Source organism: Juglans regia, chromosome 4 (genome assembly GCF_001411555.2).
Source record: "Juglans regia cultivar Chandler chromosome 4, Walnut 2.0, whole genome shotgun sequence".
In the NCBI taxonomy this organism is placed as follows: domain Eukaryota; kingdom Viridiplantae; phylum Streptophyta; class Magnoliopsida; order Fagales; family Juglandaceae; genus Juglans; species Juglans regia.
This window is the reverse complement of record NC_049904.1, coordinates 13,142,935-13,215,023: the sequence shown is the minus strand read 5'-3', so window position 1 is coordinate 13,215,023 and position 72,089 is coordinate 13,142,935.

The following is a 72,089-nucleotide window of genomic DNA, read 5'->3' as shown; positions in this document are numbered from 1 at the left end:
TCAACCAAAAATATTATCATTTAGAATATTAAATAATATCAATAAAAATTTATTATTTAAATATTACATATCAAACAATGCTTCTTTATAAACTCATTCACATCTTGCGAGACTTATGCCATGAACTCGTAGCCAAAGGTGCATAAGTCTGTGTAAGAGCACTCACATGCGAAGCAAGCCAAGCTGCTTGTTGTCCCTCGCCTTCGGTATGTTCGTCATGAATATTAACTTTAATCTTACATATTTTACGATATTTCTCCAACGTCACGCCTCTAATAGTGCCTCGTCCGTGACGAGGTTGTACTGTTATCTCTATAAAATAATATTAGTTATTTACCTTGTATCAATTATCATATATCTTAATTAAAAAAATGAGTATTAGCTATTTACCTTATTCCGTAGAGTCAGTCTCTAATGGTGAGTCAGATGGAGAGCTAGAAACAGGTGGAGATGGGATGCAAACTTCCTTCCTCTTTGGTGGCATAATTGCGAGATACTGTATAATATGAACACAAATCAATCAATCATCTGTATCAGTTTCATCTATAGATTCTCTCTCATCATTTGTAGATACTTCAGATGAGTCAACACTTTGATCAAATGTCGTCTCAACTATTTCAGCCTCAATATCTTCCCTATGTAATGAGATCATCTCATACTGGGTCAAATCTACAAATAAGTTAAAGGCAGGTTGACTCTCTTGGTATGTTTCTTGAGTAGAGGGATCATCTTCTTCTTCATCTTCTCCCTCCGTCTCAGGGATAACGTCATAAATATTTTTAGGAGAAAACTTTTGTACTACTTGCCATTGATTTCCTAACTGAGAATCGCCTAAATAAAATACTTGAGATGCTTGGGAAGCCAAAATAAAAGGATAATCTTCATACCATTTTTTTGATGTATTAATACTTAGAAAATATTCATCCTTGCATTTTCCCCTTCGAGGATTGCTTAAATCCCACCAATCACACTTAAATATATAAACCACAAGCTCCCCCACATATCTCATTCCAATTATATCTATGATAACTCCATAGAAATCAACATTGTCTCCATCATGACTCCTTTCGACAAGGACATCACAATTTTGTGTTTTCCTATAAAGTTCTCGATCAATTGTGTGATATCTACTTCCTCGAGAAATATATGCAGAATATCGAACAGCGTGTCTCAAGGGGCCACACGCCAGTGCATATAGTTCGTCTGATATATTGTTCGGATTACTCGCATGCATTTGTATAACCTACATATTAAATAAAATATAAACATTCAACCGTTAACAATCCTCTCTATTTAAAATATCTTAGTGCAAAATTGCATCTGTATTAATGTCATTACTTGTTGTTCGAACCATTTCGGGAACTCCTGTTCGTGTCTCTGGTCTATATCATTTACTCCCAGTTCTTTTAGCACGTTAATATGATCACTAAAACTAAAAATTATCAACAATAAGTATATTCGTATAATTGTTTAATAAGTAAATTCAATGATTAATTAACAATTAATTTGAACTTTCTTCAAGTGGCTCTCTATCTCTGGTCAATTATTTAGCACGTACCATTGAACTTTCTCGAACTCCCTTTTACACAAATCATAACCACGCTAAGCACCAAGTGGACGTACTTGTTAAGAAAATACAGAAAATCCATTTTGTTGTCTTGCTTGGTCAACATCAAAGTTTCTTTCCTGCCGATCAAACCTTGTGTCAACACTGCGGAAGTATTTGGAACATAATGTATGTCACTCATCATTAATATATGTTTATGCAATTGATCCTTCTGGACGGGCCTTATTACCCATTGTGCATTTCAACTTTCCAAGAAACTGTTCAATGGGATACATCCATCTATATTGGACTGGTCCTGCAAGTCGAGCCTCACGTGGCAAATGAACGGCTAAGTGAACCATGATGTCGAAGAATGACAATGGGTAAATACTTTCCAACTTACACAATATAACTGCAATTTTCCATTCCATACGTTCTAAAGTTTCTACATTCAACGTTCTAGCACATAAATTTTTAAAAAATGCACCCAACTCAATTAACACAACCCGCACATCTCTGGTCAAGAACCCACGGATACCAAGAGGCAAGATACGTTGTAAAAATACATGACAATCATGGCTTTTTAGTTCAGTAATTTTCTAATCATTTGTTCGCACACACCTTGTTAAATTCGATGCATACCCGTCCAGTAATTTAATCTTCTGCAACCACTCACAAAATGTAGCCCTTTCATTTCTTGACAATGTATACCACCCAATTGGCATGTAAACAGACGAACCACTTGTTGCAAGTACATTTCAGGTCTAATTCCCAACCGCTTTAGATCTTTCCGTGAGTTTATATTATCCTTCGTTTTACCTTCAATTGACATCAATGTTCTTAACATGGACTCGCATATATTTTTTTCAATATGCATAATATCGAGACTATGCCTCATTTTTAACATCGACCAGTAAGGGAGTTCAAAAAATATACTTTTTTTTGTCAAATGCAATTCATTCGCACTTCGTTTTCTCTTCCGTTGTTTTTTACCAAAATAATTACTTCCGACATTCACAAACTGTGCAATAACATATTCGCCAGACAATAATGGTGGAGGGTTCTCCCATTCAACAGTGCCATCAAACATCCTACCATTTCCACACTATCTATGGCCACTAGGCAAAAATCGATGATGACCAATGAAGCATAGTTTCCTCCTATACGTAAGCCATTCAGATTGGGTATGTTTGTTACAAGTCAGACATGCCAATTTCCCCTTAGTGCTCCAACTTGACAAGTTTCCATAAGTGGAAAAATCATTTATTGTCCATAACACCGTAACATGCATCTTGAACGATTTGCCTGTTGTTGAATCAAATGTTAAGACCTCATTCTCCCACAAATCTTTCAATTCTGCTATCAGTGGCTGCAAGTGTATGTCTATATCATTTCCTGGTGATCTCGAACCTGGAATGAATAAACTCATCATGAAACATGGATCTTTCATACACTTTCACGGTGGTAGATTGTACGGCATAAGTACAACTGGACAAGTACTATGACTAGTACTCATGTTCCCAAACGGATTAAATCTATCTGTTGCTAACCCAAGTCAAACATTACGAGGTTCTTCAACAAACTATGGATGTTCCAAGTCAAATTCCTTCCAAACTTGAGAGTCTGTAGGATGTGACAAAAAATATCATTCTTGACTCTAGATTATGAGTGTCATGTCATAGCCATAACTGTTGAACGTGACATAAATAACCGTTGTAATTTAGGTATCAATGGAAAGTGACGTACAACCTTTCGCGGCACATTCTGCTTCTCAGTTGTCCATCTTGATTCATGGCAAATGGGGCACTTGTTCAACTGCTTATTCTCTCGCCAAAATAACACACAATCATTCTTACATACATGTATTACATTGTAATCAAATCCGAGTCCTTTTTTCAACTGTTTTGCTTCGTAAAAGTTGCAGGGTAAAATATTCTCCGATGGAAGTGCCTCTTTAAATAGCTCGAGTAATATATTGAAAACCTTAATAGATATTCGGCACATGGATTTTATATGAAGCAGTCTAACTGTAAATGACAACTTACTGTGCCTTCTACACCCTGGATATAACTCACGTTGTGAATCATTCCACAACTGGGTAAAAGTGTCATGGCACGAATCATTTGAATTTGATGGATCTGTTCCACTTTCATCCATAAACATTCCTGCACCAACGTCTCCCAGCATTTGCTCCATATCCTCTTTGGGATCGTCACCAACAACCTCAGGATGTACATCTTCATTGATGTCTTTTTCTTCATCTCAAAATTCAAATGACGTTGGATACCGTTTTCCATGTAAGACCCAATCTATATAACCTTAGTCAATACCTTTGACAAACAGATGCTCTCTCACTAACTCTGTCTTATGAGATCGTAAATTCTTGCAAAGTTGGCATGGGCATCTAATACGACCGTCACTGCCAATTGTACAGGATGAGAACTCCAAAAATTTCTTAACTCCTTTAGCATATACATTGTAATCCTCACCCAACCGATCTCTAACTTGCATCCAACTCTTATCCATGTCTAATATCCTATTGCAAACACTCATGTGCATCAACAAACAATCAATTATCTAACATGTAGTGCAATTTCTTCATTTCACCGGGTAGTTGGTCCTATCCCATTCGAAAGTGTAAGATCATAATTGCCAACTTATCAACTATTATCTGTCATGCCCAACAAAATTTCGGCAGCATCTCCCCAAAGTTCTCTAAATATGCTCGTTTGGTTGTGTACACCAACGAGTAATACATTGTCAATGCACATTCACCGAAACTGCATATCCAAGATAACAATAAGGGATGACTCTACCAAAATCATAATTTCGGATGCAATAGATATAGTTTGATAGTTTGCGAGAATGATCTTACAATCCCAAACTGTCCACTCTGCACAATTCAAGAGTTATCAATCATAGTTTAACATGATTGATAACTCTCGAATGGGTCTAAGGTTTATTTCAATGCCAAGTAAAAGATATGATATCAAAAGTCAACAATAATAAAAAAATGTGAGAATACAAGATGATAACTCCATATATATCATGGGTATTTAATCTATCCTAAATATATCATGGGTATTACTTATTAGCTTAATTATACATTATACTTAATTTTAACTACTAATTAAAATTTAATTTTGTTATTTGTTAAGTTAGTCCTCATAGTTTAATTAATACTTAAATATTAATATGAATTTAAGTATTAATAATCCTTATGTTTTTATAATATAATTTTATCCCTTTTAAGTTTGTTGTAAGATAGTTTTTACAACTATTATCTTTTAAATATTAATATGAGTTTAACTATTAATAATTCTTATGTTTTTATAATATAATTTTAACACATATTAAGTAATTAGTTGTAAGATAGTTTTTACAACTATTATCTTTCAAATATTAATATGAGTTTAAGTATTATTAATTCTTACATATATATACTATATATAATCTACTATAATTTTACATATTTATATTACGGTTTAAGAAAGTTTTACAGCCGTTCGAACACGATTATATACCGTTCAAACATGTTTATTCGTTCGAACGGTATCAACCCAGATTCCAAACACCAGCTAGTTCAGACGAGAACTATCTCACAAAACATCATAAACTCATATTCAGAAAACACTACAAACATACAATATATATATTTCGAATAGCAACCCTCTAACAAACATACAACATATATACTTCGAAGAGCAACCCTCTAACAAATATACAACATATACACTTTGAATAGCAACCCTCTATTAAACATATTTTGTGTTTAATCTAACAAACACCTACACAATATATATATATATATATATAAACTACAAAATCAATAAAAAAAAATGATAGATTTAGAAGTAAAATGATAAAGAAAGTCATACATTTAAGCAAAATATACTAAGCAATCATCTTTGTAAGATGATAGAATGAAGGATTATGTAGACAAAATGTAAGATTTTGGAGAGAAAACGGAGAAGAGTGAAAGAGAGGAGAGAAAAATGAGGGACTGATGGCATGCGGGAAGATTATAAGTTATGACCATCCGTTCGAACGTAAATAAAGTGCGGTCGAACGCGAAAAATTTCAGCGCCCCAATTTTCCCGCCCCCACAAATTTTTGGATTACCGTTCGATCAGCCAAATAATCTGTTTGAATGATAATCCAGGAGTCTTTAATTGGCGGGATATTTTCCCACCACTGTAATAATCCATTCGAACTATAACAAACCATGTTTGAACGGTTATCCAGAGTCATTAATTGGCAGGATGTTTTCCCACCATTACAATAATCCGTTCAAATGTTTTTTTCATAAGTTCAAACGCAAATACTGTGTTCGAACGTTTTACGAGTACCGTTCGAACACATCACCTTAATGTTTAAATATATATTTTTTCATCATTAAATGAAAAGTACTATAAGATCATATGTATTAGTTATATATACTATCATATATATAGTAATATATACTATCATATATTTAGTAATCTATACTAAATATCATAAATATAGTATAGTATACTATAAAAATGTAAGATACAGATAGCTATTAGTAATATATACTATCATATATATTAATAATATATACTATATATCATATATATAGTATCATATATATTATACTATTCTAAATTAGTATAAAGGAAAATATACTAGTAATATATACTATATGATATATAGTAATCTATACTATATATCATATATATCGTATCATATATATTATTATATACTAAAGTATAGTAGAAAATATAAGATCATATGTATTAGTAATATATACTCACATATATATAGCCTCAAATATACTAAGATCACAGAGTAAAATATAGAGAAATTTATAAGATGATAGTATATCAGTAATCTATACTCTATATATATGTTGTATAGTATCATATATAACTTATATAGTAAAGTATAATAGAATATATAGTATAAACTCATATATATTAGTTAAGTATAAACTCATAGCATATAGTACCATATGCTATCATATGTATATATATATTACAACCTCATTTTTTTTTATAGAAGAGTCGCAAGCCACTTGTCCATTAGTGACCCCGTCCCAATTTTATTAATAACCCTCACTTACGGCGGAGGAAAACCGTGGTAACAAACTGACACTCGGGATTTACAAAAAACCATCCCATGTATCTAACTAACCAAAACCAAAACCAACCTTACAAAACCACCGAAAAACAGCAGACCCATACTAACAGTACCAAAACCGAGACACAAAAACCTGCCTATAAATGCAAAACGAGACACAAAATCGAACCACTCCTCCACGTAACAGGTACTTGCGCAAAAGAAAACCAGTAGAAGAAACTGGCAACACTTCCGCACCAATTAAACTCATCTAGCTCTTCCGCCTAATTGAAGGGAGACCCCATTTATCAAGTCTGATCAAACCCCGCAACAGAGGAGAGACGTCACTCATACTCTTCCATTCCACATCACCATCGCTTGCCCCCCTTCTAGCTAACCAATCCGCAACCGCATTTCCTTCCCTATGAATGTGCATAAACCTTATATCCATATTAATGAGCAGAAGTTGCAATTCCTCCCAAAAATCCTCCAAATACCAGCTGCTGCATCTTTTATTATCCAACCATGACAGAATCACTTTAGAATCCATTTCAATATCTACTGCACTGAAATTCATATTCTTACAATGTTTAACACCCTCCACTAGAGCTCGTAACTCTGCATAAGTACTGTTACCATACCCAAGATTCTTTGAAAATGCTAACAACAACACTCCATGCATGTCCCGAATCACACCTCCAGCCCCTGACACACCTGGATTCCCTAGACTACTTCCATCCGTGTTTAACTTCACATGGCCTTGTGCCGGCTTAGACCAGGCTATATAATTAATTTGTTTTTGCTTGATTGGGACTTGATGTATATTGAAACAATTAAGAATGTAAAAGTCAGTCTGAGTGAATTTCTTTGGCTTTGAAAACCCTTGACAGATAACACCTACCCACTGTTTGATAGATTGCCACACAACCTGACCAGATTTAAACTTCCCTTCCATCCGGGCCTTACATCTCCTAGTCCATAACCTCCAAGAAATAACAGTAGGTAATACACCCAAAATGACACCTGTTTGAGAGGCATATGAAGCTCTCCGAAACCAACTAAGACAGGTTTCATACCAGTTTCTTCCAATCGGTAGACCAAGCATAACTCCAGTTTTTTTCCAGACCTCAGCAGCCAATTCTCTATCAAATAAAACATGATTTAAGTCTTCATATTTTCCTTGAATACATCAATTGCATCTCGAGACTAAAGGGATGCCAATTCTCCGAATTTTATCATCCACTGCTAAAGCTCCATGCCATGCCTTCCACATGAGGACAGAAATTTTTTTTGGAAGTATGCTATTCCAAATCCATTTATGCCCCTCAAAATTTTGGCCTCTAACTCGAACACATTCCCAAGCTGATTTTGTTGAAAACTTACCACTTTCACTAGTAGTCCAGATTAACAAATCACTTCCTTCCTTACAATTGGCAATAACCTCTAGTACCCTCTCTGCATTCTCAGTCCCCACTAGCCTCTCTAACCGAACCATATCCCATCCTCTATCCAATCGACAATCTTTAATATTCAAAAGAGGTTGCTCACTTACCAAAAAATTATCAGCAAGAGGCCCCTGATCCAGCCATTTATCATACCAAAAAAATATATTTCCTTCTCGAATTTTCCATTTAGAATTACTCAAAACTGTAGGAATACTTCTAACAATCATTCGCCAAAAACTTGTACCCTTTTTAGCACATCAAAGGTTTATTCCCCACATATTTCTAACGAAAAAAATTTGTCCAAAGAGAATTTTCATGCATCAATTTCCAGGCAAGTTTTAAATGAAGAGCCTTTTGCATTTCATCAAACGATCTAATACCCAAACCTCCTTCTTCTATTGGCTTACAAATATTCCTCCAAGCAACCCATTTTTTCTTACCCTTTCCATCCCTTTCTCCCAAAACAAAAGAGCTCATTAACCGATTTAATGAAGAAATAATTAACTTTGGAACTTGTAAAACTGCCAATTGATGTATCGCCATACTAGCAAGAACATGCCTCAATAGAATCACTCTTCCCCCCGCCGATAGTAATTTCATTTTCCAACCACTAATTTTTCTTTTAACCTTATTCTCCAACTCTTCCAAATCACCAATTTTCATTCTTCCCGAAACAATAGGAACCCCCAAATATTAAATGGAAACTTGCCTTCCGAAAACCCCATCAATCTTTTGAGATTCCTTCTTCTAGCCATCGGAAGTTTTTTTGAGAAATACATAGCAGTTTTCTCTTTATTAATCGATTGACCAGACCACTTCTCATATGTATTCAAAATATTTAGAAGACACCGAATTGATCGACAACCACCATTAGTGAAAATGACCACATCATCCGCATACATTAGATGAGATACTAAAATCGTACCTCTAGGTTGAGAGAACTGTCCAAAACTTTTTTCTGCCACCTTTTCTTTTATTAGCCGAGAAAGGACCTCCTGTAAAATAATAAACAAATAAGGCGACAAAGGATCGCCTTGCCTCAATCCTCTACCACCTTTGAAAAAGCCTTTCGTCGTACTATTCATTAATATCGAGTACCAAGGTGTAGTAATACACTCCCTAATCAATCCACAAACTGCAGGAGAAAACCCAAAAGATTGGAGCACCTTCAAGAGGAACTCCCACTCAACACGATCATATGCCTTGGCCATGTCAAGTTTCAATACCACATTTCCCCCATGTATTTTTTTATTTATAGAATGGACCATTTCTAGAGTCAGACTAATGTTTTCAAATATACTTCTTCCAGGAATAAACGCACCTTGTTCAACGGAAATTATTTTTGGAAGCAGAGTTGCCAAACAGTTGACAATCACCTTTGAGCAAATTTTATAAAACACCGAACAAAGACTTATCGGTCTAAATTTATCAAACCCTGTTGGCGTGTCCATCTTTGGGATTAAGACCACATATGAAGACGTATAAAATCTCGACCATTTACCTCCTCTAAAAAATTCTTCCACTACTGCCATCATATCCATCTTAATAATTTCCCATACACTCTTAAAAAAACCCGATCCAAAACCATCTGGCCCCGACAAACTATTAGAAGGAATGGAATCCAAAGCATTTTTCACTTCATTAATCAAAGGAACTGCACCAATTGCCTCGTTTTCCTCCAATGATATAACGGACGATATAATATGAGATAAATCCGGCAAATTGTCCTGACCTTCTTTTTTTTTTAAATTAGAGAAATAATTTACTGCACTTAAATGGATCTCCTCAAGAGATCTCAAATAAGTTCCATCTTGAAGCCTCATTTCCATGACTCTTTTTTTCCTTTTATAAGATAAATACACCAACTACGTGATAGCCCTCTGTCCAATTTTGCCCAACTACATGATAGCCCTCTTTGGCCATTACACCAAGAAAACCTTCTTCCCGACGATTTCATGTCCATTAAACCACAATTTTCAATCCAACTATTAAAATCCTCCATTGCCATTCTCGGACGTGGTCTACCACCTCGATGTTCCAAATCTTTCCTTATAATATTAAAATCCCCTACAACAATACAAGGTTCATTTCCTAGTGTTTGACCATTAAGGGACTCCCACACTTCTCTCCTTTCGACGATATTACATTTGGCGTAAACAAAGTAGCAAATGACAGCAGTATCTCCAACACCAACACGAATTAAAATATATTGTTCTTTACAAAGAATCGGCTGAACTGAAATATCATCTTGCCAAAGCACCCAAATCTTACCAGCCTCCCCATCATTAGTAATAAACTTATCCATGTGTAGAAACCGTATGCATTCCTGCACCTTATCCGATGAAGCAAAAGGTTCCATTAAAGCAACAATTTTCGGTTTTAATTTCCTAACCAAAATTTTTAATCGACCTCTAGAAGTTCCAAACCCTCTAATATTCCATGATAAAATTGGACCAATCATATAGAAAATTTATTAGGCCGAGAACTCACCCGATTCGAACTCCTAACCTTTTGAAATATTTTCCTAGCTCCTTTTCGCTTAATATCAGCACCCTCATTGTCCGAAGCATAATCTTTTTGTTTAGAGAAATTTTCCACATTTAACTCCGTATCTGGTTCAGAGACAGTATCCTCCATACAATTATTCTTTTCAGGATTCTCCTATGGTATTATTTCCAGTTCCGAGTCTGAAACTATCTGCTCAACTCCCTTTTCAAAATTCAAATTACTCTCCAAATTTTCCTTGTTTACAAATTCAGCAAACCTCACTTCCGGCAACCCCTCCCCTTCCAAATTCACCATATCATTCATTTTCATTCCATCTATTTCTTCTTCTATCTCCTCTACATGATACTCCTTACCTGATAATACATTTTCTTCAATCAACCTAACATCCATTTCTTGTCCCTCCAAATTATCCAGAATCTCACCCTCCTTTTCACCCAGATCCTGTTGTTGATCCTTTGCACCACAATCCCTTTGTTGATCCTCAGACGAAACTAACTTTGCACTCGTATATCCTTGTTCCATTCCTACGTCCATCATCGTCAATCCCTTGCCTTTATCCAACTCAAAATTTGTTTCTGCTTGTTGCTCTGTTTTTTTTTCTTTAGTATCTTTTACATTCTTATGTATCCAAATCTTTTCTCCATCTATCCGATTATTCAATCTACATGTACGTGCGTTATGCCCTTGAACTTTACATTTGGAACAGAACGCTGGAAGCGTCTCATAAATAATTTCCTGCTTACGTCCCGACCCTAGCATCCCAATCCAAAAATAAGAAATCGGTTCTTTTGATGCATCCATCTGCAAGCATAAACGTGCTCCATCCGTGCAAGTTGCACATTTTGTTGGGTTATCTCTTCTAATGTATCGACCAATCGGAGCAGTGAAAATCTTTAGAAAAGATTCATGATAAAAATTTGGTGGAAGACCAGGCAGCACTATCCAAACTGGGACCAACGACGGTTCGTCATCTTCATTGAAATCTGGTTTCCAATGAAAAACTCGATTCTGAACCCCATTAACCTCACAAGTTTCACGAGAGATTGCTTTCAAGAAGTCTTGCTCATTTGTCATTCGGATGAAAACATTTCTTGGTCTCCGCATAGCTGTAACCATCGGCATGCAAGATAATCCCCAGCAGAGATGTATAATCGACCGAATCGCATCCAACGATGGTCTCTGTCTTAGGAACTTCAACACAATAGAGAAACGAAAGGGTTCTGCAGATTGAGCAATTTCCTCCTTAGTGAATTGAAAACATATTTCTCCATCCACGTACTTTGGCCCACGATGGGGCACAGATAATTCAGGAAGAGGTTGCCAAACCACAGAGACCAGTTCTACAAAAGAATGTCGACCTGCCTCGACATTCTTGGCCGCCATGGCCCCCTCCAGGAGGACCCGAGGCCAAACTCTCGTTCAACCTCTCAGATTCTTGGAGCTTTCTTGGCCCTTTCTTGGCACCACTTATTATAAGTATAAAATTTTGGTACTTATGATTACTAAGTTGTGAAATTTATGATTTAGAAAGTTAGATTATATTACAACCTCATATATAACACTTTGATAGTAAAGTATTATGATATATTATTATTATACTATAATAAAATACATATAAGTTATAATGTTTTCATTTAAAGTATTATACTATCATAATATATATTATAATATATTATAATATTACATATATATTACAATATATATAATCTACTATAATAGTATATATATTATACTAATTTATAGGATTATAAATATAGTATACATTTAATATAAATTTTTACAAAACTTAAAAAAAATACCTTTTGAATGGTAAAATATAACGTTCGAACGGTTATGCACATATAAGTTATCGCGGACAGAGATTTCTCTCACGCCGCCATCCCCACTGTATGAAAACGAGAGAAAACGTTTGAATGCCCATCAATCGCCGCTGTCTGCCGCCATAATCAGCACCTACGTCAAACACACTTCCTCCCAAGTGAAGGTATGCATTTTAAAAGTTATTTTACCGTTTATTTTATGATTTTATAGTTTTATTCATTCTTTTAGAAAAATTATGTTTTCTCATCAGTAGTCATCGTAGAACACCATAAATCTACTGTAAGATGTTTAGAAATGAAGAGTAGTATGTGTTTTGTCAAAGAAACCACGGAATTGATACATTTTTGGGTGTTTTCATGGCCGCTAAGTTGACTTAGCCATGGCCGAGCTCGATCTGGTTTTCGTTCAAATGCGTTCGAACGATATAACCCTTATGTTCGAACAGCTTTAAAACGTTCGAATGGTTTTTAGTGTCCGTTCGACCTTATATTCTATCGTTCAAACGCTTTATATTAAATTCGAACCGTTTACTTTGTATTAGCTTATTAAATTGTTTTCATTGTTTCATTGAATTGTTCAATCAATTAATTTATTAAAGTATATAATTTTGTAAATCTTTTCGTTGTAATTAGATTGTATCACTAATGTTGAATATATATTTTATCTTTAAAATTTCAGGTTCATAATAATGTCTTATAGGGGCCATAAACGTGGTAGATCAGGGGAACCTTCCATCCAAACAGTTCGAGAGCAGACTGTTTTACTTGAGCGACATGTAAGACTATCTGATTTTGTGGCTCTTATATGGGAGGGTCATTCCCTCCCATCAATATTCAATGATTATGGTTGGGCACCAATCTTAGATTAGCGAGAAGTAGGAATGAAGCTCATTTCCTACATTGAGATCGTTACTGAGTTCTATAAAGAGCTCGGTGGTGCCAGCCTAGACGATGGAGGGTCATACAGGATCTGTGTCCTAGGAGCTCCTATTATATTTTTAGCAGACGGACTCGCTACATATCTGGGTATTCCTAGGCTTCTTGATGCCTATCCGAACCTGCAGCCTAGAGAGTCTGATCCTTCAGGTGATGCAGAGATGTTTAAGGACGAGGGACCAGTTTACACAGATGAGATCGATAAACTTGCTGATCATGAAGTTAGAGACTTGATTGTTGGTCCAGATGCTCCAGTGTACGATGGGACGAAGAGTATTAGGCAGACAGATTTATCTTCTTTCTTCAAGATCATGAATTTGATCATCGCCAACAATATTGACCCTCGGCAGCATAAGACCGAGGTCGGCATAAATCAAGCGAGATTTATGATATGGGTCGCTCGTGGCATCCTGATCGACCTCGTGGGTTATATATTTGAGAGGATCCGATCAGAGGCACGGTTCATTACGACAGATATACTGCCGTTTGGGATCCTCATCACTTGATTTTTGCTACATGTTGGGGTCATGCCCGAACCTGTGGAGTGTTCCCGGGAGCCGATGGGACCGATCAATAGTACCACCCTGTCACGAAGCACGGGACACTCGAGATTTCATTTTCGTGGAGCTGTTCCTGACAAGGCTAAGATTTAGAGAGATGCACAATCGGGAGGTACTGGAGTATCGGCTGGTGAGACATCTGCACAGGCCGAGTGTAACACCCCCCTTCCCGTAGGATAGGTGTGTCACGTGTTTTTCATAAAATAAACCCTGGCAAGAGATCACATATTTAATAACTGAAAATATGATTTATTTTATAGAAAAACTGTCTAATAAAATATTTTCTAAAAACATTAAAGGAATGATCTGACTAAAATTTGTCATAAAAGTTGTTTTGTTCTAGAAAGTCTGAACTAAAAAAAATAAAATGCTCCTTCTACTCCTGGCCTGCCTGCTCGTAATCATCATCTTCACCTGGGTGGTTAAAAACATGAAAAATAAACTAAAATGAGTCGATGACTCAGTAAGAAATCTATCACAACGTAAACGTAATAAACATAAGATTTTCATAAGAACTTTTATACTGAGTTTAAAAATTCATGACTGTTCATGCTAATACTTATGCTATGTATGACTGATTTATCTGAACTAACTGACTGATTTATCTTACTTATCTGACTGGCCAACACACTTAACCCTATGTGCAAGGTTGTGCACCGGCCCCACATCTCGCTGCAGCAAGGGGAACCGCTGATAGTATTCTAGCATATTATGGTGGACCACGACTGAGTTCGTGGCTTGCACACCACCCTGAAACTGAATTGCATTGGTACCATGCATTTGAATGGTCATCTTATTAACTGATCTGATCTTATCTTGCACTTGAAATTAAGATGGTTTACGTGTCTTATAAACATGAGATGCATGGCATATTACATACATAATCATAATTTCTAAATCTGAACATGATGCGGAATGACATGATCGTATGCTATGTTGAATGACATGTTTGCATATGACATGAGATGTTCATAAATAATGGCTGTCAATGAACTGGCTTGGATAATACATATAAGCTAACTGTGATGATCCTAATTTATGATCAAATTACTTACCTCGCTACGTTTCTTCTTGAATCTCACTTCGTAACTTGACACCTATACACAATATTAACTATCACTAAATCTGTCTAGGAACAACATGTACTAATATCCCACTTAATCAAATTCACAATCTAAAAGATAGTCAAATAAATCTTTTGTTTAACACTAGAATCAATAAATCCTAGTATTTAAATTACTTAAAAATACTAATTTATAATTTTAGAAGAATACTTGGACTATTTTAAAATAATTCATAAAACTTAAATTCTTAACATAGTAATTTTATTGAAATCCTACTAAATTGACAGAGGAAATATTAACTAAAATATTAGGCTCAATAGTATACTTTAATATACTTCCTTATAAAATGAGCCTTTAACTAATATATTTATTTAATTAAAAACTAACCTTTAAAAATATTAAGTCCAATAAAAATTACTAAAACTGTTGCTGAAATAAAATATAAGAACAAACTCAATTTAAAATACCAGTTTATTAAAAGATCACTAGAATCTGTAAAAGTTACAACCTAGCCCAAAATACGTAAGTCCACTTGAATTAAGCCCAGCCCAAAAAATGGCCCGTTGTGAAACAGAGTTTCCTTAAAAACTAAAAAATTGAAACACACGGACAGAGCAACGAAACAAAAATCATGCGAGAGATACAGGGGCTCACCGAGAGAGGGTATGCGACGGAGATGGGCTGCGCGATGGTTCAGGCGACAAGCGGGGGTCACAGCGGCGCAACTAGCGACTACTCTGTGGTGGTGTGACACCGAGAGAGAGAGAGAGAGAGAGGGAGAGAGAGAGAGAGAGAGAGAGAGAGAGAGAGAGAGAGAGAGAGAGAGAGAGAGAGAGAGAGAGAGAGTGTGTGTGTGTGTGTGTTGGTGTTTTGTAAACCGAAAACTACTGAAACAACCGAAAGGAGAGGCTGGTGGCGGTCGTGGGCTGTCGGAAAAGGAGTAGGTGCCACGGGGGAGAGCTGGTCGGCGGTTTCTGTGGTGACTGGTCGGTGGTTCGACGTCCCTCGAGGTGGCTACGGTTGAAGCAAAAACAGAGGCTTCGGCCTTCACGTCCGTGGCTGTTGCGGCGTGTCTTCGCGGCTGGGGATGGTCCGGTGTCTTCTAAGGTGGCTGGTGGTGGCATCGGCGTGTTCTGAGCAGCATGGAGTCGCCGCGGAGGAACTTGGTTGATGGTGGTTCGCTGTACGACATATTGGGTGCTCTGTTTTGACGTGCATGGAAATGGGAAGGTGTGTTGTTTTTGTGTTATACTTAGTGCAGAGGCTTTGTGAGCTTTTATAGAGGAAAAACTATGGTAGGGTTTTCTCATACGAGTTCGTCTCCTAAAAGGATTCGAATTTATCAACTTAGGGATAAGGATGAGTCTGAGGTTGTTGCTTACGGGTTGGGATAGGAAGAAATGATATTTAAATTCAAACTAAAACTCTAGTAAAATCTAATAAAATAATAATAATAATAAAATATTTATAGTTATAAGAAAAATACCTAAAACTTATCTTATGGCCTAATCTTAGGATCGGGTTGTTACACCGAGGCATCACGCATATCTACTCGTGAGGAGATGGCCGATATATTACGTGTTGAGATCGGCATACACACATCAGCAGTGATTGATGCAGTGCATACTGCCATGTCTGAGTTGCATACAAAGATTATGGCTACTGTCTCTAGGTTACATACAGAGATTAATGAGTTACGTACAAAGATTAATGTCAATAATGCAACTCAGGTCACGCTCAATACTCGACTAGCACAGGTAGAGAGACAATTAGCTGCAGTCGAGGATGTGTGTAGAGACCTCGCATCACAGTAGTTTCTATTTTTTATTTATATTTTTTTTGTTATAGTTATAGACAATATATATGGTATTTTGATAATTTGCTTTATTTGTAAATTAAATATTTTGTCTTTTCTGGAGTAATTATTGATTTATATTATGTTGTGTATAGTTGTAACGACCCGATTCTATATTTTTTTAGGGATAAAATTTGAATAATTTTATTAAGGCTTTATTATTATTATTATTATTATTTTCCTCCAAGCACGTGTGTGTTAGAATCCACACATTATTTCTATTCTTATTTTCCTCTTCTTAGTCAAACTCCTTCTACCGGATTTTTTTTATTTTTTCTCTTCCTTGAATTTCAAACGCGTAATCTATCCACTCACCTCACATGCACATACTCATGCACGTCTCTTTTTTTTTTTTTCTAGGGTTTTCTTCTAGGTTCTGATATATATATTCATACGCATGGCAAGCCGCAAGTTCTCCACCGTAAATCCTCCTCTCACGCATCAAACGTACGCATGCACGGCTCCATTCTTTTCCTCCGCTTGCACGACACTGTATTTATTTATACACTCACGCACACAGAGCACCTTTCACAGACCTTCTCCCCACAGTTCTTCCACACACTGGCCAGTTGCACCCAAGACCTTCTCCGTGTCGATCACGGTAAACCATAGAAATAACCTCACTTGCCGAGTTGGTCTGTGTCGATTTCTTCACACACAGCAAACTCACGTTATCCTCGCGCACACCCAGACATTAAGCCCTCGTCGCTGCCCTCCACCATCGTCGCGCAGCCAAGCCTTCACTTGCGCCACTGCACACGCACGGCAACCACTTACGACGCCTCTGTTTTAGCCCTCAAAAACAGAGCACTGAACTCTCCGACCGTGAGCCACAGCCCAGCCACCCTCAAACCACAGAACACGCCGACGCCACCACTGACCACCATAGAATACTTCGGACCACCCTCAGCCGCCAAAGCACGCCGTAGCAGCCCCGGACGCACCACTGTTTTTGCACGTCCGAAACAGAGCATGCAGTCGCCTTCTCCACGGTAGCCACCTCTAGAGGCACCGAACCCCCTCTCCGACGGCACAGAAACCGCCGACCTGCAACCCAGTGGCACCCACTCCGTCCCGGTAAGCCACGACCGTCGTCGTTCACCTCTTTCTCTCGGTTGTTTTTCGGTTTGGCAGAACTCTTTTTCTCTCATCCCGTAAACTCTCTCTCACTTTTCGTCTCTCTCTCTCTCCCTCACAGCTTTGCCGCCTCACTCGCCACCCTCTCCTCAGCCTCCGCTTCGTCGCGTGTTTCCTCTCTTGGTAAGGATGTCGCACGGCTTAGTTTTCCCCTCAAGATACCTGTCTTCAAGTTGAATTCTTAAGTCTGTCGGTTTCAATTTCAGAAGGGTAGATTCGTGTTAATTACATTTTTGTCCCTTAGTTATACCTCAAACAGCATACGTATTGAACTAATAGTTTATATTGAGCTTTAATTTTAGTTTTACGTGGACTCTTATTTACGGGCCGGGTTTTAAATCTTTTGTTATAAAGATTATCAGTTTAGATTAATTAGGATTTTAGGTTTAGAAAATATAGGATATTTTTATAGTTTAGATTTCCAATAAAATCTCTTGTTTAATTAGAAATTTATGTAAATTACGTGTTTATTTTTATAGGCGACCGATTTCGTACCGAAAATAGTGGTTTAGCGTTGCAAGGTAAGTAGCATGATCATATCCTTACGCTTATGTACAGTGAGCTGTTTGTCTTTTTATAAAAGATATTATGCATGTATGCCCTTTATTAGAAGCCCCTTTTTACGTACCCAAAACATGATAAAATTATGAAAAAGTCATGATTATTTGTGGAAGATTATTCATGAAATTATTTATGAAATGCATGATTTTATGTGAAAGATTATTCATAAAATTATTTATAAAATGCATAATTTTAAGTGAAAGATTATTCATAAAATTATTTTAGGAAATGCATGATTTTAGGAGAGAGTTATTTCGTAAAATATTTATGAAAAATCATGATTTTATGCGATGAAACATGTATCACGACGTTTATGAAAGAATGCGATTTCGTTTGAAATCTATGATACGATATGACAAGTATGTATGTGATTTCTTTTGAAATCTATGAAATGACAAGTATGCAAGTATGATTTGATAAAATATGTAACGGCCTATGTTATGATATGAAAACGGTACCTATGTTATGGGCATATTGCATTGCCAGGTCGTGCATGCTGGTAGTGCACCCAGTATTGTCTTCCTTATGTATGGATTCCACAACCCGCGGCCACGGGCGGAATCGGAATCTTTTTAGATTCGCTAACCCTAACTCACGGGGGTCAACAGTGGGTAACGGCCTATGATAAGTGAAAGATAAGTTAATGTTCATGCTCATGTTATTTATGCATGTATTTTTGAATACGCACGTTTTCCAAGACACCTTATGTTTATTTATGTTTACTGTATGATGTGTTGCTTATTGAGTATTCGACTCATTTTAGTTTGCTTTTCATGTTTTTAAACCCCCCAGGTGATGACATTTATGAAGATGAGACTGCAGGACAGGACTTGACTCCGGGAGACAAGGCTGAGACCTAGACAGATTTTGCTATGATTATTTCTATGGTTTAAATAAATTATTTTGATAAGCACATAAGACTTCTGTATTTTTTTAATAAATGCTTCCGCAGACTTTATTTTAAATTTTCAGTATTTATTGAAGTTTGTTATTTTATGGAATTCTTTCGTATCTGGCGCGTTGTTAAAAAGGAAAAACTTTTTATATTTAAGTTTAGTAGTAGTACACTGGCTCCTCGAAAATTCTAAAATGTCTTTTCGGGAACGGGGTGTTACAATAGTTGATAATATTTATTTAACTAAAAATCTTATTTAACATAAAAGAAATCATTAAAATATTTTTAAATTAATTACATAAAATTAATTAATGAATTTGTATATATGATATATATTTTTTATATTTTGAGTTTCGTACTGAGATTAATATTATATCTTCGAATGTATAAATGTGGTTCTTGAATATGTTTTAACTAAATATATTCCATTCGTACGGTTTAGAAACATTCCCGCTATGTTTTGCCACTAAATATTTTCCGTTCAAACACACCAAATTATTGTTCGAACTGTTGTGAACTTTTCCTGCCATAATAAATTATTTCCCCGCCAAGATTTTACTGTTTGAACGTGTTTTTTCCAATTCGAACGGAAAAAACTTTTTGAGACAATTTAATTCGTCATAGAAAAAACTGTTCGAACGGTAATTTGACCATTCAAACGATTTTGTAAGGTCATACCTAGTGTTGCACTTTTGTTGAAGGAGACTTGAAAAAATACCTATGAAGTATAAGCTCTAAATCTATAGGCTCGGGGTTAAAAGCTCACAGTGCATCTTAACGTCATGCAATCAGTAATAGATGATGGGTTATGTTACTCATCATACCACACCACACACCATATATATATATATATATTAATTTTTTTTTCTGCTAATTAAACTATTTGAATTATTCTACTTATTATTTGTATACTACATACTTGTGATGGGAAAAGGAAAAATAAAAAGAGGTGTGGTGTGTGATGTGTGGAATGCTAAGTAGAATTATTGATAGAGTATATCTTACTCCCATCTCATCAAAAAATATAGTGTTATTAAAATTGCTTACACGAATGTTATTTTTAATTACATATAAGATCATGGAAGTATATAGTGTGTTAATACTCCGAATTAAACCTCCTTAAGAATTATTGTGTAAACTTGGAATGTATCTGATCTCTTTAGTCTTCTAATCATATTACAACAATATTGATATCTGTATATTTTTTGATTTTGTTTTCTTTCCGTCCATTCTTATTTTAAATAACCAACTCATGAAGTAGACAGCTCTCGTTTTATGAAAGTAATAATAATCTTTGTTTTAATCCAATATTGTAAATGGTAAATTAATATGAGTGACTTCAGCCAGAATCTTGCTAGAGATAGAACTAATGAATTGGAGGTTTCTTATTTTCTATTTACCAACATATATAATTGGTTTTTCTTTTCTCTTGGAATTGATTTTTGTTTTCAAATGACATGGCTACGCAGGGACGTATCCCTCCTCACTTTAGTGCATGCTCATGTGCTTCCTCAATTTCTAAAACTAAACTGTATGTCAATAAATGACACGTGGAGAAATAAATTTTTTGTAAATTTTTTATAAGTACAGTTAGCATTTTTCATTTTTAAATTTCGTATTGAGAGAGAACACTCATTAATCTCCTATAGCCTTTAGATATGATTTGAAATTATACCATAAACCGAACTATATAAATCGATCAATCTTTGCACATGAATAATACTCATGCTCATGTGCTCCCACCACATCACCTGTGGAGAAAGGCTATGGATTTCGTGGGAAATGAGCAATGAAATCGAAAGATTGGTGAGAAATGCAACATTTTCCCATGATCAAGCTTGGTGGAATTTTGTTTTTCCCACTAAAAAACTTGGTGGAAAAAACTTCTTCTGGCAAAAAAAAAAAAGGTATTTGCCGCGAACACATCTCGCGGCCAATGTTAAAAGAATTCAGAAAAAAAAAATTGAAAAAAAAAACTAAGACTGAGCCAAAAATAATTATAACAAATAGTATAATATAGGGTAAAATAAATATATCCAAACCTTGGTGATCCAAATTCACACTTATAATAATTAAAAAAAAAAACATGTAAAATTATGCTAACATTTACAAGAAAAACTTCTAATGAGAACCAAATTTATACACATATACCGCACAACCACAAAACTTTATAAGTTACAATTCATGGCTCCACAAAACCACAACCATACAATCCTTTCAAACTTTATAAGATCGACATACAATCCATTCAAAGCACTAATTTGTTTTTACAAGCGTCATCCATACCCAATACATTTAATATACACAAATTTGTCTATTAAACCAACATCATCATCATACTTTACAAACTCACTACAACTTGGTCTTCTTGTAAGCAACTTAAAGAGAAAGGAACCAAAACTGTAGTTTAATCAATCCACACTAAAGCTAGTGAAAGAAGGGGAATAACCCCACAAATAATAAACTCCAACTTTATGAACAAAAACCTAGTCAAGCTATAAACTCTTACAAGTGCATGTAGTAGATACATATTCATGGCTTCTACTATCCTTTCCTGCAACCAAATAAGAAGGCACCAAAATAAAACCACATCAGTCAACACTTAAAAAGAAAAAGTTCAAAAAACTTCAAGGCTAACCCAATTAAGATGGCACAAATAAATGCAATAGTAGTTAGTTACTTCAAAAACCTTTAACAGACCAACAAAGATTTAAGCATAACTCAAAAAATTGGTAATTTCTCACTAGTATAAATCAACTAAAAAGTAGTTATTTCCTCCAACATTGTGAAGCAACTGTTGTAGCCACCTCCTTGTGGTTGGATCTTCCTGGAAGCATATATAGATCATGAAATTAGGATCTTCCTGGAAGCATATATAGATCATCACAATTCATTAAGTAATGAGTAGTTTACCATGATCAATTACCTAAATCTTTCCTAGCTTGTTCTGTTTTCCCCTGTTCTTGCAATTTCATATATCGCTCATGAGGCTTCTATTTCTCTAACTACTCTCTGCAACATATATTGCTCATGAAGCTTCAAGTCTTCGGGTTCTTCTACTTCATGCTCAACTTCTTGTTGATACCAATAGGTATAAGGCAAGAGTTATGCATAAGAACAAGTAACTACTCTGAGAAAACAAAAGGGAGAACAAGTAACTACTCAGCCTCAAATGTAAAGAGTGTTAGCCTTAAACCACAATACAAATAAAGAGTGTTTTTATGAACAATTAATAGCAATGGCTATGGGTTTTTTCCAAGGTTGCAAAGGAGGACCATACGGGCATGATTTCAAGGTAAGTGGCACGATCATACTTTTACATGAGCTGTAATTATTTTGTTTTGCTTGGAAAGTGTTGTTTATTTACACAATCTACTGCCATCTTCATTGACCAGCCCCTTTTCATGAATCTTGGTTGTAACATTCAGCATCAATACACTAGAGATACACGTGCTAAAGCAAGACTATGTAAAAGCAGAATACGAACACTGACCTTTATCAAGAACCATAACCATGAAATTGAATCTAAACCATGAACAGAGAACTGATAGTAGTTTGGTGAAGAGCCTTCGAACTCTGATCTAGGCCATCGGATGCACCCTATCAAGCAAAATAAAACATTATCATTCAATGAGAATAAAGCAGCAAAAGGAAACTTGAACAAAATACAAACACTCTCTTTATGTTCAATACTACAGTCATTATAGAAATTGTTCATAAGCAACTTAACTTTTTGAGAAGATATATGATTTCCTAAAACTATACAACACAAATCAAAACAGAAAAAAGGAAGGAAAAAAAGAGGGAAAATATGTCGAACCACACTCAGCAACAAACTAGCACTTCAACTGTAACATATCTATCTTTCTAGCCTTTTCGTCATCATCTTAGGCCTCACTTGAGGAGCTGCCTCTGATCAGGGAACCAACACTACACCATAGCAACTATTTGTTGGGTCTTGAACAGATTTATGCATGTTATCAACAAATCAATCATGAATAGATTGAACCATTTTTAACGAAGAATATATTCAAATCAAGAATGTGAACATCATTATCAGAGCACAAGCCATCATTACAACAAAATCTAGCACAATAAGAACTGAAATAAGGAGTAAGCTAATCACATATTTAACTAAAATTACTTTTCAATTGATACATAACGACAGGTACATAACAATAAAATAGGGACAATACAACAATAGTCTACCTTAAGATGTCGTGTGGGTGGTCAAACCAAATCAGGGAGAGAGGGGGAGGCCTCAGGCTGGGCATGGAGGACCTAAGGGAGAGGAGGTGGTGGTCGTGGCGATGGCAACGTGGAGAAGCCGAGCGGAAATGAGGCTCGTTTCGGGGGAGGAGGAGAGGAAGAGAGAGAGGCATTGTGGGCAGGCTGGGTTTGACGATGGGTGGTCGCTAGTGAGGTGGTGGTAGCATGGCGCTGCAGTGGTGGCCGGCGGGTGGCTGTGGCCAAAGGAGAAGAGAGGGAAGAGGGGAGGGGTTCCATTGGCTGTAAGGGGGAGGGAGGGGAGAGAGAGGGGAAGAAAGGAAGAAGGGGGAATAGAATGGTTTTAAATTTATTACCTTTTGCGGCGGTTTATTATCGTCGTAAAAATCTAATAGCATAAAATATTTCAAGTAAGTTATTTGCAGCGATAAATAAAAAACTAATAACCTCGTCGCAAAACTAATAACACACGGAAGACACATATTTCAACTAAGATTATTTGCGGCAAAATAAAATCACCTTAAAAATATTGTTTCGCCGCAAAAACACTTTTTTCCACAAATCGTGTTCATGTCATCAGCTAAGTATTTGCCACGAATGTATATCATGGGAAAAATATTGGTGGGAAAAGACCATATTTGTTGTAGTGAGTTCCCACTAGGTAACATTTCTTCTATTATCTTTTTTGTTACCCGCATGGAAGATCATCTTTTGCACACTTAAAAACTTAAATCATTGATTTTTGGAAATAATCAACACATCAATTGGAGAAGAAATTTATGGCTCGTTTAGTGTTAGGTGTATAATGTGAATTGTAGCAAAGAGTGGAGGAAATCGTGATTAAGGAGGGAAGAAATAATAAGAGTTCAAAACGGTGCGTTGACTTTTAATAAATCGGGATGTTTAATGTAATTGATAGGCTAGGTTTTGGGAGTTAATGAAATGGAGAGTTTTTTTAATAAGTCATATGGTGCGTTTTGTTCCTTGTTTGTAATAAGTCATATAGTGCACTTTGTACTTTCCATTGTGTATAAATAGCCGGAAGGAAGGAATGAACTGTATTTGGAAGAACTTGCTTGTTGTAATTCTTGGAGGTGGGATTTTACCTCTAAATAAAATCCATTAGTGTGTTTCTTGATTCCATTATTCTTCTTTACTTCGTTCTAGATTTTCTTGCAACCCTGAAATCTCTTAACAGTTATAGGAAAGATCCTCTCATGGCGGAAGGTGTGATGTCCCCAGATTTTTGCTTGGGATTTGGTGGACTCTGAAGCATCGGCATATGCAATACAAGGTTACCTGCCCCGTTCATGTCAAATAAAGATGCAATGCACATAGCATGCATATAATAATATGCAATATTTGCAGTGAATAATTTTTTTTAGAAATGCTATATACTAGAAGTAACATATCCAAAAAACATAAGCATGCTTCATAAAATTCACATAACAGATGTTCAAAAATTTATAGTCTATGTCCAGAAATTTGTAACGATATGAGTACTAGAGATAATGCTCCTTAAATACATGTAGATGCTACTAAAAATATACTAGGCTAATCCTTCGAGTAGCTCATGCAACTCGGCTAAGGAAGTCATCATACTATTGATGAATTGGAGCATCGAGGCTATAAGCTCTGAGTCATGGCATTGACGCCTAGTCGACCTCCTCCAGTCGATCATCGGTCATGTCTTCCAATCGTGACATATGATCTACCATTCTGAGTGGAATGGTAGTTGGGACTACCAAATGAGATTTGATTACAAATCTCAGTAAGTTGACAAATAATTTACTAATAGTATAAAGATGCATGATTGAGAGTAAAAGACATGCTAAGGTGAACATGAATAGTGTGACATAAGTCAGCAAATAGGATGACAAGTACTGACATGACTTGAACTTACATGAACTTGTACTGACATGACGTGAACTTGGTCTGTACGTGAAATAACGTGACTTGACGTGAACTGAATCTAAACTGAACTTGAAATTGAACATGAACTTGGAATCTTGTTCCCATGTTAATTGATTGATTAAACATGAATTGTGGATGCTACACAGATCCCCTTGAGTCATGTGCCCTTGCCAATACCACATCATATCATTGGTATCCACACTAGTTGTGAGTACGTTAATATACACATCACACCACATGGTATCTGCACCCGCTTCAAGTACGTAATGTACGCATCCCGTGATAGGTGTCTGCATCTACACGAGTGCATATAACATTACCGTGAACTGTTGTTGGTACCATCAGCATTGGAGCCTAACTTCGCTCTGGCAACTAGTTACTTAGGCCCCATTCAAAGCCTGTTGATGATACTTTGTCAACTTAGGAAACTTCACACTAGTTTAGACACTCCAGTGGAAACAATAGAGTTCCACTAGGATAATAGCCCATCCTAGCACTTGAGTCGTGATAAACATAAAAGACTCAGCTGACTTGAAAATACTATTTTTCATGACAAACTCCAGTTTGTGACATGACGTAATGTGACGTGAAACAAAATGACAGATAACATAACATAGCATAACGTGACCGTGTGATGAATGACATGGTATAACATGAAATAAATATTTTGTGACATGGTGTATCGTGTAATAAATAAGCTTTTCATAATATAACATAATGTGTAACAGATAAATATTTTGTGATATAGCATAAAGCGTAACATATAAACATTTTGTGACATACCATAATGTATAACAGATAAACATTTCATGACGTAGCATAATGTGTAACAAATAAACATTTCATGATGTTGCATAATGTGTAACAAATAAATATTTCGCGACGTAGCATAATGTGACATGTACAAAAACATAAGAACATGAATAATTGTTCTCTTACCAACACACATATACAATATCCTGACAGTAAGTTAAAGGCTAACTTACCCATACATAAACATATATTTGAAATAAATTGTAGCACGGCATAATTATGACATTTATAATAAGTATAATAAACATGGATGTTGGTTTCTTATCATCATACATATAATAAGTATCCTGAACGTAAGCTAGAGGCTAACTTACTGTGAACGTAGCGTGATGAATTAAAAGAAACTGTAAGGTGATATTTCTAAACATTAAAAAAATCTCATTAACAAACTTAGAAACATAAAAATACTGACTTAAAGTAAAATTACCATTTTACCCCTACTTGTGGGAAAATGATCATTTTACCCCCTAACTTAAAGATCTCACATCCTAACTCCAAAACTCACTAAAATTTAAATTTCTCATATAAAATTTATCCTAAATCCAAATATTTAATGTGAAAATTTTAAAACACAATACAAGCATGTGAACCAAGCATGGGCCGAAACATGAAACATGCTAAACTCTTGACTTTTGTTGCAATTCTTTTAAACCCTATCTTTCATACTAAAACTGAAACATACAACATATAAATAATATCCTATGCTTTAATAACATGCTAGAACAAACACCAAAAACTTACATTAAAAAAAAACAACTTCCTTCATATCAAAACTTCAAGTATTTTGACCTCAAAGAACCACCCTTGATGTTCATGGTCTATCCCTTTTCAAACAATTCCAAGAACTCCAAAAGTTCATTAACATAATCTCAATATGTTCATAAGACATTTCTAATAGCAATCATGCTTTGAATAGTTAAACCAAAATCACAAAAATTTACAAAATCATACTCAACACAATAGGTATGCACCTATTCTCCAAAACCGAGTATTGTGTGATTTGATTTTTGATCAAATATTAGATCCGAAACTTCCATGAAGTAATCTCATATGTTTAATATTCAAGTCCTAAAATAAATCTAAGTATCAAACCTAAGATCACATGGCCAAAATTGTACAAAAACATTGATCCATCCGTGAGCCTCCATTACAAGACCTAACTGGACCTTTGCATTCATAAAAACTCATATCTTCATGATTAAAATCATAAATCTTCAAAAAAAATATTATAACACATATATCAAAGTCCTAAGAGTAACATATGTGAATATCAAAGTCGTTGGGGGCATGCTTTCATAACAAAAGATCTAAACTTTCCCAAAACAAAAACTGTTTTGATACTCTTAGTTTTCAACTTTTTGGATCTATGCAAAACTCTTATAAAAAACTCATAACATGCATCGAATCTTCATCCAAATTGTATATTAGAATTTTACTAAAAGCCATAAAGAGATCAGACCAAGATCTTGTCAAGAACATCGTAAAAAAAAAATAAAAAAAAATCATACATTGTCCAGTTTATCGTCCAGATTGACCTTTGCATGCTTAAACAAACTTTTCACCCAGTAAAGGTCTATGACAGAAACTAAACAAAAATAGGAACAGCTTATGTGAAGCTAGCATCATGAGAATCCACTTAAAAAAGTTTCAAAAATTTCAAGAAATATAGGCCATAAAAGCTATCCTAGAGTTCCTCAGGATTGCTCTCCAAGAAAGTGTTTCTAAAGTCACAAAAGATTACTGAAATGGCCATGGACAAGAGTAACACTACATGAGGGATTTATAGGAGATGTGGAAGTGACTTTTGGGTGATGTAGTGTCAGGAAAACCAAAAGCAAAACCAAGTGCCACACAGCCCATGGTTTTTTAGCCTGCTGCCATGTGAGAGGAAGGTAGTGATGTGACTCTTGACGTTCCCACCAGCCACTATTTGGGGCTAACTTGGGCAGTGAAAGGACACTAATGGTAGGGGAAAACTTCATCTACAAGCTTTGTCTTGGTGGTGTAATTTTGTGAGCCTTAATGAGCCTTAACCGAATGGGCCACATTTGGGGTTTCAATGGGGTTTGGGTTTCTAATGAGCCCAAATCTAATTTTTCTTGACCCAATTGAAATACTATGATATAAAAGAATGAATGAGGGTGTAATGACATGAATTTGAGCGGTTAATAGCATGTGAAAGTGGTTTAATTAAGTGATTAAACACTAAGCTACAACCAGCCAACACTTGGGGATTGAGGTAACCAATAGGAGTTTGGGACCCCATTTAGGGTTTCGGCTTCCACATGGCATTTGGGATTCCAACTGGATTCCAACTATATGGGGTTTCACTTCGGTTAAAACCCTATTTGGTTTGACACAAATTGGATAGTTGGATGGAATAGTGTTTGGCTTAGGTGGCATGATCACAAAACTTGATTTTCTTTCACACTTCTATCTCATAGTTCCTCTTGGTGCCAAGTGCCCTGTACTATTTACCAAGTGTGGCTGAGATCTTTCCAAGTATCCAAATAAAACTTCTCTAGACTGATTTGGACATTTCACACTGTGATTTGAAAACAGCTAGACTGCATGCCATATGACACTTACACATGAGTCACTATTCACTCCTAAAATGATGAAAATAACTTTACACCATAAAATCCTAAATAATCCAAAGAAACTAGGAGCGTACTTCATTTCATGAAATTCAAAGCCTAAGTGTCTCGAACAAATCAAAATGTGTTTTCAAATAGTTGTTCGGAAAACAAAAATTGTTTTAATGCGCCGTAAAATTCTAAATATTCATTTGAGACTAATGTCGTAGACCATTTCTCATTCTCACATTTCTAAGTACCACAAATAAATTAAATTGCATTTCTGACACCTAAGTGGGCCAGAAAATGACTATGTTGACATATTCAATTCTACGTGATTGCTCGATTCTTGAGACATTTTCAGGATTTTCACGATGATCCTAAAAACAAGAAAAATTCTTCCACTAAATTTCTGGCGGGCTATTACAGAAGGCACTTAGGCTACTAGATTGAAGGCATTGAAGGCACAACAAGAGAACAATTAGAGGCAACTGGAAGATTAGCAGCAGTCAATACATGTCATCACAAAAAGGTTAGACCAAATGACAGGCAATATTAGAACTTTGATTCAGAATAGTCTCATGATTTCACCTAGGGCTGATAGATTTCACCTAGGGGAGATATGCTAGAACCTAGAGTGAATGTTCAAGATGATAGAGGAATTTCACCCAGAGGTGTAAGATAGGATTTTTCCCATTTTGATGGGAGTAAGCCATCTAGTAGGATTTTCAAAGCGAACCCAATACCATCGAACTCCTCCTATCCAAAGGCTTTTGATAGCCTCTTACCATGTGAAAGGAGAAGAACTGATTTGGTATCAAGATGCAGCTGAGGGAGGCAGTCTATCAGTTGGGAATCATTTGGTCAAGCCTTACTAGATTTGGGCTAACAACATATGATGATTCCATGAAAGCCTTGACTAGGCTCAAACAAACATTAACGGTGGTAGTGTATAAAGCCCAACTTGAGCGTTTGTTTAATAGGATAAAAGGACTCTCAGCTAAGCATAAGTTGAGTTGCATCTTGAGTGGCTTGAGGGATGAGATCAGGCTACCAATTAGAATGCTAAATCATGTGAGTTTCAGTGCTGCCTTTGGGCCTAGTAAAGATCAAGGAGGAATATGTGGGGAGTTCAAGAAGAGCTTTGAAATCAATTGGGGAAATGGGTGATAGTCAGAATCGGAATTCAGTGGACAATCTTGCAATGGGTAATGAAAGGAGTATTTTTCAGAGTAAAGGAGTTTCCTCAATGCAAATGGATGAAAAAAAATAAGAAAATACTTATGTAATCATTGCGAGGGGAAGTGGAATCCTGCACTTGTGTGCAAGAGTCCTAAAGTGTATCTCTTACAGGCTGAGAATCATGAAAAATGCAAACAATGTAATTGGGGTTGGTTCAAAAGGTGTTGTGATTGAAGAACAAGATGAGGGCTTGGAAGTGTCTATTCATGCCATCTCAGGGTCTTCTAGGTCCAATACCATGAGATTGTTAGGAGTTATTGGGGCTCAATTTGTAGTGATTTTGATCAACTCAGGAAGCACTCACAATTTTTTGGATTCTCAAGTAGCAAAGTCGGCGAAGTTAAAGGTTTATGAAGGTATTCCCTTGCAGGTTAAAGTAGCAAATGGGAAGAAGTTGATAAGTATTGGAAGATATGAAGAGTCTTAGATTAAGGTCCAAGGCAATAAATTTCCTGATACTTTCCATCTATTGACATTGGGGGGATGTGATTTGGTCCTTGGGGTGTAGTGGTTGAAGACACTTGGCCCTATTATTTGAGATTTTATGAGAATGACCATGCTGTTTTAGATAAAGGGAAGAGATATACTTTTGCAAGGTCTTAATATTGGTGAGTCATCTATGGAGGAAGGGGACCAATTCTTAAGGCCTTCTTCAATAAGAAAACAAGGTTGATTTATATAGCTACTATGTACAGAAGAAGTCAGTGAGACTAGCAACACTACTCAGTTGGAAATTTCTGAACGGTTGAAAGAGTTTGAAGGGACTTTTGAGGAACCCACTGGATTGCCACCTACAAGGTCTTGTGATCATCAAATCCCATTAAAGAATGGAACTCAACCTATCTTACTTCAACCATATAGGTACCCTTTTTATTAGAAATTGAGATAGAAAAGAATTGTCCAAAATCTTTTGAAATCAAAAGTTATAAAATCCAGTCAAAGACCCTTTTCTTCTCCAGTTCTTTTGGTGAGAAAAAGTGATGGAAGTTGAAAAATGTGCGTTGATTACAGGGCTTTAAATTAGGAAACTATCAAAGGTAATTTTCCTATCCCTGTAATTGATGAATTGCTTGATGCATTATTTGGGGCACAAATTTTTTCAAAGCTAGATTTAAGATCTTGGTACCACCAGATCAGGGTGAAGAATGAAGATGTGCCTAAGACTGTATTTAGGACCCATGAGGGTTATTATGAATTTTAGTGATGCCATTTGGGTCACTAATGCTCTTGTCACCTTCCAAGAGCTGATGAATGAGGAGTTCAAGCCCTATCTCATAAACTGTGACGCCCCCAGTCCCTGCTTGGGATTTGAAAAATTCTTTTAACTACATAGGGCCTGTGGTAATGTAATAATCATATACCGAATGTAAGCATCCCAAAATTTTAATTTTTATTCAAGTACTCCCAAAATAGATAATTGTTTCAAAAGACTCCCAAAACAAGGGACCATCAAAAACTAATTTCACAAAAAAATCCTTAAGCCATTTCTTTTTCTACTACTATTTTCCATGGTCCCTTTTTCCAAAAAATACATCTTAGTCTGGCTTCTTCCTTTTCTCCAAAAATCGGTCCTTGTTCCGATTCTTTAACCTCTTCATCTCTTCAATGAGCTGTAATGCCTCGGTAATGAGCCGATCGGCATTCTCTATCCTATCCAATAAAGAGGGCTCCATCAAGCTCTCATTGATTTTGGGCACCTCCTCAATGGTCGGGAGTACCGTCCTCCTGTGTTTCGTCATGGTCGTCTAAACCTGTAACAATTTCTACCATTTCGGGTGGGGGAATGATAATGAAAACTACCACAGTGAGATTTCGAGAAGTTTCAGCAAGCAAATAGTCAACATACTTCAGATATCACAAGCATATAAAAGTAAACCACAAATGAATGCATGGACATGTACTTTGACGTAAAACTTTGACATATGCAGCATAGACTTTTTTTATAAAACATCTTTTCACATTTTTAGACTCTTAACACATGTTCATATCATTTGAGCTCGGGTCCTTGTTCTTATCATAACATATCATGACATTCTTATCATTTCATAACATATCATGTTGCGATCATGTCACATTCTTTCGTGTCATTTCATATTATCTCATAACTTATCATGGCATAACATAACATAATATATCATGGCATATCATATTATATCATAACATGGAGCTCAAATGCCTTATTGATTTCATAATTCACATGGTTGGATACCTCACGGCTCCCCTAAGTACTGTGTGTTCCCCGCCAGTTACCGCATCAACCAATGATCCACTTGATCGAGGTGACTATGTCATAACATAAACATATTCTTTCACAACAGTTCGCTTATTCCGTCTTCACTGTGTGACACCCACTAGCTTTAGGTGCAACCTCACTTCGGTATCTTTTCCATAAGGAACCATTCGAGGCCCGTCGACTGTACTTCCCCGTCCTAGCATTTGGCCAAGGGTCTCCACTCGACTTTAAACACTACAGAGTGGACAGGGAGTTCCACTAGGGCATTTCTCCATCCTAGCATTTGGGGTCGTGATAAAACACTTTGAACTTTTTCTTTTTGAAAAACATAGACTCAAATGCATGAGACATGTACACATGATGCTACACTTTGTCATACTCAGGCAACATGTAAAAATCGAAACATGTAGCCCAATTAGTAACATGCATCTCACAATAAGGCTTGAAAATATTAGAACATGCAATCATATGACGAATACACGTAAGCATAGTCAAAGCATACTTGCCAATATACAAAACAGATTTGTATACCCTTGATATAGCCTTGGCCGACTCATACAAGTCCTCCAAACATGGATTTTCATCATCACAACACATATACTCATACTTCTACACATTCATATATAAAAAAAAGCATGCATAGCACATATACATGTCAAAACTGAAACCTTAACATAACATATTCGAAATATATTTCAACAAACCATCATATGAAAACATGGCATCTCATCCGTTCATCAAAATTGAGCATATATATATATATATTATATAACAAGGTAACAAGATTCAAGTAATCATAAACAAACAAGAGTTCACGAAATATATACAAGTGTTATCAAAAGTAAGTTGGAAGTTTACTTACAAAACTCCAACGTATAAAATAGCAAAATCTGAAAAACATATATCAAGACATATTAGAAAATGACTAGAGAAACCTTAATCTCAAAATAAGGGTGAGTGTGAGTGTCTAAGGTTTTCGAAAACGCTTTCCCATGGAAAAACCCTAGAATCCGAAACCCTCAAAGGATAACACCCTAGCCTTTCTTCCAAGTGGTGGTCGTGGCCTTCATTTACTCTAGACCTCGTGTTTATGTGCTTAAAACAGGAAGAATATTTCAAGATCCTTCTTTCCTTGAAGAAAAACCCTAGTTTCTAGAGTGAAAGTGGGTGTTCATGTGAAATAAACCTTAAACCGAAACATTTATGTGGGTTCTTTCTCTTTGACCGTGTATGGTGTAGCAAGAAAAGTGAAACAATATGTAACAGCCTGCTAGAAATTCACTTGTATAATTTCTATTGGCTTTAGGCACCTCATAAAAACCCCATAAGTTTTCATGAATCGACCAATCGCATAGATTTTAGTCTGTCAACATAATTAGTATTATCACTCACTATAATGTCAGAAGTGCAATTTTAATTATTTACGGTAGTTAGAAGTGTCAAAATGCATTATGGTCTGCGCCATTAGACTTATTTGATCACTTAGGATCTTATGGCGTGATAAGTTCATTTTCATATTTTCGGACGAAACACCTATTCGAAACAAAGAAATTATTTTTAGGGGCACTTCGGGGTTGAATTTCGATAAATGATTTTCACTCTAGGTCAATAAGAATATTTAGGATTTTTCAGTACTAAGTTTATTATGCACTTTTTTAGAGTGAATAGTAATCTCGATAAGCGCACCAAGTGCAGCATTTTTAAAATCATAGTGTGGAATGTCCAAATTAGGTTAGATAAGTTTTTTTTGGACACTTAACAAGATATTTTAACCATGAGGAACATTTGATGGATTTAAAGGAATCAAGGTGTGAGATCATGCAACCTATGCAAAAATCCTATTCCATCCGACTAATCAAATTGTACCAAACAATGAGGATTTACACCATAGTAAAACCCTAAATGGTTGTAATCCAACTAAGAACCCAAAAGGATAGTTGAAACCAAAATCCTAAACGATTTTATCGTAACCCTAAAGTTGACATCCGAACCCTAACTGAATCGGTTTCTAGCATTGTGTTTAATCACTTGATTAAATTTATTCCACATGCTAATAATCCTTCAAATTTATGTTTTGACATAATTATCCAACCTTTTTAAACTTGGATATTTGGTTGGGCCAAGAGAAATTGGATTTGGGCTTGATAGCAACCCAAACCCTCTTAAAACCCGAAATTTAGGCTCATTCAATTCAGGCCCATTAAGGCCCACGAATTTGGATACCTTATTAGTTAAGTAATTGCACCCCCACATGGCTGATCATATTTGATCAAGAGGGCCTAGAGGGTACTTGAAGTGAAGGGCTACAAGGCCATCTCACTCTTTCCATTTCTAGACTCCACCTAGAGGAAATATCTTGAGCTGATTTTTGTATGCTATATTGGGTAGAAAAGACCATTACTCAAGCTTCTGAAATTTCAGCCTTATTATCTTCCATAACTTGTGTAAGAAGCCCTCCAGCCCACTTACCACACAAATCATATCTTCTTTACACTTTTCTTTGTAAGAATACAAAAGACATTCTTGGGCCGCTTTTCTGAGTTTTTTTGCAAGCTTGCACGCTTGATTCAAAGCTTTTGTAAGTGTATTCTCACAAAGTTCCCTTCAGGAAAGTTGTTTCTTTGTGATTCAACTTTACATAGATACATTTGAAGATTGTTTGATCAATAAAATGTTGTTTAATGTGACGCCCGCAAATTCCGCTTGGGATCGGACGGACATTTGAAGTGTCGAGACATACAACACAAGGTTACCTGCCCCTGTTCATGACATATAAGATGCAATATTCCTAACATGCATCTAGCATTATGCAATATTCGCAGCGGATAATTTTTTTTTTTAGCAATACTATGCACCAAACTAAAATATCCCAAATACTTAAAACATACTCCATACTTAACAACATACTAAACAACTAAGATCACAATAATAGTCCATAAGGTTGTGATCAAAAGAGTGCTGGAGATTGAACTCCACCAATACAAGTAGTAATCTGAGATAACTATTGTAATACCATCTACGTCGCACCATCCTTATTCGGCCGTTTCCAGTTAGTCGATTCCCGGTTCTCCTTCAGATCCTATAACAAAATCTACCATTCGGGGGGAATGGTAGTTGGGACTACCATAGTGAGATTTGATTACAAATCTCAGCAAGTTAACGGAAAACTTCCACACAGGTTAATGATGCATGCATGGCAGTAAAAGCATGAATGCATAATCAAATCATAAGTAATCATAGCATAACTTGACATACAACATAACATAACTAGCATAACTTAAACTGAAACTGAAGCTTAGCATGAACGTGACTTGAAACATAGCATGGACGTGAACTTGAAATATAACATGGACTTAAAACATAACATGAACGTGAACATGCATAATTTGAACATAAACTTGAGCATGACATAACATAAATGTGAACTTGGAACATAACGTAAATGTGAACATAACATAACATGAACTTGAAACATATTCTTGTCTCATGGGATTACCATGATTGCGTGAACGTAAACTTGAACGTAACATAACGTGAACTTGAAACATGACTTGAACGTGAAATATATGAACTTGAAATCTTATTCAATAGACTTAATCATTAAAGTGACCATATGGGTGCTACACAGGTCCCCTTGAGCCGTGTGTCCCTGCCGATTACCGCATCACATCACAGGTTTCTATACCAGCTGTGAGTGCGTTAATACGTACTCCACAGTTGTTGTGGCCCCACGTATTCTACGTGTCACAATTGTTGTGTCTCACGTAGTGTATGCTCCACAGTTGTTGTGGCCCCATGCTTCATGCTCCACAGTTGTTGTGGCCCCATGGCTTATTTGTTTGTGTCACACTTGCTGTGGACACACGTAACATAATGTGTGGCACCATCAGTGTTAGTGCCTGGCGCGCTCCGGTGACCAGCTAATTAGGCCCCATTCACAACCCGTTGACTGTACTTTGTCAACCCAGGGAATTTCACACCTATTTAGACACTCCAACGTGAACAAAGGAGTTCCACTACCCCATCCTAGCACTTAGGGTCGTGATTGACATGAATAACTTAATTGGCATACATGACATTTCGTAACGTGACGTAACATGATCGTGACATAAAAGTCCTGACGTAGCATAACATGACATGAACATAAGATGACAGACATGACATATTTCAAGACATAAATGTAACAGAATACATTTCATAACATGGCATACATGTAATATGCAACATTTCGTAACATGGCATACCATATAACAGACAACATTTCATAACATGGTGTAACAAGTGACAGTGAATCTTACATGACATGAAATACATGTAACAAATGGCATACTTAACTTAACATGACATGCTTGCAATGTATAGGAATACGTGATAGAATATCTTTTGTAACAGATGAATAATTCATGACAGAATAAATTCTGTGTAACAGATAAATATGTAATGACTTGGCATGGCACATATGATAACATGCATACATACAATTTAGTTCCCTTACTTGCACTCATACACATTAAACTGATAGTAAGTTAAAAGCTAACTTACCTCGATCGTCGCGTTCTACTAGAATAAAGCGCAAAACACGAGGAACTGTAAAAGGTTATTCTAAAAGTTAGAAATTAATTACTAACAATTAGAAATGTGAAAAGAGACAACTTAGAGTAAAATGACCATTTTTCCCTCTACATGTGGGCAAATGACCATTTTACCCCCTAACTTAAGGATTTGATATCCTAATTCCAAAAAATTATCAAAATTTACATTTCTCATGTAAATTTTGTCCCAAACTCAAATCTCAACTCAGAAAAATTTAAAACCAATCACAACTATGAAAAACTCACTATGGCCGAAACCTACAAAGGCCATTTGTCTTATTTTGGTTATAATTCTTTCAAGTTCCAAAACTCATGAATAAACCAAAATCTTGTAACAAAGATCTTCCTATCCTAAGTTTAAAAACACCCTTAAAACTATCCATTAAGAAAAAGCTAATTATCAATACCAAACTTTTTGTAAAAAGACCCAAACTTTTTAACAAAAAGTAAACCTTAAATCACAAGTTTTGACCTTAATAAAAACATCTCCAAGAATTCCAAAAAATCAAATCTTACTTCTAACATATTCATAACATCATCCTAAGATCAAACATGCTTTAAAACATCAAACAAAACTCACCAAAAAACACAAAACAACACTTGGAGTTTTTGGTTTTAAACTTAGTCCAAAACAGAAACTGATTTTCCCAACTAACTATGATCAATCTCTTGATCCATGGCTTAAAGACATGTGATCTTCAAACTAACACATCACATGGTTTAAAAATGTGTCCTAAAGAAGATCCAACCATCAAACTTAAAATCACATGGCTAAAATTTAATAAAACATGGATCTAACTCAAAAACATCAAAGTTTAGGCCTAACCGAAATCTTCTTGCATAGAAAATCATATCTTTAAAAATAATACTAAATATTTTCGAAATAACATCCTAACATGTATATAAGAGGCTTAGGATCATCATATAAAAATATCAAAGCCTTTGGAATAAGATTAAACCACGAAATATTCAAATTTTCACCAAACAGAAACTGTTTTTCCACTTCCAGTTCTCAAGTTTCTAACTCTAAGCAAATCTATCATCAAAAGCTTTATTCATGCAACAAAACCTCAATGAACATTCATAAACACATGTTAACAACACTCCATAAAATTTTAGGACCAAGACAAGTCCATTAGCTTGGTCAAAACTTCCAAAACATAACATACTCTCTAGTTTCACGCCCAGAATGACCTTTCCATGGTTAAAAATATATCCACGGAAACTAGACTCAAAGACGAACAACTTATGTGAAGGAATCATCGTGCGAAAATACTTACAAAGGGTCGTAAATGGCCACGCAAAAAGTCCCAGAAATCTGCCCGAGAGAGCTCTTTTGGGTTTCTCTCTAAGAACGGGAAAAAGAAGTGATAAAATGGAGAGAAGTATGTGTTGCACGACTTTAGACTTCTAGAGGGAGAAGTTATGGGCTTGAATGACCCTTGATTGGAGGTGGATATATGACATAAAGTGGAGAATAGAGGGGGGCAGAGACTGCTTGCAGTAGCTGTGAAAGATGGAGGTTGATGGAGTGGATTTCTCCTTCACATCAAGGTACTATTGGGTGCAGCCAATGGCAGTGGATGGTCTGCCATGTGGGGGAGGAAACTTCTCCAAGAAGCTTTGCCAAGGTGGCCAATTTCGTGGGCCTTGGTGGGCCCCACCAAGTGGGCTTCAATTTGGGGTTTAAAGGGGGTTTGGTTAGGGTTTGAGATGCTATCAAGCCCAAAATCAATTTTTCTTGGCCCAATCAAATTCCCAAGGTTTAAAAGGTTGAATAATGATGTCATAACAAGGATTTGATTAATTAATAGCATGTGGAAGTGATTTAATCAAGTGATTAAACACAATGCTAGAAATCGGATTAAAAAGGGTTTGGAGGCCAACTTTAGGGTTTGGGAAAACCATTTAGGGTTTTGGTTTCAACCAAGCTTTTGGGGTTTCAATTGGATTCCAATCATTTAGGGTTTTGCTAGGGTTGAAACCCTCTTTGGTCTGGCACAATTTGGCTGAACAGATGAAACACAATTTTGCTTAGGTGGCATGATCTCACACCTTGATTCCTTCACAAATCTATCTAATGGTTCTACTTTGTGTCAAGTGTCTAATGTCATTCACTAAGTGTGGCTAAAATCTTGCCAAGTGTCTAAATAAAACTTCTCTAACCTAATTTGGACATTCCACATTGTGATTTTGAAAACACTGCAATGGGTGCGCTTAACGAGGTTACTATTCACTCCAAAAAAATACATAATAAACTTAGTACTAAAAAATTCTAAATATTCATATTAACTTATAGTGAAAATCGTTTAACGAAATTCAACCCCGAAGTGTCCCTAAAAATAATTTCACAATTTTCAACAGACGTTTCGTCCGGAATTATGAAAATAAGTTATTGCGCCCTAAAATCTTAAATAATCCTCTGAGTCTAATGGCGTAGACCATAACGCATTCTGACACTTCTAACTACCTCAAATAATTAAACTCATATTACTAGCACCATAGTGAGTGATAACACTGACTATGTTGACAAACTAAAACCTATGCGATTGGTCGATTCGTAAAAACTTATGGGGTTTTCACGAGATTCCTAAAGTCAATAGAAATTCCACCAATGAATTTCTAGCGGGCTGTTACATTTAAACCCAAGAAAGGTCATTCTAGGTGATAAATTAGAGAGTGTGTTATATTTTGGAGTTTTTGACCAAGCTAATGGATAGAGCTTGGTTCGAAATTTTTATGGAGTACTGTTAACATGTGTGTATGATTATTGGTTGAGAATTTGTTGCATGATTAAAGTTTTGATGAAATATTTTCTTAGATCAAGAAACTTAGAAACTGGAAGAGGAAAAACAGTTTATGTTTTAAGAAAGTCTGGATCTTTTGTGATTTAAACCTATTACAATGACTTTGATAATTTTATTGGAGGATCCTAAGCCTCTTATATACATGTTAGAAGTTTAGTTTGAGGATATTTCATGTTATATTCAAAGATATGAATTTTTATGCATGGAGATATTTGGATAGGTCAAAGAATTGATGTTCTTAGCTAAATCCATGTTTTGGTTGATTTGTAACCATGTGATCTTGCGTTTAAAGCTTAGATCTGTTTTAGGACACCTTTTTAAACTATGTGATGTTTGGATTTGAAGATCACATCTTTATAATTCATGGAGCAAAAGGTTGATCAAAACTAGTTTAGAAACAAAAATTTGTTTTTGAACTTAGAAAGAAACCGAAAATTTCAAGTATTGTTTTAAGTGATTTTGATTATTTTTGTTCATGATTCAAAACATGATTATTCTTAGGAATATTTTATGAGTATATTTGAGGAAATTTTTTGGTTTAATCATGAGTTTTGAAATTTGAAAGAATTGCAACAAAAACCTAGGGAAATAGCTGATGTATGTTTCGGCCCCTATAGAGTTTTCATGGTTGTGTTTAGTTTTAAATTTTTCTGAATTGATATTTGAGTTTAGGACAAAATTTCCATACCTCATGTAATTTTTGATGACTTTTGGAGTTAGGATGCAAAATCCTTAGGTTAGAGGTAAAATGGTCATTTTTCCACATGTAGAGGGTAAAATGGTAATTTACTCTAAGTTAATATTTTTTCCATATTTCTAATTATTAGTGATTAAGTTCTAATTTTTAAAAATCACTAGTTTTAGTTCCTTGTGATCGTGCTTGAATTTTGCTTAGAAATGCAAAGACCGATGTAAGTTAGTTTTTAACTTACTATTAGTTTAATGTGTATGTGCTATCATATGTGCCATGCTAAGTCATTACATATTTATTTGTTACACAAAATTTATTTTGTCACAAATTATTTATCTGTTACACAAGTGATTTTGTCACGTATTGTTATACATTGCAAGTACGTCATGTTAAATATGCCATATGTTACATGTATGTCATGTCATGTAATATTTATTGTTGCAAGTATACCATGTTAAGTATATTGTCTATTATATGTTATGTCATGTTACGAAATATTGTCTATTACATGTTATGTCATGTTACGAAATGTTTTTATCTCAAGTAAGTCATGTCTTCCGAGTTACGTTCAAGTAATTTGTGTTACGTCAGGGTTTTTGTCATTTCGTATTCTAGTCACATTTTGTCTCGAATATAGTTTGTGTATTTCGAGAACAGTCATATCAAGTTATTCATGTCAATCACAACCCTAAGTGCTTGGATAGGATAATATCCTAGTGAAACTCTTTTGTTCACGCTGGAGTGTCTAAATAGGTGTGAAATTTTCTGAGTTGACAAAATACTGTCAATGGGTAGCGAGTGAAGCCTAACTAGCTGGTCACCAGAGCGCGCCACGTACTAACGCCGATGGAGCCACATTTCAGTTCTTGTGGGGCCCACAGTGAGTGTGGCACACGATGCATGGGGTCCACAGTGAGTGTGGCACATACAACACACTCACAACTAGTGTAGATACCTGTGTTGTGATGCGGTAATCAACAAGGACACATGGCTCTAGGGGACCCATGTTGCACCTGTAAATTTAAGTTTAATCAGTTAAAGAACAAGATTCTAAGGTGAAGTTAAGTCAAGTCTCAGATCAAATTCATGTTAAGTCAAGTCTGAGATCAAGTTCATGTTAAGTCAAGTCTCAGATCATGTTCATGTCAAGTCAAGTCTCAAATCAAGTCCATGTCAAACAAGTCAAGTTCAGTTCATGTTTCATTTAAGTTATGTCAGTTAGGAAATATTGTATGTCAAGTTATGTTATGCTTACTTATGATTTTGATTATGCATTCATGATTTTACTGCCATGCATGCATCATTAACTTGTGTAGAGGTTTTCTGTTAACTTGCTGAGATTTGTAATCAAATTTCACTATGATAGTCCCAACTACCATTCCTCTGAATGGTAGATCTTGTTACAGGATCTGAAGAAGAGCCATGAATCGACCAACTGGAAACGGTCGACTAAGCGATGGTGCGACTTTGATGATAATATAGTATTTAATTTAAATTACTACTTACACTATGGAGTTGAATCTCCAGTACTATTTTGATCACAACCATTTTGGACTAGTTTGTGATCTCAGTTGTTTAATATGTCATTATGTATTAAGTATATTTTAAGTATTTGAGATATTTTCAGTTTGGTGCATAGTATTGCTAAAGAAAAAAATTATCCGCTACAAATATTGCATAATGCTAGATGCATGTTAGGAACATTTCATCTTATATGTCTTGAACGGGGACATGTAATCTTGTATTGCATGTCTCGATGCTTCAAATATCCGTCCGATCCCAAAATAAATTTGGGTGCGTCACACAATCCTTACCTCTGTGTGCTCTTCCTCTAGTAGAAAAGTTGAGGGAGAAATCTTGGTGATTTTCGAAATAGTGAAGAGAATGGTGGCGTTTGGTTGGTGAGAAAGAGTGAGAACTAGAGAGAAAAGTAGTGGTGGCCGAAATCCTTAGAAGGAATGTTGAGAATTGAGCAAAAGGGCCTCCATGATTTTCGGCTATGCTCGTATATGGAACTTTCTCTCCATGAAAAATCCAAGCGCCATTGCATGCTTGACACTTGGCAAAAAGACTCTTCCCTTTCCCTTATGATAGGATTGTATTGGAAAACCAAAGGTTGCTTCTTACAAGTGGCGTGTGGCTCTTCAAAAACTGAAACCCTATCTTGCCTCACCTTCCAATTTTACCCTTCTTCATTTGTCTAGGTACAACGCATTTGGTGGCTTAAAGGTCAAAACACAAAAACCTAATCTTCCTTATAACTCTACTCATGTGCATGGTTGCCATGTGGCAAGTTGAGTGTGTGTGTCCCTTGTGTTGGCCGAAACCCTAGATCTTCCCAAGTGATCTCTGGTATTCCCAAGGTGTCCCTTGAGTCTCCCCATGCTATTGCCATCGCCCCCCTCTCTCTCTTGCTCCTCCAAAATTCTTGTAGAGCATGCCTTTCTCTCTTCCCAAGCAAGATCCTCTTGGAACTCCAAAGGTCTCTCTTCACGCACTAGTGTCAACTATAGAAATGGGGCCTTGCATGTGGGCGTGCAAGCCCTAATCTAATTGCCGCATCCTTTATTTCTTCCATTCACTTCTTCTAGAACCTTATGCATGTTGGACAAGTGTCACACTAACTACTTTTCTAGGTTCCAAATGATGAGTTTCTAGAAAAGAACAAAAATGCTTTTCGTATGCCATGTGACGCCTTCACCAACCTTAGAAATCAACTTTGGGCTTCCAAACCCTAATTCCATCCTAGTTGGCCGAAATCCACATGGGCCTTTGTGGGCTTTTTCCTCTTCTTTCTCTTGTGGGCTCTTTAAGCCTAGAACTCTAAGGTCCAAAACAGACCATACCTCAAGGCATTCCTCTAACTCCTAGCACTTATCCAATAATTAAAATAATATCCAAGTAAAAATATGAACAGGGACTTGGCAAAGTCCAGGTCGTCCTCGAAATCTGCACCGTAATTACTAATGACATAATTGGCATCAAATACAACCTTGATTCTTACCTCAAGCTCTAGCTGCCATAGAATCTTCAAACGATGATGGGGGTGGTGCGTCGTTTTCCTCTTGTCACTGGATCTTGCAAAAAATAAAATATCACTTCCAAATCATAGTCAAAATACATGTTCACCCGCATCTCATTCAATTTATGCTCTATTTCGAGTTCGGTGTCTTCGATAGGTTGATCCTCTTCGCAAAAACCAATACGATCCGTAGACGTGTCTGAGGTCTCAAAAGGAGTATATCTATTCGTGCAATTTTCAGTAGTGCAACCAGGCTCTGCTTCTTGATTAAGTCTGAGCAAGAAGATTCTATTGTTGTCCTTCCATACTAACGGGTCATGCAGGGGTTGTCACTCTTCATGCGATAATGCTCATCGTAGGAAAACATTCCCTTGGAAATCTGCATCCATCACATGGGTGTGATGATGCTCAAACTTTTCCATCCATCGCTAGTGAGCAGCCATCATTTGATCTTTTCTTTCCCATCGGTTCCTGTGACTACATTCTCGTCTTTCCCTAATCTGTGCTGATTAGGACATAGACATACATGGGGTTTTTCTAGTTCGTGCGATGTCCTGGTATGGTAGGTTCATACAACATCACTAAGAGATCAATCAAGACAAACAAAAATTTATATAATAGAAACCAAAGCACAATCAGTCATACACAAAAAAATTATCACAAAAACCCAAATCTAAGATACAAACAAATGAGTGTAGTTAGTCCTCATCACATCCTCTCTTTCCCTAGTCACTTTCGAAAAATTTGGATTATTCCAGAGCACTTTCACTAAGGGTATCTTTTGATTCCTTAGCTCTTGCTCCTTCCTATCCACAATCTGCACAGACCATTCCTTGTAAGATAAGTTAGGTCGAAGTCAAATACTACTAGGCTCCATCACTACAGGTCATCTTTCTCCGAAACTTTTCTTTAAAGATGATACATGAAAAACATTATGCACTCATTGCATTTCAACCGGTAGATCTAGTCGATATGTGTAATACCTGAGTCCTACTATGTAGGTCCTTACGTCATTTTATTAATTCCTTAAATTTAATATTTTGAGATTAAGATTTTTATTAATTTTAATTATTTTATTTAAGATGAGTATGCTTTATTTTGAAATATGATTTATTGAAATAAATCAAGGGTATTATTTTTATGACTTGAAATATTTTCCCTTAAACCCTTTAATTTTCTTTAATTAAGAAATGGTCCAATTATTTTCTACCATTAGATTGATAGGTGAAAAACATTCTTGAGGTGGATAGATCTCCACCATCCATCTCCCAAGCTTATGTGATAAGTTTTGACCAAGGTAAAAAATTCCTCCCACCCTTTTCACCCGTAGGCTTCTAAGACAAGCCACAAAATCATTTTTCTTTCCTTTGACCCATAAGCTTCCTAAGGAAGCTATTGCACCCATCGGTCAAGGCAACAAAAGAGAGAAGAGAAAAATAAAAACTATCCTAAGGCATTCCATCCTTGCACCCGTCGGTCAAAGCTACACAAAAAGGTAAGAGTTAAAATCAATTCCCTTTCTTCCCCTTAACCTGTCCTCACCCAAGGAAAAGAGAAAATCTCACTTCCTTTCCAAGCAAGCCAAAGCCAATGCACACCTTTATCTCTTTCCTTTTCATCTTCAAGAAAGCAAGCTCCTCTCATCACCTTCAAGCTTGTGACTTCATAGCAAGGGAAAAAGAAAAATATTTTTCTCTCATCCTTTCCAAGCCATACGCGTATACTCTCTCTATACGCATTTTCGGTTTTGCCTCAAAGCTTGGAACTAAAGTTTAATTTCATCTTCCAAAGGGTGAAATATTGAAGGTAATAGACTTTTTGTGGCGCCCCCGACCCCCATGTAAGGAAAACACGGGAATCGAGACGCTGGGATGATGACAACACGGTCACACATCCCAACGAAAGTGCCAAGTGTGTGTACATGCAATAGTGTACAATAAAAACGCAGCGGATTAGTCAACTAAGTACCAAAATTTAAATACAATTTAAACATCAGTAAGGTTTAAAAAGTAGTTATACAGTCATCCCAAAATATATTACAAAAGATATATATATAAAAGACAAGGATAATAATATCGATGCACGAGAGCAATCCCAGATCGCTCTCACCATGGAGCCAAAGCCTAAGGGCAGGTTTGGGACCTCAAACAAAACATAAAATTCTTATCTCATCTCATCTCATCATTACACCTTTTTCAAATTCCCATACAAAATATAATAAACAATTCAACTTTTTTAAATCTCAATACACATTTTTCAAATCCCAAAACAATAATAATATTAAAACTTAATATTTTAAACTTCAAAACAAAACACAAAATTCTCATCTCACCCCCCAAACCTACCCTAAGACTCATCATCCTCATCTGCATCAAAAGTTGCGATACCATAAAACGGTATCGCAGGTAAGTATAACCCAAAATAACAATGTAATATAAATGCATTAAATGCGACCAACATGCATGCATAAAAAGAATATACATTTCTCTCAAAACATCATTTTTCCCGAAAACGATTAATTTCAACACATGCCAAAATCCCATTTTTAGCCAAAACATATAATCCAACATTTTCCCAGAAAATGATTTACACAAAATTCAACAATTTATCGGACATTGTAGGCGGGACTCACAGGCAGGACTCTACCACCATCCATGCTTACCACCATCCCTACCGCGTGCACCATAGGTGGGAATCACAGGCGGGACACAACCACCATCCCTGCTTACCACCATCCCTACCGCGTGCACCGTAGGCGGGAATCACAGGCGGGACACAACCACCGTCCCTGCTTACCACCATCCCTACAGTTTCTTTCCACACAATAGATACATAACAGAGCACTGTAGGCGGGAATCACAGGCGGGACTCTACTACCATCCCTACCGCGTGCACTGTAGGCGGGAATCATAGGCGGGACACAACCACCATCCCTACCACGTGCACCGTAGGCGGGAATCACAGGCGAGACTCTACCACCGTCCCTGCTTACCACCATCCTTACAGTCTCTTTCCTTTTTTTTTCTCAAATCAATCAATCCAAACAAATCCAATTTCTCACACATGAAATCATAACTTTTCCAAATCACACATGCACATGAATGCAATACACGAAAACCCAATTTTCGTAATTTGATATATACATGCACCAACACTGATCCATAACAATCAACAACCAATAACCAATTCAATCAAACAATCAAACAACTCCAATCACAATTCCATCCGACCCCCGAACTCCTCGGACTCAGTCCGACATGTCAAAAAAATACAGTGTAATATGTTAGTGCAAAAATACATTTAAATTACGAAAATTCTTTGGAGAAATACTTACAGTGCAATATAGCAATTTCCGAAGGATCACGAAGTTGAAAAAGGCGACGTCTAAGCAACACCACAGTGTAAAATACACTGTGGCCGTGGGTCACAATTACCAACTTTTCAACGGTGACAAACGAAGACCCAAATTTGATAGGGTAGGGCCTAGAGAGGTCGGTGAAGCCAATGGTGGTGGTGGTTTATCGTGGGTGGCGGCGCAAGGGGTGTTTTTAGGCCAAAAATGCCGAAATCGGAGATGGGCTTGGTTGTGCTTCACCGGTGACGGATCGGAGCCGGGGTTGGGTCCATTGGGTTGCCAAGAGTTCGGGGATGAAGTGGTGTGAAGATGGTGGCCAATGATGGTGCGACGGCGGCGCGCGAAGGAAGTGAAGGCCGCGGCAGGGTGTTGCGTGTGGAGGCTAACGGCGGCGAGATAGGGGCTGAGATTTACGGGGAAGGGTCGCCGGCCGATGGGGAGGGGAACGGAAGGGGCGGTGTTAGTCACGGGCGGCGCACGGCGGCGGGCTGGGTGGAGGAGAAATCAGACAGAAGAGAGAGGGAGGCTGGGCGTCGTGTGTAGGAGAGCGGAAACCGAAGGAGAAATAAGGGGAAAAAGAAAAGAAAGAGAAAAGAAAAGGAGGAAAAGAAAAATAGAGGAAAAAGAAATGAGGTTCAATTCTCATAACTTGGGTCACGAAAATGATCCAACGGAAACGATTTTAAAACAGCTAGTGAAATAAAATAATTTAAACGTAATAGTAAAGTCAAATTGAAATAATTAAATCTCACAGTAATTAATTTAAATATTAAAAGTAATTTAAATGCATAACAATAAATAAATATTAAAAAAGCACATAAAAATAATTTTCACCAAATTAAAATCATAGAAATAAACTCACTAAAAATCCAACCAATTTAAAATAAGAGGATAAATTTTTTGAATAAATAAAAATAATCCTTAAATAAAAATACACTAAAATACGGGGTGTTACACTTTTAATTTATTTCCTAGTATGATTTACATGTGTGTTTCGAATTTCACCATTTTTCTTACCCATAATGTTTCGGTTTTGGGGTTAAAACAGTTCTATCATTTTGGCTCTTCATCCACACAGTTATACCACTATTTGGTCCTCTATCTTGCCTCTTAAAAGGGACTAAGAGATCAAGGTAAAAATTCTAATTTGACTTATTTATTTTTAATGTGATTTTGGAAGCTCACTAAGTTGTTTTAGCTTGTGTTTTGATGTAGTTAATTTCCTATATTGCAAATAAATATGTATGACCTGTTTTTGGCCCAAACCAAATGGTATTATAGTTGTTTTGCTATGTATTTTCCTATATTTCGAAAATACTATGTTGTTATTAAACTTGGTTTAAACATAGGTGATGATTAAAGTGATTTTAAATTATATATGTTGGTATCATGTGCCTTGTGTTGAGGTTTGGTTAGTAATCTATTTTTTTAGGATGCTAGAGATTTGGTTTAAAGGTTTTGCTTAGTCCTATAATTTTATATCTTTCTTTTAAAAGGTATTAAGTGAGTAAAACATAAGCTTGAGTGTTTAAAGGTTTTAAAGTTTCTTAATGAGTAACTTTGCTATACTTTATGATACTTTAATTTTAATGGGAGGTTTTATCTAAATTAATTTAAAATATTGCTTTTGTGATTAAATTATAGCATAGTTGGTTTAGGTACACGAGATTAATTATGCATGATATATTATGATATGTAAAGCTGTCTAAGTATTCATAAGTCCATGTCATGCCATGCCTTGAAGTAAAAATAGCCCATTTATGTTGTCCCTCGTTTGGTTAAATTCCACCTTACTCAAGAGTCCAAAATATTGATAAGCTGACCTTTTTATAATGAGGGACCACAAGTGATTTAAAGGGGCATGTTTCCTAACCTTGTTTAGCCAACTTGAGATGCCTAAATCTATTTTAAGCCCATTGTTGAAAATTTTCAGATTTTAATCTCCTAATGTCCACAACACAAAGTGAACTTGAACCAAGAGACCTTGCTTGAAGCCTATGAATTCTTGACTACTTTTCATGTAAGGTTTTAAAATAACCTTTCCATGGACAACTAACATATCTTAATATTTAAGTTATTTTTCTTGTAAGTTGATGTGAGGAGTAGTCATCGGGTTAATGCTAAGCATAGGAGGGACGTTAGATTGTAGTATTGTGGCTTTCTCTTTTAAAGGGAGGGCTAAAGAATATTGTATGAGTTTTGACATGCTTATGCTATTTATTGGAATAGGACCAATATTGACGTTGGAAGTATCAAGGAACATAGAGGTAAGTAGCTATGACCATGCTTCTTACACCAAGTTCTCTTTATGAAAGAATGTCCATCTCACTTTTCAAATGTTCTTCTAAAGAAAGAGTAAATGTATATAGTATGTATAAACCCTTTCTTGATAGTCCCTGTTAAGCACCCTATCGATTATAATTGTGTGTATGTGTATAAGGTAATGCATGCACGTAGGTTCTAAGTCATGAGATTTCCATACATGCTCTCTCAATAAACCTATTGATTATTCATATATGTAGTATAGCATGAAAATGTATCTTTTCATAAAAAATGCATGTGCATCGGGGTAAGAAAGATGATGAAAAAGTTTTGATTGCAAAGGAAAGGAAAGGAACGTCTCATGCCTTATGCTTGAAGCGATGCTTTCAATAACACGAAAAAAGTATTTCAAAATGTCCCTATAAATTGATGCTTTAAATGACGCGAAAAAAATATTTTAAGATGTCCCTATGAACTGATATTAAATTGTCCCTATGAACAAATGCTTTATGGATGCTATGAAAAATGATGTTTAAGCCCATGCTTTTAAAATGATGTTTTTCATGAATGCACTGTTAAATGAAAAGATGATGTTTAAGTTCATGCTTTTAAATGACGTTTTCATAAATGAACTGTTAAATGAAAAGGACTGAAATGAATGAATGAAAGAAAAGACTGAATGAATGAATGCTTTAATGTATAAAAATACGTAACGACCATATGAATAAAAAAGGTACCAAAGGAATGGGCAAATTGCAATGCCGGGTAAGTAGTACTGGTAGTGCACCCAGTGCTGCCCCCTGACTGAAAGGAATTCCCAACCTATGGCCACAGGCAGAATCCAGGTCCAAAGCAAGACTGCTGACCCCAACACACGGGGCGTAACAGTGTGTATCAGCCAAAGAAAGTGAAATATGAAAGTACAGTTATTTCTTGAACTATTATACATGAAAGCATAGTTATGTCTTAAAATGTTTATGCATGAAAGCATGATTTATTCCTTAAATTGTTATGCATGAAAGCATTTTCAAGATTAGCAAATGTTTATGCATGCATGTTTTCAAAAGAAAAGATTATGTGATTAATAAGTTAACAACATGGTGTACTGCTTACTGAGTATTCGACTCACTTTTGTTTTAAATGTTTTAAACGTCCAGGTAATAACGAAAAGGCTGGGGAGCAAGCCACTACTGCAGAGGGAGAGGCAGACACTTAGAACCTTCCCTAATTAGATGATTGGTTATGTTTATGGTCGAACATTCTATTCAACTTTATATGGATGATGGGTTATATTTATATATAGACGTTTTACGTTAGGATGGACTCTGAGAGTCCCTTATGGGTGAATGTTTGAATAGGATGTCTATCAGGTGTGCCCTTTATTAAATTAGAAATTTAGAGTACACATGTGTCATGTTCATGCCGATCGCATGTTATTAGAAAAAAAGAAAATGGAAAGAAAATGACAGGTATGTATGTTGCGATCTCGCCCTTCCTGGGGCAGGGTTGTGACAATATGCCACTTCACCAACTCTTTCTACTACTTCATATGGTCCTACATAATGGGGACTCAATTTCCCTTTCTTGCCAAATCATACGACTCTCTTCATAGGTGAGATCTTAACGTATACCCAATCACCTACAGCGAATTTCAGAGTTCTTTATCTTTTATTGGTGTAACTTTTTTGTTGACTTTGGCCACTTTCATCCTTTCTTGGATCAGTCCTACTTGCTTTCGTACCTCCTGCAGATATTCAGGCCCTAAAATCCTCATTTCTCCAGCTTTGTCCCAATACAAATGGGATCTACACTTTCTTTCGTACTGTGTTTCGTAAGGCACCATTTGTATCATGGCTTGAAAGCTATTGTTCTAAGCAAACTCTATCAATAGCAAATGGTTCCCAATCGCCACTTAGTTCCAACACACATGCACGCAACATATCTTCTAACGTCTAAATGGTACGTTCAGTCAGTCAGTCTGTCTGCCGATGATATGCACTACTAAACCTTAAATTTATGCCTAACATCTTTTGCAGACTCTGCAAGAATCGTGAAGTGAATCGCGTATCTCGGTCTGATACTGTGGACTTAGGTACTTTGTGCCATTGAGCAACTTCTTTGACATAAATACGAGAAAACTTATGAATCTGTATTAACTATGGGTAGAAAACGTACGCTATTCGTAAGCATGTCGATTATAACCCAAATTGAATTATTACTTGAAGACGTTCTCGGCAAACCTATCACAGAATCCATCGACACATCCTCCCGTTTCCACTCTGGGATTAACAACGGTTGCAATTCTCTTGCTGGCCTTTGGTGTTCTGCCTTCACTAGTTGGCAAAATGAGCATTTTGCAATGAATTATGCTACATCCTTCTTGATTCCTTCCTATCAAAAATGACATTTTAGATCCTTATAGATCTCTTGGCAGTTTTCCGATGAATAGATTCCCCATTCCTGCCAATATCGATGGCATGTTAGCTTGAGTCTTGCGACTAAGGGCATTTGCTACTACATTAGCCTTTCCAGGATGATACTTTATCTCACACTGAAAATCGCTTATTCTCTCGACCCACATTCTTTGTCTCATATTCAAATTCCTTTGACTAAACAAGTACTATAGACTTTTATGATCTGTATATACCTATGACTTTTCTCCATATAAGTAATGTCTCCAAATCTTCAATGCAAACACTACTGCAGCAAATTCCAAATCATGCGTAGGATAATTTTGCTCATGGTCCTTAAGTTGTCGCGAAGCATAGGTGACTACTCGTCCTTCCTGCATCAAGATGCATCCTAATAGCATCTTAAAGGGATCACTATATTCCACGTAAGGCTTGTGCGGTTCAGGCAAAGCCAATACTAGTGCTTTGGTTAACCTCCTTTTTAGTTCTTGAAAATTTCTTTCACATTCCTTGCTCCAAACAAACTTGGCATTCTTCCTAGTCAATGTCGTTAATGGATTAGAGAGTTTGGAAAATCCTTCAACGAACCTTCGGTAGTAACCTGCCAAACCAAGGAAACTACGTATCACATGGACATTGGTCAGTTTCTTTCATTTAGTCACAACCTCTATCTTAACTGGATCTATTGTAACTCCATCACTAGAAATGACGTGACCAAAAAATTTCACTTCTCGAAGCCAAAATTCGTACTTGCTAAGCTTGGCGTAAAGCTGCTGCTTTTGCAAAGTCTCCAATATTATCCCTAAGTGTCCTCTATGCTCCTCGTCACTTCGAGAGTATACCAATATATCATCTATGAATACTATCATGAAACTATCCAAATACTGCCTACAGATTCGATTCATCCAATTCATAAATGTTGTTGGGGCATTCGTCAATCCAAAAGGCATTACTATGAACTCAAAATGTCCATAATGAGTTTGGAACACAGTCTTAGGTATATCCTGATCCTTGATTTTAAGCTGGTGATAACCTGATCGCAGATCTATCTTCGAAAACACTGACGCTCCTTGTAATTGATCCAATAAGTCATCTATCTGTGGCAGTGGATACTTGTTCTTAATGGTCACCTTATTCAGATCTCGGTAATTGAGACACATTCTTAAGGTTCCATCATTCTTCTTCACAAATAGTATTGGCGCTCCCCAAAGAGACGAACTAGGGGCGAATAATACCCTTCTCAAGGAGTTCTTCAATCTGCACCTTAAACTCTTTTAATTCTTTCGGGGCCATTCAGTAAGGTGCCTTGTGTATTGGAGTCATTGCTGGCTTTAGCTCAATCCCAATCTTCGTTTCTTGGTCCGGGGGTAATCCAAGTAAATCATCAGTAAACACTTCAAGAAAATCTTCTATCACCAGAATCCCCTGGACTCCTTTAAGCTCCTCCATTGGACTAATCATAACTACGAGATAAGCAGCAGCTCCTCTCATCATACTCTTCTTAACTCGTCCTGCCGTTTCCACTGACAGAACTAACCTAATTACTTCTCCTATGTAACAAATTCTATCCTTTGATGGTAATAAAAAATTACCTCCCTCCTTCAACAATCTATCTTAGCGTAGTGCCTTGATAGCCAATCCATTCATAAAATTAAATCGAACTCCATCAAATGGAAAATGATTAGGAAGATGGTTAAAGTTAAACCCGGGACTTCCAATGGACATTTCTTAACTATATGAGTACACCAACTATCTTCCTATCTGAAATATCTACCAGGACTCTTCTGGATAAAGGTTCCATATTCAACACACATTTTTGCAATCATAAGACACAAAAGATCACGATGCTCTAGAGTCAAATAGAGCACATGCCATGTGTTGCATCAATTTAACCTTACCAAAAAGGGTAACTAAAGTTACTCAAAGATTCTGTATAAATACAAGCTACCAATTAGAGTAGGGTTGGAAGTATTACCAGTGATTACTTCGGCATCAGTTGCCTCATTGGTTTCCAAATCTATCTCTCCTAACGTGATAGCATAAACTTTGGCCTTCACAAGGGTTTTTCCTTTACCTCCTTGTGCCGTTGTTCCTCCAGGCGTATTTTGTGGACAATCTCGAATCATATGGCTGGTCTGACCACATCTAAAATATGCTCCTATGGTGAATTGACATCCACCGTTATGCCTTCGTCCGCATCTTTGGCATGGTGGTGGAGTAACGAGTACTGCATTCCCAACTACTTTCCCCTTTCCTTTATCCATCACATAGGGAATCTTCCTCTTTCCCGCATCTTTTTCCTACGATTAGGGCATTCCTCTCTTCTGGTTCACATGAACTTGAGAAATCAGACTTCTCTATTCTGCTTTCGCAATTGACGCAATGTTTACTAATTCTTGGAAGTTCTATATCTGCAAACATGCGACCTAATTCTGAATCCTCGATTGTAATCCGTCTTCAAACTACCTAGCTTGCATCTTCTCTGTTCCAATCAGATGAGTGGCAAATCTTCCCAATTCTATAAATTGAGTTGCGTACAGTTCTACCATCATATTCCCTTGCGTTAAATTTGCAAAACCCAACACCTTTTGCTGCTTGGCCATATCTAGAAAGAAACGACTATTGAATTCCTTCTTAAATCGCTCCCAAGTAAGAGTACCCACATCTCCTGATTCTCGTGCCAACAGCTGTCTCTTCATATCCCACCATATTCCAGCTTCTCCTTGAAGTGTTCGACATACTAGGATTTTTGCTCTTACGTGCACCCACTAATATCAAAGGTCCTATTCAGGTCAATAAGCCACTTGTTGGCTCTCAAAGCTCCTTCTGTGCCCACGAAGTTTGGGTATCTATACACCAAGAATCTCTCAAACAGACATCCTCAGTTATCTCCTCTAGGCTGTTCTTGCCTAACATTTTGTCCTTGTTCCATCTGGTATCGCACCACTTCCGTCATTTGGCAGATAGCTTCCGCTATTTCTTATCCTCCTATTGGAGGGTTTCTAGCCTTTTGATCTCGTGATCTTAGAGAAACATCCTCACATCATCCACACACCATCGATCATTTTCCTCCCGAAACGCATAAAACCAATGCTCAACAGCTTCTTCTCATAGAGGAACAACTTCTTCTCCACTTCACAATCGTAGTCTAAATTGCATACTTCCCTCCAAGCGTGCTTCCTTAAAAATTCAAACCTAGAGCTATAAGATTAATAACCTATAACTACAATATTTCAAACCTAATTTCTGGTACCATGTATCCCTAAGACAACTTGTAGGTTTACACAGAGACATAATTGCTCTGATACCACCGCTCTGTGATGCCCCCAATCTCTACTTCAAATTTGACGGTAACTAAAGCGTCGAGACATATAACGCAAGGCTACATACCCCTTGTACATGACAAATAAGATGCAATGCACCTATAAATCTAATTATGCAGTTAATCGTAGAAAAAAAAATTCTTTAACTACATAGGGCCGATGGTAATGTAATAATCATGGTACCGAATGTAAGCATTCCAAAAGTTTAAATTTCATTCAAGTATTCCCAAAATAGATAATTGTTTCAAAAGACTCTCAAAACACGAGACCATCAAAAACTGATTTCACCAAAAAATCCTTAAGTCATTTGTGGCACCCCCAGCCCCTGCTTGGGATTGGACGGTGACTAGGATACCGGGACATGTAACACAAGGCTACGCACCTCTCGTACATGACAGATAATATGCTATGCACCTAAGTATACTAGCAATATGCAATAACGATGCAATAGAAAAATTAATAAAAGTCAGATAACTAAGAAACGTGATAAGCAATTGCAAAGCACATGGTACCACAAACTAATATCATAACTCAAAACATTGTCCCCAAAACATAAATATAGGCCTTAAAGGCAAAATATCCCAAAAACATTAAGCATAATTTTAAAGCTCCCAAAACACAGAAATCCCACAAAAGAAACATAAGTCCACAAAAGATGGCCATAAATGTTCTTGCCTCCTCTCTCTCTTTTTGTTTTTTCCACAAAACACTTATACTCCCCGTACTCTTCAAGAAGACTCGGGCTTCACGCGCTTCTCTAAAGCCTTATCCTTGGCTCGATTGTTATGTCACTTGAACTTGGAGATGAATTATAGTATACCTGTGATTTCTCGATCCATGGCCTCGAGTCGCTCCCAGATAGAGGGCTCGGGCTTATTCATGGCCATTTTAGGCACAATCCTCTCCGGAGGAGGAGGTGTCGTTCTCTTCCTCTTGGTCATCATCGCTTCTTACTAAACCCGTTACAACTTCAACCATTCCGGTTGGATAATGGTAGTGGAAACTACCATAATGAGACTTCAATAAATCTCAGCAAGTAATCACATAACATACTACAGTTAATACAGGCATACAAAAAGAATATGATGATATGCATGCATGGACATCTACTTGACTTATGCCTTACCCAAAACTTGACTTATACACTTGACCACTTACAAAAGACTTGTATCAGAGACTTAAAAGTTTCATAAAAACTTCCTAACTTTTTCTTATTCACATGATCTTATTCAGAACTTGCCTTATCTGAACGTATCACAAGATTTTTATCGAGTGATCCTTATCATATGAGCTCTTATACTTGTTTAGAGGGTGGACAAAACACGGTTTCCCTCCTTGCACCACGTATTCCTGCTAGTTACGGCACCATCAACAGTCTGTACACCATGATGAATACATCGTATACAGAGAACGTCATATACAGAGAATCATATACACCTAATGCACCCACTAGCGTTAGGTGCTTCCTCGCTCTGAAATTCTTTAAAAATAATACATTCGAGACTCGTCGACTCAAGGGTTACCACTCAATTCTTAAGTACTCTAGAGTGGACAGAGGAGTCTCACTAGGACATTTCTCCATCCTAACACTTAGGGTCATGACAAAACTTTTTCTTCGAAAACATTTTCTTTGAAGACACTTTTGAAAATACTTCTTTGAAAACATTTCTTCCCCAAATGCATGTAACGTGAGACTTAACATGCTTACTTATACTTGACATATGACATATGAAATGCCGTGCATGAAACAACCAAGCATAACATGTTCATTTCATAGCATGATCACATGAAACACATGAAACATCCAAACACATTCATGAAACCATGGGAACATGCTTAGGCCGAAACACTTAGGGGTAAAAATCATGAGATTCATCACTTAAACATGTTCCAATCTTCAAGCATATAACATAGGAATCAAAGCATGATAAAACAAAGCATGAAATCATGACATTTAACTAAGATCCGAAACATACAACACATGTTATGGCCAAAACATCATAGCACATAATCCATCAATCTTGAACATAAGAAAACCGAAACATATACAAGTATTTCATGGCATTTTCATCACAAATTCCAAACATGAAATTCCATCCCTAAATTGATACGATATCATTTTAACATAATCAAACAATCAAACAAGAAATAACCAACAAAACAAACATGGAAATGAAAGGATTTACATAATCATAACAAGTGTTAACCAAGAGTAGGTTGAGTGTATACTTACAAAATCCTCGTAATAGAATATTAGCAAGCTGTAAATCCGAACATATCATATTAGAAAAAGCATCTAATATCCTAACTCATGTTCTTAAGTGCGTGTCTGTTTCTAGGGCATCACTTGGCTTTAAACCATTCGCTTCTAGGGTTATTAGGTTAAAACCCTCTTCATTTCACACATGAGGTTGAACAAAACCTAAGGTAGCCGAGAATATATGAAATGGTCGAAACATGGAGGATAAATTCCCCCATCACTATTCGGTCTCAAGGGTTTTTCTTAAAAACCCTAGGTTATTTTCCAAGAAAATGGTAGGAAGTGTGTGTTCTATCGTTTCTCAAAGTCTAATGAGACTTGAATCTCATTTTTTGATTGAGAAAAGATTTGTGTGTAAACTAGACTTAGGAAAACTGAATCTTACCTTGCAAATCCTTCGGGTAGTGCCAAAATCCTTCTCTTGCAAGGATCTTTCTTGTTTGGTTGGTGAGAAAACACAAGAAAATGGGAGAGAGCTTTCAAAATAACTTGAGAGAATTGAGTGGAGAGAGTGGAAACTCATGCAAGAATCCAAAAAATGGCAAGGGAAAAGCCACCTAGGCGTGTACCCTTCACTTTCCTCATTGTTTGAATCAAAACCTTTGCATGTGAGACAAGTGGCAAGGTTCCTTCCTCTTCCTCTCCCAAAAACTGAAAACCTGTTGGAGTTCCCCACTAGATTGCATTGGGAAGGGGAAAATCTTGGAGGTGGCGTGTGGGCTTCCCTCCTTGGCCAAAAATCACATATCCTCTTATGCCCTTCCTTTTCTTTAACAAGTCCACATCTTCTCAAGGGGTAACTTAGTAAAACCGTGCATAACCTTTCCTATTCCCAACAAAAGGCTCTTGGCATGGAGGACAAGTGGCATGGGTGTGTGCCCTAGCCTTCGTTGTCCCTCTCACTTTCCATTCCCAAGTGTTACTTCATCTTCTCCATACTTATTCCCTAGGTGACCCTTCACATTTCATCAGTCCACAACACACTAAGTGACAAGTAGCAAGCAAAAGGAATGTTTGGGGCAAACTTGTCCTTGATAAAAGTCTCATCCCAAAAGTTTTCTAGAACCTTGGTGCATGTTTGACACATGGCAAAGACTTAGCAAAATTCGAAATCCCAAAGGCCTCCTTCCAATTTCCTATGCTCCCCTTCTAGAAAGATACCATTTCACTTCCCTAGGCTCCCATTTCCAAGAAACCTACCTTGGAACTTGATTTTTGGACCAAAAGCAATGGGCTAGGCGTGTAAGCCCATTTTGTTGCTTTCCTACACCTATTTCCCCCTTAGCCCACTTTCAAGACTAGATTCAAAGTAAAAACATTCTTGGGTCACATAACACTTAACAAATTTAGAATTGGACCATGGGCCTAAACCATTGGACCTAAATTTCCAAGTAAGGCTGAAATTCTAAGGTAACTAGAGCCACTCTTCTCTTGGGCTCAAATCACTACATCAAAGGCTTCTAAGACTCCTAAAATACCATGGCAACCTAGAACAATTCTAAGGGTCAAGTCTAGACAAAACTCGAGCCATCACATCATTTCTTTTTCTACTACTATTTTCCATGGTCCCTTTTTCCCAAAAATACGTCTTAGTCTGACTTCTTCCTTTTCTCCAAAAATCGGTCATTGTCCCGATTCTTTAGCATCTTCATCTCGCCAATCAGCTGCAATGCCTCGGTAATGAGCCTGTTGACGTTCTCTATCCAATAAAGAGGGCTCTGTCGATCTCTCATTGATCTTGGGCACCTCCTCAATGGTCGAGGGTACCGTCCTCTTGCGTTTCACCATGGTCATCTAAACCTATAACAACTTCTACCATTCTGGGTGGGGGAATGGTAGTAGAAACTACCACAGTGAGATTTCGAGAAATCTCAGCAAGTAAACAATCAACATACAATAGATATCACAAGCATATAAAAGTAAACTACAAATGAAAGCATAGACATGTACTTTGATGTAAAACTTTGACATGTGCAACATAAACCTTTTCATAAAACATCTTTTCATTTTTTTAGAATCTTAACACATGCTCATATAATTTGAGCTTGGGTCCATGTTCTTGTCATAACATATCATGCCATTCTTATCATTTCATAACATATCATATTGCGATCATATCACATTCTTTCATGTCATTTCATATCATCTCATAACATATCATGGCATATCATATTGTATTATGACATGGAGCTCAAATGCCTTATTCATTTCATAATTCACATGGCTAGATACCTCACAGCTCCCCTAAGCATCGTGTGTTCCTCGCTAGTTACCATATCAACCAAAGATCCACTTGATCAATGTGACTATGTCATAACCTAAACATATCATGGGCTTCCAAACCCTAATTCCATCCTAGTTGGCCAAAATTCACATGGGCCTTCTGGGCTTTTTCCTCTTCTTTCTCTTGTGGGCTCTTTAAGCCTAGAACTCTAAGGTCCAAAATAGAACATACCTCAAGGCATTCCTCTAACACCTAGCACTTATCCAATAACTAAAATAGTATTCAAGTAAAAACATGAACGGGGACTTGGCAAAGTCTGGGTTGTCACAGAAAGTTTGTATTAGTTTTCTTTGATGACATATTTGTACATAGTAGGAATTATTTTGAGCATCTAAAATACTTAAGAGTGGTTCTAGATACTTTGAGGTAGCATAAACTCTACTAATTTGTCTAAATGCAAGTGTGTGGTTGTAGAAGTGGAGTACCTGGGGCATTTAATATTGGGTGCAGGAGTGAAGGCAGATACCTCCATGATAGTATCCACTCGATTGGCCCATTCCCACTTAAAATCCTTGAGGGGGTTCCTAGGCATCACTGGATATTATAGGAAATCCATCAAGGGTTATGAGTCAATTGCAGCTCCTTCGACATCACTCTTGAAGAAGAATTCATTTGAATGGTCTAACTTAACTAAGATAGCCTTTGAAAAATTGAAAAAGGCTATGACAAAACCACCAATGTTGAGATTGCCAGGCTTTCCAAAGTCATTTACAGTGAAGTGTGATGCTAGTGGAAATGGTCTTGGATTTGTCCTAATGCAAGAGGGGCAACCCATTGTATATTTCAGTAAAGCACTGAAGGGCAAGAGTTTGGTTTTGTCCACTTATGAGAATGAGCTTTTGCCTCTAGTCACTACTGTGTATAAATGGCGCCCTTACTTGGTGCAATCATTTAAGGTGAAAACATATCAAATCAGCAGCAAGCACTCAAATTCCTCTTAGAACAGAAAGTAGGCACTGAGTCCCAATAGAAATGGATCACAAAGTTGTTAGGCTATGACTTTACCATCAATTATAAAAATGGGCAAAGAAAATAAGGTGGCAGATGGACTTTCCAAAAGAGGAGAAGATGAGGAGGCCACTTTAGCATTAATCTCTTTCCACACTCCTTTGTGGATAGAGGAATTAAAGGCTAGCTATTCAATTTCACAAGAAATTGTTGATATATGTACCAGAGTGCAAAAAGGGGAAACAGTTGACAAGGATTATACAATGCAGCATGGTTTGTTACTAAGAAAAGGGAAGTTGGTTATAGTTTCTTCTTCTCCCTTCAAGGAAAGAATATTGCAGTTTATTCACAACAGCCCTCAAACTGGCCATGTAAGGTATCGCAAAGCCTTACATAAGGCTAGAGTAGATTTCTATTAGGAAGGAATGCGTGTAGAGATCAAAACATTTGTGAGAGAATGTGATGCTTGGCAAGCTGCCAAGTATGAGACCTTTCACCCTGCTGGTTTATTGCAGCCTTTGCCTATTCCACTAAAAATATGGACTGATATCTCAATGGATTTTATTACGGGTTTGCCTCAATCACATGGCTTTTCTGTGATTTTTTTCTATCATTGGTAGGCTAACCAAATATTCTAATTTTTTCTCATTGTCACGCCCCTATAGAGCTTTGAAGGTGGCCCAAGTATTCTTTGCTAGAGTCTTCAAATTGCATGGAATTATTAAAACAATTGTGTTTGACAGGGATCCTATTTTTACTAGTTCTTTTTGTAAAGAACTTTTCAGCCTTCAAGGTACCACTTTGGCCTTCAGTTATGCGTAACATCCACAGACTGATGGTCAAACAGAAACCCTTAATAAATGTGTTGAAGGGTATCTGAGATGCTATATTGGAACCAGACCTAAGGATTGGAGTAAATGGTTGACCATTACTGAATGGTGTTATAATACAATTGTACACTCTTCTACTAGATTAACCTCTTTTGAATCACTGTATGGTTATCCATCTCCTAAATTGTTGTCATATGTCCATGGAACTATTGCTAATGATGTTGTTGATCAGTAGTTGAAGACCTGAGAATAAGTTATGGGATTGTTGAGAGAAAATTTGTAGAAGGCACAACACAATGAAGTTTTTTGTTGACAAGAAGAGAGTTTTCTTGAGGATGCAACCCTACAGACAGAATACTATAGTTATAAGGCATAATATGCAATTGGCACCTAGATACTATGGATCATTCCTGATCATTGCTAAGGTGGGAAAAGTAGCTTATAAACTAAATCTACCAACTTCCTCTAGGATACATCCTATGTTTCATATAACTTATCTCAAAAGGGAAGATCATGAGCGAAGTGTACAACTAGAGCCTAAAGCTTATAAGTTGGATCAGCAGATAACACGTTTACCATCATTACCTCCAGTTGATCACGAGGGAAGTGTACAACCAGAGCCTGAAGGTATACTAGCATGCGCATGAAGAAGTTGGGAAACGAAGATGTAACTAAGGTTTTGATAAATTGGAGTGGAACATTGCCAAAAGATAGCACTTGGGAGTCAATGTGGAAGCCTAGGGACCTTTATCCACACCTTGTGGGCAAAGTCTTGTGAGAGGAGGGAGTACCAGCCTTATGGTCAAGGCTTTTGAAGGAAGGGAGAATGGTAGATGTATAATGTGAATTGAAGCAAGAAGTGGAGGAAATTGTGATTGAGGAGGGAAGAAATAATAAGAGTTCAAAACGATATGTTGGCTTTTAATAAAACGGGGTGTTTAATGCAATTGATAGGCTGGATTTTGGGAGTTAATCAAGCAAGGAGTTTTTGTAATAAGTCATACGGTGCATTTTGTTCCTTGTTTGTAATAAGTCATACGGTGTGTTTTGTTCTTACCATTTTGTATAAGTAGTGGGAAGGAAGGAATAAACTGTATCTAGAAGAACTTGCTTATTGTAATTCTTGGAGGTGGGATTTTTTCTCGAAATAAAATCCATTGTGTTTCTTCTTGGTTCCATTCTTGTTCTTTACTTTGTTCTTGATTTTCTTGCAACCAGAATTCTCCTAACATTTGGATACATAGAATATGTAGATACATACTCTACTATCTATACCTAATTAAAGTAATTAGGTAATCTTTTTTAAGATACCTAAGTTGCAAGTAAGCATGAATAATATAATATATTGTATATGAAATTATTTAATATTCATTAACCATGTATAAATTGTTAATATGCTATCAATTAACTAACATATCATATGATAAATAATGTTATAATATGTAGATACATACTCTACTATCTACACATAATTAAAGTAATTAGGTAATTTATTTTTAAGATACCTAACTTGCATATTAGCATGGAGAATCTATGGACAATAAAATTAATTAATATTCATTAACAATATATAAAAAATTAAAATTTTAATGTAGGCCAGTACGAATACTAAATTAGTAACTATTAAGTATATTTTAGTGAGTTAGTTACATAATTCACATCAGAGCTCACTTAATTTTAATTTTACTAATTTAATTAGTTTTTTGTATTAATTAAATAAAGGTGGATGTACAAGCCACAAACTCAAGCATATTCCACCACAATATATTACTATCAAATCAGATCAATGATTCCCTTTGTGGCCAGAAGATGTGAGACTGGTGTATAACCTCGCACACAGGGTTAAGTGTGTTGGCCAATCACATAATCAAAATCAATCAATCAGATAATTCATGTAACACCCCCTTCCCGTAGGCTAGGTGTGTCACGTATTTTTCATGAAAATAAACCCGGCAAGCGATTCTCTAATTTCATAATTGAAAAATAAACTGAAGTAATTTATTATGAAATAAAAGGTCTAATAAAAATGTCTTCCCAAAAACATTAAAGGAATCAACTGAATAAATTCGTCATAAAAGACACATTTTATTTTAGAAAGTCTGAACAAAACTAAAATGCTCCTTCTACTCCTGGCCTGCCTGCTCGTAACCATCATCTTCACCTGGGTGGTTAAAAACATGAAAATAAACTAAAATGAGTCGATGACTCAGTAAGAAATCTATCATAACAAAAACGTAATAAACATAAAATTTTCATAAGAACTTTCATGCTGAACTTAAAATTCATGACTGTTCATGCTAATGCTTATGCTATGTATGACTGAATTATCTGAACTAACTGACTGATTTATCTTACTTATCTGACTGGCCAACACACTTAACCCTGTGTGTAAGGTTGTGCACCAGCCCCACATCCCGCTGCAGCAAGGGGAACTGCTGATAGTATTCTAGCATACTATGGTGGACCACGACTGAGTTCGTGGCTTGCACACCACCCTGAAACTGAACTGCATTGGTACCATGCATCTGAATGGCCATCTTATTAACTAATCTGAACTTATCTTACACTTGAAGTTAAGATGGCTTACGTGTCTTACACATGAGATGCATGACATATTACATACATAAATCATAATTTCTGAATTTAAACATGATGCAGAATGACATGATCGTATTCTATGCTAGATGACATGCTTGCATATGACATGAGCGGTTCATAAATAATGGCTATCGAAGAACTGGCTTGAATAATACATACATATAAGCTAATTGTGCTGATCCTAATTTATGATCAAATTTACTTACCTCGCTGTGCTTCTTCCTGAATATCACTTCGTAACTCGACACCTATACGCAATAATAACTATCACTAAATCTGTTTGGAAACAATATGTACTAATATCCTACTAAATCAAATTCACAATCTAAAATATAGTCAGCCAAATATTTTGTTTAACACTATAATCCAATAACTCCTAGTATTTTAAATTACTTAAATACAAATAACATATTAAAACTTAGTAGAATACTTTAGTTATTTAAAATAAGTCATAAAACTTCAATTCTTAAAATAAGTTTCCTTTCTTAACATAATTATTAACTCTTATAAGAAATCTAGTAAATATTAATATCATTTAAATATTCTTAACATATTTCTCTATTTTCAACCTACAACTTTAATAGCATAATTATAACATCTACTAAAGTTGACAGTAAAATCTCGTTTAATAAAACATTCAAAATAATTTAAAAACTCTTACTACTGAAAAATGATATATAATCTTTCAAATATAATATAACTATATATATATATATATATAAACCTAGAATAATTGATGGAAACATTCGATTAATAAAAATAGACTCAATCATAATATTATTCAACACTCGTAATTTATTCCATAATTTATTTTTAAAGTATAACATAATAATTTTATTAAAATCCGAATAAATAGATAAAAGAAAATTAACTAAATAATTGGCTCCATAATGCTTCAAAACACGGTTTAAATTCCTTAACCAATTTCTTAATAAAATGAGCATTTGACTAATATATTTATTTAATAAAATTAAACTCAACTTGAAAATATTAAGCCCAACTCAACTATAAATGAAATGATTTAATATTATCCATAATTAACATATATAAACTTATGAATGTAATTTAAAACATTTCTGCCAGACACTAGATTAAAAAGGCATAAACGTAATCTTATTTAACACTGCAGCAACTGAAATCTAAAAGAAAATAAAACTTAAAACCTCAAGGCAACAGAGGCTGGGAGAGTGGTAGAGAAACGTACGAGGCAGGGGCTCACCGAGAGGGCTGCAAGGCACGACGGCTCCGGCGGAAGGCGGGGGTCACAACGGCGCGACTGGGGGCTCATCTGTGGTGGTGCGACGCCGAAGGAAGAGAGAGAGAGAGAGAGAGAGAGAGAGCTCTGTCAAGCTGAAACGCTGCCGAGAGAGAGAGGAGGGTGGCGACGGCAGTGGGCTTCCCGGAAGAGAGTGGGTGCGACGGGACAAGGGCGTCCGACAGTTTCTATGGTGGCTGGTCGGTGGTTCGACGTCCCTCAAGGTGGCTACCGTTGAAGCGAAACAGAGGCTTCGGCCTTCACGTCCGTGGCTGCTGCGGCGTGTCTTCGCGGCTGGGGATGGTCCGGTGTCTTCTAAGGTGGCTGGTGGTGGCATCGGCATGTTCTGAGCAGCATGGAGTCGCCGCGGAGGAACATGGGAGATGGTGGTGTTGCTGCAAGGGGAGGAGCAGCGCTGATACTACGGTATTGCATGGCTAGGTAGTGCTTTCTCCTGGTCCGAACGTCACAGTGCAGTGGCGGTAAATTCTGGGCTGTTCGGCATAAAGTTCCGACGTATTTTATGGTGGCTTCCGGTGAAACAAGTAGCTCGGGGTGGAAGAGAGGTGATTACTCTGGGTTTTGTGTATGCGACGGTGGTGGAAGTATCTTCACAGTGGTTGTTGCCGTCAGTGCTCTGTTGAGGGTGTAAAACAGAGCTAAAACGCGCATGCATGGGGAAGGTTGTCCATGGTTTGTGGTGTATTTAATAAGAGGTTCCGTGAGCTTTTATAGAGGAAAAACTATGGTAGGGTTTTCTCATACGAGTTCGTCTCTTAATGGGATTTGAATTTATCAATTTAAGGGATAAGGATGAGTGTGAGGTTGTTGCTAACGGGTTGGGATAGGAAGAAATGATATTTAAATTTAAACTAAAACTCTAGTAATAATAATAATAATAATAATAATAATAATAATAGTAATAATAATAATAATAACCTAATTATCAAACCTAATAAAATATCCGTGTAATTGTCTCTAATGATATAGGATCGGGATGTTACAATTCAAGACATGTCATACACGTCATAAGCATATGTATGAATAATCATGATTTTTAATTCTTAGCATGAAATGTTTTGTGAAAAACCATATCTTAGTATGTTTATGTTGTGATGGTTTTCTTACTGAGTCTTTCACTCATTTTAGTATGTTTTATGTTTTCAAACCACCCAGGTCAAAATATTTATGAAGGTGGAGCTGTAGAACGAGACTTGTTCTAGGGTGGAGAGGTAGAGGCCTAGATCATACACAAAGCTTTTTAAGTTACAAAATTTTGAGAAATTCTAATAAGTGCTTTTGCATATTTTCTTTTACGATTTCAGTATTTTGAACGATTTTATTTATTATAAGGAATTGTTGTACCTAATGTTAAGAACAAGAAAATATTAAAGTCAAGGTTAGTAGTAGTACATTGGCCCATAGAATTTCATAAAAAGGATGTCGTTTTTAACCTTTGGGGTGCAGGGTCTTACAGGGTAGGAAGACTATACCTCATCCAAAGATGTATTGAGAGGATATTTCAAGACAAATAAATAAGGGCATTCCCAATGTATTTATTTAGGGAATGCCCTCATTTAAAATAAAGAAAAACGTATTGGAAGTAAATATATTAAAAATTTACACCTTTAATGATGACTACCCTTTATGTACATGCTATAGTTAGAAAAAGAAACAAACAAATGATAAGCCCAATTTAAAGCTTTGTTTCTAGAATTCTAAATGTCGATGTAATTTCCAGCGTTATCTGCAACGCACTTAACCAAACTAAAACAAAAATAGGAACCACGGGAAACCCAGTAGGCGATGCCTCTAATGGTTAAGCCAAGGAGGATTTGGCTTCTCTAAGTGAATAATGAATAGAAATCATTTCTATATAACACTTGGTAGGTTATTATAGGGCTTGATGTGTTGTATTATGGCATGACCCCTTCAAGGCACGCTTTTTGGTTCTCAATATGGTATGTTACCTTCATGAGCACGATTCTACCTTGAAAGCATCCTTCTAGCGTGAGTATCTCGCTTGGATTTATCTTGTAGATCCTGATCTTAGAGGGATACAGTTGGTTAAGTTTCCATTCTAAGCATAATGTCTTCCTGGGTTTTATCTCTTGGCTCGAACAATGCGTTTTGTGTATTTTTATCCTTTAGTCGCCTTTATCATGTGAGTCCCTCTTTGCGAAGTTTGCCAGCTAGCCTTTCCTAGCTGATGATAAATATATGTGCCCAGTCGGTCCAAAATAGAATTTTTGGATAGGACCGATTACAACTATAGACCGAACCGAACCGTTATCTATCGATCCATGTGCTAGATTCTACTTTTCATCACAATGGTAGCACAAACCCTTCCTCCTTTTCTCATCCATTCGGGAAGAAAAATCTCTTTTAACTATGATAGTTGTTTTCTACACCCTTTTCTCTATTCCTTCATTCTTCCACGATCTCCAGGATGCAAACAAGTACTCCTCTTAAATTTTTTCCAAGTCAAAGGATGCATTGAGGTTAATAGGATTGAGCATTCGCACAGGAATGCGAATCTCATCCCTCAACCCACTTGAAAAATAGCTCAACTTGTGCCTTTCAGACATGCCCTTCAATCTATTAGACAATGCTTCAAATTAAGCCTTGTAAAGAGCAACATATGATGTCTATTTGAGTTGAGTCAAAGACTCTATAGGGTCATCGTAAGATGTGGGACCAAATCTCACTTGCAAGGCCTTCACAAAATAATCATATATAGTAAAAATCCCGCAATTTATGGCATCTTGATACCACACCAATGTCTCACCCTCCATGTGATACGATGACATCAGAAGCCTCTGATTCAAGGGTGTTTAATGAAACACAAAGTACTGGGTGGCTTTAAAACTCCACCCATCATGGGTGTTACCAACAAAATGAGGAAATTCTAACCTCACTCCAGGAGGCAAAGAAAATCTTTCCTCATTATTTCAACTCCTAGGCTCATCAAAATTATCCTCAGGAGGAGACATTTGACGATTCTCAAGAAGAGACATAATCATATAAGTACGCATCTCTAACCTGTCAGTAATGCCATGAATGGCATGATGATGCTCATCCAATTGCCTTTGTAAGGTCTCCTACTGCTTCTGTGAACCTTATTGCTACATCTTCAAAGTTGTTGCTCGAGTACCTTCCGCCATGAGATGATATGCCTCTCTGATACCAATTGTAATGGATTTATTACAAGATCCACACAAGAACTCAACCAAGAACACAAAATCAAGAAACAAGTAAGAAAATGAACCAAGAATCCCTTGCATTAATTCTTGGAAAAGGCTTTCGAGGAATCTTTAACCTCCAACACGAAGTCAATCTTCAACAATTCTGAACAGAAAACAAGTATTGTAAGTTCAATCCTTTTATGCAAGACTTTACAAGGAAGTAAAAACAACAACGTAATGAAAGTAAGAATGCAACCATCGAGCCTTCTATTTCCATCCCCTCCATCTTCAAGACACACTATTTCACTAAAACCCAGTGCGCACTGTATTGAATTACCACTCCTGTTAATACTGTTGCTCATATAAAACACATAGCTTCATTAAATCAAACACTACATTTTCTCCCTTCAATCTGGTAATTTCGTTGGCTATACATTAGACTTCCCTGAACTCCTTTACTTCAACAACCCTCTTCTCAATTCCACTTACACCGTAACTTTCAAGAATTGACTGACAGCCTGGTTAGGTTCTACAAGGTTTGATCTGGAATGGTGGGGGATTGCGATTTGGCAACATGAAGGGCTAGACATCAGCTTGTTGTATGTGTGCGCTTGGGTAGACCTGGTTGGTTGTGCTTCATGGTGGGGGAGGGGAGTGGAGTACAAGATGGGCCGCTGGTTTGTTGGAGGAAAAGAATGTGTGAGCAACAACCCTAGGGACTTGGGGAAGAAGATGATTTACGTCCATGGGTCTAAATATATAGAAGGCATTCGGGTTTAAAAATTGGGTAATGATACTCTTACACTTCTTGTACTACTGCTTTACCACCCAACTATTTTTTTTCCTTTTGCTCATTGAATCTAGATTAAAAATTTCAAAACCCGACCTTCACATAATTTAGAAGAAAATAAATTCAATCAATCAACGTAATCATGTGAATTAATTAAAAATAAATCAATTTTATAAAAATTGACCTTCTTATGCTCTTTGAGTTTCAAAAACACTATCATAAAGAAAGAGACCCATTTTCATACGACTTAAGTGTGATATACATTTTGAAACTTATAAGGAGAATATCAAACTTATAATTTTTTATAATTTTATATTAAAATAGAAGATGTTTTTATAAAATTGAATTTATTTTTAATTAAATTACATGATTATGTTGGTTAATTGAATTTATTTTCTTTTAGATTATGCAAAAAGATCATGTGCTGTGATTTTTAATCTAGATTCAAAAACAAAAACAAAAAATAAATAGTTGGATAGTAAAGTGGTAGTAAACGAATTGTAAGGGTATCATTATCTTTAAAAGTTTTAATGTGAAAAAGATTATAGAATTGTAACCATTGAAATTGAATACGTTCATTGGCTTGGAGTTAATAAATAAATTGGGCCTTAGTTCTCATGGGTTTGGGTCCATAATTATTAATTGGGTTTTAACTTAATTATTAAGTCTAATAAAATCCCCTAATCCACCATTAAAATCTATTCAAAATTATTCAAAAAATATGCAATTGGGCTTTCCAATATAGCTCGTCAAATATAATTTAAACCCAATAAATTTATCCTTATATTGACCTTAAAAGTATTGAACGGGTCGTTACGTATCCTTACTTCATTAATACTATTTACTAATTGATAATATGGAAGTCTGGTAAATCATGTTTAAAACTTGTTTTCTTTGCTCTTCATTTCCTCAATAATCTCTCTTCATTTCACATAACTAGCTCATGATTTGCTGCTATGCCAGAGTGAACACATATCTAGAGGTGAGTAACCAGTAAACCACAAAACTCATTCCCACCATACGAAGCTGCTGTTAAGTAATGGGCGTTACATGTTCGAGGTTTTTCTTCAAACTTATCACCAGAAGCGGAGGGTTGCGTAGGGAGAGGAGATTCTGAAATGATCATGATCTCATTTAGAGAGAGGTGATTACACCTGATCTCGCCTCTGGATGATTGCTGCCTAAAGGAGGTCGAGATTCACGTGGAAATTATAAAGCGGAATGCTAGTAGACAGAAGAATGGCACTGAAGTCAAGGTGGTCGTTAGGCATAATAGATTGAAGACAAAAAACATAAATCTAGAAATATCAAATAATTGGTATCCTAAAATTGATAGAGCATGCTGTATATGTAACATGATTGATGATGTATTTTTCACAAAGTTCAATATGCTGTGCTCAGATTTCTTTATCTTTATCTTTATCTTTTTTTTAAAATATATATATATATATATATATATATATATATATATATTGATTAGGACATTGTAACATATGAATGATCCTTATCGAAACAAATAGTACTTTATTTTTATTCCAATAATTGGTGTCTAGCACATGGGACATGAACAGTATGTCTATCTTGCATGCTTTCATCTAATGTGATCCATGAGGCATGCATGGCCCATGTATACTATCGTTATATAATATATCATGTGATCCGTAGAAAATGTCAATATTCAAGACAAGCATAGTTGCATTCAACATAAAAAGATCATAAATATATATATATATATATATATATATATATATATTAATCACCTAAGTTTTTCATCGGGCAATCAAAACTATCAAAACCAATATTTCACCAAAATATATTCATCAGGACCGCCCTTTATTCTCAAACACCTAAAGATTATATTGAAACCAAAAGTAAGTTCAAATAATAAATTTATAATATATAGAGATGTATTGAGATAATGGTTTTGATAAAATAATGATCTTTCAATGAAAAGATGAAATATATTAAAAATAAGAAATTCTGTTCGTTTGAAATGAAGTTGAGAAATAACTTTTACTATAGATCAAAAGAGGACTGCTACATTTACAAAGTAATTATACAAAAATAATCACACAAATTGATGTGATTTCATCTGATCCGTTAGATCTACTTTGTGGTAAAATTAACTTTATAATCTGACGAATCACATCAAGCCATATCAGCCTGTGAGATTGCTTTTGTGTAATCACTTTGTGGCTAGATATTTCCCAAATCAAAATCTACTCGTGTAAATGGAATACTATTGGATCCAAACATGGGCTATGGTAAGATTGAACAGTAACCAATAAAATCGGTATTCAACTGAAACTGGTGGAGAACCAGTCAGTCATCAATCAAAAAGGAAAAAGAAACATTGGTCGGTTCGGTCACAGTTTGAACCCTGTACAAACTCTTGAGCAGACCAATAACATATATTTATATCTATCTATTTTATTCTTATATAAAATGATGCATACTTCATTGTTTCATTATTATGAATAAGAAAAAAACTTAACAAACCAAACGTTGTCATTTTGGTTAGGACTAAAGCCCTAATACCCTTCCTTCTCCCTTCTTCCATTATTTGATCTCTTTCTCTTTCTCTTTGTGGTGCCTCATTTCTTGGTAAAAAACTTGGCGAGAATCCATGGTACTAGGGACGCCAACTGGTCGTTAACACCCCCATTTTTTTTTTTTTTTGTCGGGTCATAATCATGGATTGAGTGCGCAGTAAATGAAATAAGTTGCAGCAGCATAAGGGATTAAACATAGATTAATACTGATTGTATCAGAGGTTTGAACCATTAAAGAATTCATCCATTGATAATAGTAATATCTATATGTCATTGTCACTTCTTCCCAAATAATATTATACACCATCATCAGTTCATCACTTATGTCTAAATAGTATGAGACCACCACAATGAAACTTCTAAGAAATTCCAGTAGATTAAAACTCATGATAGTACTATTAATGAGAGATAATGGCGATAAATATGCATGCACAATTTCATGTAAGTGATTCAATGAACACATATATTTATGCATGGCGAGAAATCACCCTTCGGGAGAAATACATGTATTCA